At 36.3% G+C, this 72,089-nt stretch overlaps 4 protein-coding genes and 2 non-coding genes across 10 annotated transcripts; 3 read left to right on the top strand and 3 right to left on the bottom strand.

Moving 5' to 3' along the window:
* Positions 1-37,503: 37,503 nt before the first annotated feature.
* Positions 37,504-40,381, bottom strand: MED6 (RNA polymerase transcriptional regulation mediator-like protein). 4 transcript variants are annotated; one of them, XM_078997030.1, is made up of 6 exons: positions 40,256-40,381; positions 39,439-39,714; positions 39,184-39,358; positions 39,035-39,104; positions 38,843-38,949; positions 37,504-37,734 (listed from the first exon to the last, which is right to left on the bottom strand). In XM_078997030.1, the coding sequence occupies exons 2-6, from the start codon at positions 39,684-39,686 to the stop codon at positions 37,570-37,572; spliced, it is 765 nt and encodes a 254-aa protein (XP_078853156.1). In that variant the 5' UTR covers positions 39,687-39,714; positions 40,256-40,381; the 3' UTR covers positions 37,504-37,569. The 4 variants fall into 4 exon arrangements, with proteins under 4 accessions (XP_078853156.1, XP_078853159.1, XP_078853157.1 ...); XM_078997033.1 differs by having other exon boundaries at positions 39,439-39,709; positions 40,256-40,360; XM_078997031.1 differs by lacking the exon at positions 40,256-40,381 and adding an exon at positions 40,088-40,225.
* Positions 40,382-40,402: 21 nt separating this feature from the next.
* On the top strand, positions 40,403-40,482 carry TRNAL-UAG (transfer RNA leucine (anticodon UAG)). Its single transcript has one exon. It is a non-coding gene; the product is annotated as a tRNA-Leu (tRNA).
* Positions 40,483-41,081: 599 nt separating this feature from the next.
* TRNAR-ACG (transfer RNA arginine (anticodon ACG)) lies at positions 41,082-41,154 on the top strand. Its single transcript has one exon. It is a non-coding gene; the product is annotated as a tRNA-Arg (tRNA).
* Positions 41,155-41,255: 101 nt separating this feature from the next.
* On the bottom strand, positions 41,256-44,882 carry AAS (Pyridoxal phosphate (PLP)-dependent transferases superfamily protein). The gene is made up of 13 exons (XM_078997029.1): positions 44,732-44,882; positions 44,498-44,624; positions 44,348-44,420; positions 44,035-44,265; positions 43,780-43,943; positions 43,535-43,675; positions 43,220-43,279; positions 42,681-42,845; positions 42,420-42,476; positions 42,235-42,299; positions 41,967-42,090; positions 41,640-41,777; positions 41,256-41,525 (listed from the first exon to the last, which is right to left on the bottom strand). Coding segments are annotated over exons 1-13 (1,467 nt in total). The 5' UTR covers positions 44,734-44,882; the 3' UTR covers positions 41,256-41,405.
* Positions 44,883-50,863: 5,981 nt separating this feature from the next.
* On the top strand, positions 50,864-54,073 carry LOC145048511 (Transducin/WD40 repeat-like superfamily protein). The gene is made up of 8 exons (XM_078997028.1): positions 50,864-51,473; positions 51,686-51,898; positions 52,013-52,213; positions 52,317-52,424; positions 52,505-52,642; positions 52,716-52,967; positions 53,061-53,381; positions 53,468-54,073. The coding sequence occupies exons 1-8, from the start codon at positions 50,970-50,972 to the stop codon at positions 53,633-53,635; spliced, it is 1,905 nt and encodes a 634-aa protein (XP_078853154.1). The 5' UTR covers positions 50,864-50,969; the 3' UTR covers positions 53,636-54,073.
* Positions 54,074-55,143: 1,070 nt separating this feature from the next.
* Positions 55,144-60,724, bottom strand: LOC145048510 (DENN (AEX-3) domain-containing protein). Of its 2 annotated transcripts, XM_078997026.1 has the most exons (19): positions 60,573-60,724; positions 59,709-60,364; positions 59,389-59,592; positions 59,205-59,288; positions 58,763-58,822; positions 58,574-58,618; positions 57,991-58,190; positions 57,460-57,906; positions 57,294-57,387; positions 57,046-57,219; positions 56,859-56,948; positions 56,665-56,727; positions 56,479-56,553; positions 56,358-56,408; positions 56,196-56,276; positions 55,974-56,108; positions 55,773-55,880; positions 55,634-55,699; positions 55,144-55,458 (listed from the first exon to the last, which is right to left on the bottom strand). In XM_078997026.1, exons 2-19 carry the CDS (start codon positions 59,904-59,906, stop codon positions 55,393-55,395), a joined length of 2,241 nt encoding a protein of 746 aa, XP_078853152.1. In that variant the 5' UTR covers positions 59,907-60,364; positions 60,573-60,724; the 3' UTR covers positions 55,144-55,392. The 2 variants fall into 2 exon arrangements, with proteins under 2 accessions (XP_078853152.1, XP_078853153.1); XM_078997027.1 differs by lacking the exon at positions 56,479-56,553.
* Between the last annotated feature and the right edge of the window lie 11,365 nt (positions 60,725-72,089).

The following is a 72,089-nucleotide window of genomic DNA, read 5'->3' as shown; positions in this document are numbered from 1 at the left end:
GAGCAAATAAGTGAAATATACATTTAGTGCTACCAATTAAGTCGATAATGCAATGTGTATCAATCAGGGTTTGATTTATGTAATAGGTACTGACAAATATAGTTTTAAAATCTTTCTCGAGATCATCAGCGTTATAAAAGGTTTTGTAATCTTGAGTTTTTTGAATAAGGAAACAACACGTTCAATATCACCACCAAGAATTTTCTCACACTGATCAGGAATTTGATCATTAATATCTCTAGTGAAATTAAAGTGAGAGGAAGCCCAGTTATTTAAAATAAGTTGAATGCTTCTTGCATGATCGATAGATTTTTTCTTTTCAGCGTGAATACAACTATTGGTCATAGAGATACAGGAGTTTTCCTTATTCAAGAGAGAAAGAGAATTCTCAGTGAAAGAAAGTTTTTCTCTAAGGTTTTTCAATTTAATTTTGAGAGTGGATTTTTCTTTGTTAGAGATAGAGAGATCAAGACATAAATAATCAAACATGTCAGATTTTTCAACAAAATAGTATTTGAATTTTTTTTTACCTAATACATTGAGGCTGAGTCCCAAAGCTGAGATTTAGAGTCCTTAGAAGCTTGAGAGAGGTTAGATTCAAAGGTACTGATGTTGTCCCTTGATAATTCAATATGAGACTTATCTATTTGATCCATGAGACACTTACCTTTTGTAACCTCATCGTCAAAAAGCCCTTCTCTATCAAAATTGACTGACAATGTATTCATCATCTCTTGTACATTTGTCCGGTTTTGAACCAATCGATAAACATGATATGGAAGAGAGTTTCATATAACAATCCTTGCCTTAACATCAAGGTTTAGAACTCTTTTTTCTTCCTTATTATATCCAAAAACATATTTCAAATTTAGTCCACTGAAAGATGCATTGTCATTGGAAGATCGATGAATAGAGACGATGGTACCCTTGTTAATTAAATCAAGCATGCCATATTCTATGATCTCAAGAACATCCATAGCCTTTGATTTCCAAGTATTGAAGTTGTTAATAACAGATGACTTTGGATTATAAGAGGAAGACATGATGACTTGAATGTAATGTAAACCCACTCTAATACCAATTGAAGGTTTGTATCGATTGGATACACTCAAGTATGAGTAATGAAGAACAAACAAAGGACATAAGAACAAGATGATCACAAAGATGCTTTCACTATGAAAAGGTTCTTACAAAGAGAAAAGGAGATCTCACTATTTTAGGGATGTATACTAATCTATGTAAAGTTATGATCCTAATAACTAATATTACGGATCATACATCTATTATGTATATATAGAGAATATCTTCCAAATGTACAAAAAATCACTAACATCATAGGGTCACGTTGTCTGTAACACCCCGACTCTGAGGTATAAACTTTTCAGTTTGATATTTCCATTTTCAAAGGTTGACTCGACAAGTTAGATGCCTTGACTCGTTGAGTAGGAACAGATTTGGCTGCATGTTTTAACTGACCAACTCGACGAGTTGGAGGACATGACTCGACGAGTTGGAGCTGGAGGTTGAAACCTTAATTTTTGGGGTTTTGCACCCTATTTAAAGGGTCATTAGCCTCCCTTATCCTCCTTTACGGCCCCCTTGATCTCAGAACCCCTAAATCGTGTTTTCTGTCCATATTTATGTGTTTATAAGCTTGGAAGGTGGGTCTTGGTGAAAGAGCTTGAAGATCAAGAATCTTGGAGCTAGAAACAGTTGAAGATCTGAAGTCTAGTCCATTTTTAGCATCACTTGAAGGTAACAAGTCGTTACCTTGAACTTCCTCCCATATATAGATCTCTTCATGATTGAGATTAGGGCCATTTTAGCATGATTGGTGATTCATTTTGGGTATTGAGCATGATCTGAAGTTTCTGAAGTTGCAACTTCAGATCTAGGTGCATCATGGACCTTAGTCATAAAGCTTCGACCTTTTGCAAGATAATGCCTTTCCTCCACCTAAAACTCCTTCTTTAGCTTGATTTTGGCCCTTAACACCTTGCATGCACGTAAAGTTTGCAACTTTATGTAGGAACTATGCCTTAGGAGCTTAGATCTTCAATATGGAGCTTTGGGGTGGCTTAAAATCATCTGAATGGAGAAAGGAGTGAAGCGACTCGGCGAGTTGCATGGCCAACTCGATGAGTCCGATGAAGATTAGCCTTTGAAGGTTCTGCATGAACTCAATGAGTCAGTTGGGATTTCCTCAATTCATGAACACGCATGGGATCGATGAGTTGTCTGGAAACTTGATGAGTCAACAAGGGTGTTTCACGACTTTTCAAGTTCAGGAAGGACTAGACGAGTCAGTAAGATGCACTCGACGAGTTGGGTCAACTTGAATTGTTGACCTTGACTTTGACCAAGGGTTGACTAGTTCGACTTCTGGGGGTATTTTAGTAAATTGAAAATTTATGGAAATGGTCTTATGGTAAATCTAGGAGGTGGAGTCTGTGGCTGTGATTCGAGAGTTTGAGCTTATCACTTTAGTTCGACATTTGCGAGGTGAGTTTTCCTCACTATACTTAAGGGTCGAAGGCACCAGGGTCGGCCCTTTGGATTGTTATCCTGATATGTTACGCTAGTATGATCTATTAGATTGGTATCCTGGTTGATAGGATGGTATATTCTATTATGATCTGTTAGATCAATATCCTGGTAGATAGGATGTTATTATGTTGCTATGATCCGTTAGATCAGTTTATCTGTTTATAGATTGTTATGTCATTATTTTTTATATGTGCACATGTTTGATTGGTGGTTGAGGCTTGTCTGTTTGTGTGAAAGCCAATAGATATGGGCATTCCAACTTGATGGTTGTGAGCCGTGAGTATTCCATCCCGATGATGATTGGACCCGTAGTATGTGGGCATTCCAACCTGTTGGTTGTGGGTGTGGGGTGTTTCATCCCGAGGATGATTGGACCTTTAGTATCTTAGCATTCCAACCTGATGGTTGACTGGACCCATAGAATGTTGTTTGTGGTATATGTATATTGTTGTATGTATGGGTATTTTGGGGGAACACACTAAGCTTTGGGCTTACAATTTCGGTTTTTGTTTTAGGTACATCAGATGATCGCGGGAAGGCAAAGTCATGATCGTACAACTCCTCATATTTTTATGACCTTGTTTATGGGATACACCGATATTATACTATTTTGAAAACAAGTTTTGTAATATTCTATGTTTTTTAAATGTTTTAAAAAGTTTAAATTTGGCATGATTTTTATTGATGTTACAAGTTGGTATCAGAACCTTGGTTTGAGTGAATTGGAGGAACACTCGTGTGAATTCAGTCTCAAATCAAGGAAAATATTTTCAAAATGATTTTAAATGGTTTTCAAAATAAGTAAAGGAGGATGCAGAGTGTGCGATCAGCAGGAGCCAGTAAGTAGACCCCAAAATACCATGCAGTTATTTGATTTTGTGATATGTTAAAACAACATGCTAGGACTAGGCTAGGGATATTCAGGAATTGCATAATATAATTGCCTAATTATATGATGTCTGATACCCTAGGGTTTTCCTTATATGAAATTGACATCATTACTGTAGTTGCTTAGTGTATGCATCACGGCCGTACATAATCAAGATCTTATAGCCTAAGAATGTTTGGCTTGGCCTTATTTATTGTTCTTGTTTGATGAAGGGCTTAGGGTAGGATCAGGTATTCGAAATTCTATAGAGTCCAGCATTGTGTATGGCTAGCATACACGAGTGCTGCAGGGTTGGTGGAAGTTTCATGGGTGGGTTGTGTGAGGCTGGTAGGTCAGTTATGAGATAGTTAGACTTCCTCTAGAAGTGACGATTGAGCAACCACCATGAATATGTATATTGTTAGGGTGTTGTGATGATACTTGAGACAAATATGGGTAGGTGTGGAAGGTAGTATGGTCCCGTACTACTGAAAGCACAGGATCATACGCGTAGCGAGAAAGTCACAACGCATATGGTTTAGTTGGGAGTTGGTTCCCTGTTATTTGTACGGATTATCTGATATATTACTGGTGTATTTTTTTAGTTTTGTGGTTACGAGGCGTTTTGTTGCTGGATCCGGATCGGGATCAGGGCAGGCTGATCAGGGTGCCCCGGTAGCACCTGAGATCATCGGTCAGGATGGGCCTGCATTGACAGAGGACTGCATCAGGGAGATCATCCACAAGGAGCTGGTCGAGATTGTCCAGGGTCAGATTCCGGAGATGTTTGGGTCTATCAAGACCGCTATAATGGAATATTTTGATGACAGATATGCAACCCTAGTTGAGACGGTTGCCGCAACAGCTACAACCGCTGTAACAACGGCAGGGGGAGGAGCCATTCGGGGCTTCCGGTATAGGGAATTTGATAACACGAAGCCCTAACCTTCTATGGGACTCAGGATTCGATCATAGCCATGGGGTGGCTATCTGATGTGGAGGGATGTTTCTTCACGTGCTCATGTCTTACTGACCAGAAGGTCAGATGTGCCCTGAACTTTCTATGGTTTGGGAAAAGCACTATTGGAGATTGATGATTGGGTCATATACGGATAAACAGAGAGCTGTTGTCACTTGGGAGTAGTTCAGGGATATGTTCCGCGTTGTCTACATTCCATAGGTCGAGCGCGAGCGGTTGTCGCAGGATTTCTTGGATGTGAGACATGGTACGGAGTTGGTGACGGAGATCACCCGCATTTTTATTGAGATGGCGATGTTTTGTCTGGAGTTTGCTTCTGAGCAGGCTCAGATGACACGTTATCTGAGCATGCTCAAGACTGACATTCGGCAGTTTGTTGCTACCCAACGTTCAAGCTTCAAAGGATTCTCTGAATCCTATATCTGGAATTTCCCTATATTTTCATGAAGGAAGATTGTATGAACATCAAATGGTACCATTTGTGAGTTATACATTTCAAACCTTTGATTCGGAACAACTTTATCTACCAACTTTCCACATGGGAGATAATACGTGAAATTATCTCTATTGCATCTATCCGAAAAACAAGAAATTTTTGTTCTCGTTAAAAGAGAAAGAATGAGCTCACTCTACACCATTAATGCTTTTCCTTTAAAAGAGGCATGGTTAAAATGAAGAATTACTAAAATCAATGGTTGTAGAATGAAGGTGCTAAAAAAATTCGAATTGGATTGTATTCTTTATCAATACTTTATCACATGGAATACTCAGAAGAGTATCAAGATATTAGATACAAACTATACAACTATAAATCCAAATGATGTCCCAGTTATTGCTGCTCAACTCAAGGACAAACAAACTTCTAAACTCGACATCGGAGCTTATAATGCAAATCTGACCTTCTTGAAGGATTACTTTGCTGAATTTGGTCAATCAGATGTTGATTTTGCTCCTTGATCCCATCAATAAAGAGCCAGGAGTAGATCTGCTTGCTGAAGGTTCTATTGGAGATCCAAAGCTCGAATATGCATACAAGAAGAACAACTCATCCGATAAGGAATTCTTCTGAGTTTGGCACAAGCATCAAGTTCACACCAATTTGCTAAAGGTTCTATTGGAGATCCAAAGCTCGAATATGCATACAAGAAGAACAACTCATCCGAGAAGGAATTCTTCTGATTTCGGCACAAGCATCAAGTTCACACCAATTTGCTTCATATATTCATTTCAAAATTTACCAATCTCAACAATCCAGAAGTGAAGAAAGAACTTATCGATCAACTCACATGGGGATTGAAGTTAAGAGTTGGATGCAAAAGGCATACTTGTTCGCCTTTGGAGAGAATATGTAGAAGCTTGATGATTGCTAAGGTCACCTAGGGGAGACTGTAAGCTCATAAAAAGTGATCCTTAAAAAATTCGAGATAATAAAGATTTCGAGATGATTGAAGATCTGAGGTTATTGCCTTCCGGCGTTATGTCAAGTGGTTGATCTGCAATGTACTTCTAATACAAGTGTCTCCTTTTGTGATTGGTTCTAGGTTAGTATAAATAGAACCACTACCCCATGTAATTTTACAACTTTTCACATGCTTTTGAATCACCAATCAAAGAATCATTCAGTCAATCATTCTCTTTGTTCTTGATCATACTTTTAATATTACTATTATTTACTATCTTGAATACTTTGATGTTCTATCTCTTCAAGGTCTGACTAGTATATTCTAAACTTGACTAGAATAGATTATTTGCCTCCACTGTTGTGTTTATCTCAATGTTGAAGTTAGTAAACCTTGTCCTAGATACATTTGGATATCTTATATTCTCACACAATAACCGAACTACAGACAAAAAGCCTCTGAAAGACACAGTGCTTAGATGTGCCGAGATCATCATTAATTGTAATAACCCAAAAATAATGATTTTTTTAAACCGTTAGATCCATACATCAAATGTCTTATAGTCAACCATAATACAAACTGTCAAAAACATTAAAATATAAAAAGCCATAAGTGTGAAATCATGAAGGGGATGTTGTGTCATCACGTCGGGTGCTTCTCGTTCAAACTGGAAGTACCTGAAATCATAAATATAAAGTGTAAGCACAAAGCTTAGTGAGTTGACCAAAGTACCACATACCAAACATATAATTAGGCCTAGCATTGGGGTATATTCCAACCCAACATATAATCATAGGCCCAACCCTGGGGTTTCTTTCAACCAATCATATACTCATGGACCAGCCCTGGAGTTTATTTCAACCCAATCATGAAAACATGATAGAGTCACAAAGATAGATAGCATCCTACATATACAATTTATTGGGAGTACATTGGTGCCTTTGACCTACAAACATAGCAGAAAGACTCACCTCTAACTGATGATAAGTGAATCACACAATTGATTTGTTGCTACCACGACTCCTCTAACTAATGATCTGATACCAACTGTGACATTCTCAATTTCACGGCAAGAAAAGACCGATTTTGTTTATGCTTTTTTGAAAATCAGAGTAATATTTTACATAAAAGTGTTGCGGAATTTGTTCCCAGAATAAAAATATGATAAAGATTTATCAAATCATTTCCATAGAAAAGTATTTCATTAAAAGACTCGGGATGTCATGTTCGATACAGATCAAAAGCATAAACAGTACATTATAAGCCTTACAACAGTTATTTACAACTAATGGCCTATAATTCAAAAATCCCTCATCATCATCCAAATTATGCTCTGGGTCCACTACATGTAAAACAGAAAGCTGAGTGGGTCAGGCTTGGGAGCCTGGTGAGCATATAAGGTTTTCGACCCGCAAATAATAATAAATTTAATAATTTCATTGATCCACAATAAATTTATTAATTTTATCAAACCAACAATAACCCTGATTACCCATTCCCGTTATCCTCACTTTACGTCCCTAAACACTTATACAAGGGACCCAGTCTAAGGATTTTATCATCGGGATGAACTTTATTGCTAAGGGGATTCCTCAGCCATATATGTCCGTAAGGAAACCATGAGGGGGATGGAGTACACCGGTGAACATCAATCCCACAAACACCTACAGGTTGCGAGCCTGGTAGCGTTCCACTAGACTGTCTAGAAAAGTCTGTGGTCGTCATCAATCCCACAAACACCTACAGGTTGCAAGCCTGGTAGCTTGACCAACAGTCCCACTGTAGTTCCCTCCTACCGATTTCCCTTCATTTAAATCAGGTTGTTCAACAGGTATCGTAGTTTCTTCCCTATTCTATTGTAGCAACCTCCTGGTCTCGTCCATCTGACGATCCAACATTGTCTAAATCATCATTTGCACTCCAGCCATCGTTATTGGCTCTGGTGCAGCTCTTTCAATAGGTACTTGCTCAAGTATTGGTGGTTGATTTCTATTTCCATTTGCATTCCCGGCTCCACTGCGGGTTCTTGTCATCTTGATCTATACACCGAATAGGGTGAATTTAGATCTCTATTCACTATAGACTTTGAAACGTTTACATGCTAGTTCTAATATCATAATCATACGCTTAGAATCCTACACACATAAGGTTTTCCAGATCCGGTCGACAACAGACCATAGATCCGAACAAATAATATCATGTATGGCAAACACATAACATTTAGCACATAAAAACATTTTAGGCATCTTTCCTAAAATATACTAGTGCTCACACCTCACAATCATCGCTTAGCATTCTGAGTTTAAGTCTAAAAATCCTACAAATTCATAGTTCGCTTAAACTAATGCTCTGATACCAACTGTGACATCCCCAATTTCACGGCCATAAAAGACCAGTTTTGTCTATGCTTGTTTGAAAATCAGAGTAATATTTTACATAAAAGTGTTGTGGAATTTTTTCCCAAAATAAAAATATGATAAAGAATTATCAAATCATTTCCATAGAAAAGTATTTCATTAAAAGACTCGGGATGTCATGTTCGATACAGATCAAAAGCATAAACTGTACATTATAAGCTTTACAGCAGTTATTTACAACTAATGACCTATAATTCAAAAATCCCTCATCATCATCCAAATTATGCTCTGGGTCCACTACTTGTAAAACAGAAAGCTGAGTGCGTCAGGCTTGGGAGCCTGGTGAGCATATAGGGTTTTCAACCTACAAATAATAATAAATTTAATAATTTCATTGATCAACAATAAATTTATTAATTTTATCAAACCAACAATAACCCTGATTACCCATTCCCGTTATCCTCACTTTACGTCCCTAAACACCTATACAAGGGACCTAGTCTAAGGATTTTATCATCGGGATGGACTTTACTGCTAAGGGGATTCCTCAGCCATATATGTCCGTAAGGAAACCGTGAGGGGGATGGAGTACACCGGTGAACATCAAGCCCACAAACACCTACAGGTTGCGAGCCTGCTAGTGTTCCACTAGATAGTCTAGAAAAGTATGTGGTCGTCATCCATACTCCGCTAGATGACTGGAACAACAACAACATCGAGGCCTCTCATCATTTTAATACACATCAACTATTTCGTCTACCCATGTTTTACCCAACATATATGTAGATAAAATACATATACACTTTATAACTTGTATAAAATATTGTATTCAACAATCATTTCAAATAAACATCAATATAATTACACATAACATGTATTTTGTAGAAAATACTTCATATCTATGTGTAACATGAAAGTGACTATACACTTACTTGATTTGATGATAATCGGGCAGCAATTCGTTCCTTAAAATGATCGTTTCTGATAAAACCGGAAGTTTTATTGAGAAACCGGGCTTTGCGAGGGTTGGAGCTTCAAAACCGAAAAGATAAAATTTTCCGGGTTTTTGGGAACTTTGGGACGTATTCCGGGCTAGTCAAAATATAAGTTTATAAGGGGTGAAAAATATCAAATTTCCAAAAGTACCTGGGAAGGCTCGCAGCCCCCCCCTTTATATAGGCTACGAGACCGAGGTTTCAATGGCTAAGAATGCTCCATGTAGCAGTTGTGAGGCTCGGTCACGAAGGGAGACATGGCAGCGAAGGAGCGAGGCGTGTGGCAGCAGCGAGGGCGAGACACGGAGGCGGGCTACGCTGCTCGTGCGAGGCTAGGACGTGGCCCCTGCGAGACTTGGACACGCGACGGCTACGAGGCGGCTTTTGATTGGCCGAGACTCGGTCCGAGGGAATTGCGACACGCGTCGGATCCGGATTCGGTCACATCTCGGTGACGCAGCAGCTTCGGCACGCGAGGCGAGGGTGACGTGGCCGACTACTGTTCATGCGAATTTTTCGAATTTTGAGCCCCGAACTTCTAAAATCCATAACTTTCGCATACTAGCTTCATTTTTTACGTTCTTTATATGAACACGTAACTAAAATTACGCTCTACAACTTTCGTTTAGACTTCGTCGGCTAATTTTGACTTTAATTTTAATACTATTATTTTTAACAGATCGGGACAGGAAAATCCATTAAAAATTCATAACTTCTTCATCTGATGTCTGTTTACGTCAGTCTTTTTACCGTTGTACTAATATTGACGATACCTTCGATTCTCGTTTTGGTTGTGTTGGCTAAATATCGCTCGATCTTAAATTCGAGTATTTAGCTATCTATTGCTAAGCTAAAACTTAGAAATATCATAACTTCCTTATACGAAGTCAGATTTGGACGTTCTTTTTATCAAAATTCTCGGCTTAATGAATACTAGGACTTTCATTTGGATTGTTAAGGCTAAAAAGCACTTTATCATAATATTCACTTTTTACGCTTCCCGGTACCGTGTCGGTTCCGTCGCGAAACTTCGACAGATGATAACTTCTTCGTTATAACTCGGATTTTGGTGTTCTTTATATCTCCGGAATCCTTGTTTCGGCCACTACCACTTTCTAAAAAAATATCGGCTTTTTTTTTCTAATATTTATTTTTAATGCGTATTTTCATTATTAAATAAATTAAATCATAATAACTAAGCAAATAAGCATATAATTCATATGATATTCACATAATTCCTCTTTATTACTTCAAAATGAGTTACAAAGGTTGACCTAGACTATTACAATATTATTAATGCTTTTAGCCCAGAAACACGGGCGTTACAGATAAGGAGGCTAGGGTTTGAGCCATTAAGTTCTTTATATAGAGGTTGGCCCTGAAATTAGGGTTTCAGGACAATAGACGTACGTTGGGCGTACGCAAAAAACTCCTGTGACCATTTCCTTTTATATGATGGGCGTAACCCAACTTACGTTGGGCGTCCCCACGCGCCTTCCACTTTGTATGCGTGGTCCTTGTCATTTATTTCCAATAGGGGCCATTTTCGCCAATAACTTCAAAGAGTCATAAATCATTCATTCTAAGTCCGTTTCCGATGAAATTTATATCCACGAAAAGGTGTCGGGAAGCCCTACGCTCCCATCGACACCTCCAAGTCCAAAACTTTCCAAATGAATCCTGGGACCCATAAAAGACCGAATCGCCCATACTCTTTTGTTTCCGAGACCCCAACCGAGTACTTTCAAATAGGGTTTTACATACGCACGACGTACCCAAAAGGTACGCTCTGCGTATGGACTGAATTTGCTATATTTTTATTCTTAAAGCCAAAAATGAAAAGTGCCTAGAACAAGGGTGTTACAACTCCCCCTCACTTGAATCAAAATTCATCTTCGAAGTCTTCCGCTACAAAAAATTATGGGTAGTGCTCCCTCATCTCATCCTTAGGCTCCCACGTCCACTCAAAGCCTTTCCGGTGCTGCCATTGCATCTTCACCAGGTTTACCACTTTTTTGTGAAAAGTCTTGGTCTTCTTGTCAAGAATCGCAATTGGTATCTCCACATAGTTCAGACGCTCATCGACTTGAATTTCATCCAGAGGAATCACCACAGAATCAATGGCTAAACACTTCCACAACTGAGAGACATGGGAAGTGTTGTGGATCTGGCTGAGCTCATCAGGAAAATCCAGCTGGTATGCAACCTTTCCCACCCGGGCAGTAATCCTGAAAGGACCAATAATCTGGGGATCTATCGTGCCCCGCTTCCAAAACTGGATGAAACCTTTCCAAGGTGACACCTTCAACCCGATCGCATCTCAGCGTTGACCGCCCAGGCGGTCTATCCTCCCAGTTGAACTAAAATACTGACAAAAACTCTACCTAGTTCCCTCCTCCAAATCCTGCTATATGGCGTCAAGAAGATGCGATTCCAACGTTGGGGAGTTTCCCGAACTCCCATCCCTCGATATCCTATATTCAGTCGGACCCTAAGGCCACCTTTCCTCCCCCAATGGGGATGTGAACACATCCTCATCTCATACTCACTTCCATCCTGGATATCTATATGATTCTCCCCCACTTAGATTCAATTAGGTCCGTTCGGCACACGAGGATTGAAGGATTCCCAATCCTCATTACGTTCCAATGCTCACCTTGATGACGGTCGGTGCTTACCAAAGATAGAACACCAAAATACCCCTGTCCAAACAACACACTTCCTGAAAAAACTAACACCTCTTGCATTCTAACTAAATCAATGACTTCAATCGCTTAAAAGTGATATCACGCTCATATCTCGGAGTCCAATGAATGGATAGTCTAACCAGAACCTCAGCAACCACTATCTCTTCCCTCGGCAATCCCGATGGCTCCTCCAAAACATAAATACTATGGCTAATGAAAATTAGCCATAACTCCCTCATTCAATCCCTTTAACCAACCCCAAGAATGGCTGGAGCACGTACACTCACTGCTCCTCCCTGATCGTCAGACAGTCAACCTCATTGTCGTCCACCTGAACACAATGAAAATGTAATGGGCTTGCTCCCTATGGGCAATCCCTAAAGATGTGGCCAAACCTGCTACACTCGTAGCAACCCAGATCACTGAATAGATTCTGACAATGACTCGGGGCAATCACGGTACAACCACGGTACATGCGGAAACCATTCCGCGAGATACATCCGTCTAAAGATCTCTCAAAGATTCTTCGACATGCTGAATCCTGAATGTCATATGAAAACCCCTGCTAACCCATACAATAGCAGAAAACCGACCCAAGATCCAACTTATCATATTTTCCTAAGTGATACAAATACCCGATATCCACCGGATATGGCCGAATATAGCATATCCACAAACATCTGAAGGAATCCTGACCACCTCTTCCTGTGATACCTCGACCACCCTGAGAACATGATGTAACACCTCATTCCGATCCCAATAACAATCAAACCCTTGGAATGAAACTTCATCGCACCGTCCTTCCACTAACTGGATCATCACCAGAGCTGGGACCAAACCTTGGTCCTATTCCTACGTGCTCATCCTCATTCCGCAAAGCAACTATTCCCACGATCAAGGCATAACCATGAATTCTCTTTCCCATAAGCTCCTCAGATTCTCCAAGACTCTCGCTGATTCGATTATGGATCTTGTGCTTTCAGTAGTACGGGCCCAATACTACATGCCACACCTATCCATACTTTCCTCAACAATAGGTTGGTCTGATATGTGGTGCTTGTAGCCATGAGGATTATGGATCCTGTGCTTTCAGTAGTACGGACCCAATAATAGACTCTACCTTTTGACCTTTCAGGTGAATAGGGCAGCTTCGCAACCAATGCCCCTTCCTTTGGCAACAAAACACATGTAGACCCTTTGATAATGGCACATGAGACTATCTCAGACTTAGCCTTTCTCTTTACCATTTGGTCAACCGAGTTGACTATGGCCGATCCTTTTCCATTGGGAAGAGAAATGCTTTTCTAGATATCCAATGCTACCATTGCCAATGTCCATTTAAGGTTTGGGAAGTTGATCTTCTAACAAAATTTGCTTTACTAGTGTTCCAAATCATTGCTGATTCCACAGCACAAAGCAAATAGATAAGATCATTAAGGCTCGTGTCATAGTCTGTCTCATAGTAGTCCCAAAGTGACCCGCTATGTTACTAAGAAAGTGATTGAACATCCAACTTTCACGAGACTTTGACACCCAACTCTCCCGTCTTGTCAATATGTGACTACATCTCCAAGATGTGACCACACCAAGACCTTAACTTGCCAATAGGGCCCGAGTGACTTTAAACTTTTCAAGAACTTGTGGGTGAGGGAGAATAATTGGAGGAGATAGAGGAAGTGAAGCATGATGTTGAGGAACATCATCTTCTAGAGATTTGGGAAGATCATAAATGTCTAAACCAGACATGTTTTGGGAGATATTCAAGATAGTTGATTTAAAGTCCTTAATATGACACCCAATATGAAATATTAAGGCTAGGACCCAACACAATATTTTATAATTTGGAAGAGGGATGCCGTAATCCAAGCTATAAAATATTTGAAGGTAGGTGAATGACGATTCACCAATTTCCACCATGAAAAACGAAATAATTTATTAGGTTTTAATTGGATTTGAAATTCCTAGATCTTTTGAGATTCATTGAACTTTTCAATGGCATGTTTCAATCTCGAGTGTGCCCTCTCAAATTTTGTGACTGGGATGCCGAGGATCACAAAACAAGGTGTGAATAACCATACCAATTCACTTGGTACCCTTAATATTATCACCTAATCAATGTGCCGGTTAACCACACACGCTCCATTGATCTATGACAAACATTAAGTCACCCTTCGTGGTCCTTACTAGTCCAAGTTAGTGTGCCGGTTAACCACACACGCTCCACCAACGACTTGGTAAGGTACAAAGTGTGAATTCCATGGGCTAGCACCAAATTCACATTTTTCCTAAAGTAACTAAGATTGGGAATTATTAAGATTTTAGTTACTTTAGTATTTATCATTAATACTTTTAATGAAGGGAGAATTTAAAGTCATTGTCCTACCCGTTCGGCTAACGACCCTCCACCAGTCAAGCAAGCGGTGGGTGAGAGTATACACCCATTAAGTCGCCATTTTATAGGCAACAACCTTATACCCACCTTATAGACCGGTTTCGTGAATGAGGCCTACTAACGGTAAAACGACTTGTTCTTATACATATATATAATAATTAACCATTAATGTTATAAATAGTATAAGTGTTGAATTTTAACCTTTTTAAAATTCTAAGGGCTAACTTGGAATTAAAGTATTCATAAGTGAAAACTTTTCAAATTCCAAAACTTGAGGGCAAGTTTTGAAACTATTCAAAACTAATTAATTCCATAACTTATTTGTTTAAAGTAGCTTTAATCCAAAAACTCTTCAAGTTCCATAACTTATGGAAGACTTTAAACTAATAAAAGAATTAACTTTTCTTTATTTTTATAACTTATGGAATTAATTAAGGTTACACTTTACTTATTTATTTATTTATTAATGAAGTGACTCTTGAATTTCCATAACTTGAGGACAAGTTATGGAGTCATAAAAAAAATTCAATGACACAAGACTCTTCATTTTGTAACCATTACCAATTTTTATGAGTTTTATGAGTCTTTAATGTAACTCTTCATGTAACTTGAGGACAAGTTACACAAACACATTTTATACTCAACTCTTAGATTAAAATGGATTGAAAACACCTATTTCAATTAACTTTTCTATTAATCTAAGCAACTCATAAGAACAAGATAATTCATATCAAACTTCTTCATGTAATTAGTCTAAACCTTAAACTAATACCAAACATGAATCTATTGACAATTATCTTTGAAAATGGATTAGCATGAACATTACCACATTAAAAAACAAGTTTATAAGTTCAAAAACAACTTAGGGTAATGTTCCTAGTCCATTTCTAGCCAAAAACCTCGAAAATATGCTGTCTGGGGTCCAACTCGTCGAGTGCATGAACAAAACTCGGCGAGTTGGATGCATTTTGCCTTGGACTCGTCGAGTCCCTTCATGGACTCGGCGAGTCTGCTGGGCTGACAGCATCAAAACTTGATTTTTCAGCTCCATTTGCAAGTATAACAAGAAAACAAGCCTAGGCTCTGATACCACTGTTGGGTTTTGAGCATTCTAACACTCCTAAGTGTACATGAAACCCTAAATACCTTGGATCTATGTTTTCTCTATTATACATGCAATAAGAATATCCAAGGTATTATCCTAATCTAGCATACAAAACAATGAGTGTAACAAGATAGAATACATACCTATTTGATGTAGAAAGTCTTCATGAAGCTTGAGTGCCTAGCCCCAATAGTGTGGAAGCCTCAAATGGAATCACAATCATCAAAACACTTAGAATAACTTGAGAGAGTTCTACACTTCATGAAATCGGCTAGCCCTTTGTTACACTCTCTAGTAGCCGATTTTTGTCAAGAATAATATCTTTATATAGTGTTACAATTAGGGTAAATCCTTAATTGTCATGGCTTTCCATTTCCTTGGATCCATGGGTTCAAATACACCATGGAGCATCCATGGACCATCCTATGGGTTTTAGCCCAAGTTGATTATCCATGGAGCATTAGCCCACTATATAAGTATGGATGATTTACACAATCAACCCATATATTTAATTAGTCTTCTTTTGATCACTTAATTAATCCTAGATTAATTCTTGATCAATACTAATTAGATAATCTTATTATTCTTATTATTAATATACTAGAACTTATAATATATTAATAACCATAAGTGTCTTATTTCTCTCATTATTGTCTATCCAAGTGCATGATGGTATGCAACCCAAATGGACCATGTCGGGTCGGGTCAAGTCTTACCAATTATAGTTATGGACTTAGACATTAATCCAACAGTCTCCCACTTGGATAAGTCTAAAACTATTATTGCATATGACTTCAGGAACCAACCGACAATCGTAGCTCTCAAAAGCTTCTGTCGAACTCTGACCTTGTAGATGAACTCTGATCTTGTCAATGACTTGTCCATTAGATAAGGGATCATATAATCCTCTGTTCTCATGATATCAGCCGGACAAATACATGGAACAACATCGTACTTATTGTCCAGTAGTTTGTTTCCCGATTTTCGATTTGTTTGACAAAGAACTTAATCGAACACATCAATTCAGTTCTGACCGGCCGGTACATAGGTCACAACAAAATCATCGAGGGGCCCAGATATCGCTTCTATTTCTAGAAGGAACAGATAAACTTCGACTCATATGCTTGTTCTACTACTTGTTGAATTGTACACAAAGGCACGTTTTATAACATCAAGTTACGGATGCGTTTACGTGCAATCAATGCACAACCAACTCATAGGTAACAACTCATATCTCTAGGTTTGAAGATTTATATGATATTACCGTCTCACGATCACTCGAGATAAATTCCATGAAGTGATACAGGTGAGCGTGGGTTTATTCCAATACTCATAACTTATGAGCACTCATGAATGTTGTAGCAACCATTGCCATGACTAAAACCATTTAGCCATCTACAAACCCGATTCATGACAGTCTTGATTCATACCTACTTCCAACATATGAACGACTGTGGAGTGTTTAAATAACTTAGTCATTCGAAAAGAATAACCTAGCTATTTTGGAAGTCAAAACATGCAAAGTGAAACACAATAATAATCGAATCTAATATGGTCTCAGAACCCTTTTGAATATAAATAAAACCACCTTTTATTGATCACCATATTGATTACACATTATTCAATGTTTCAAATAATCAACTTAAGACTCGAATAAAACAATAGTCGTCCCATGCTCCTAGCATGTACACTTTGTTTTCTAAACAATAGTTATGCCATACACTAAGTATGGATACTATGTTTGTCTATGATCCTTACATTGTGATGTAGATCAATTGAACATGATTCCAATGATACTCATTTCACAATCCCAAATCCTTATTGTAAATGCAAGAATTCCAAATTTCTACCATTTACCAAAAATCTGTTAGACTTTAAACTTATATGCAATGTTCCTCTTGTAATGATTATGCACGAAGTCAGAAAGACTTGACAACAACCATTACAGAGCATTCCAAAGGAGATCAGCTCCTTGGGAACATCCTTCTTGCATTAAGTTTCCTAATCTTACATAGATTGAATAATTTCTAACTTTGAAACATTTCCAGATCCCATTTTGACTATCACTTCTGAACAAGAGTTACCTCTTTTCAGAAAATGTCAATATGGTCCTACCAAAATTATCACTATACTTCCAAATGTCCCTGCGCAACCAATCTTTGGCAAACCTCAGATTGTCCTCGACAATTGCTTAATCACTTTAGTCATATCCAGTTCTAGACTTTTCCCTTCTCAATGCCTTATGCATTTGGAAAATTTAGAAAGGATGAATATTATAGCACGTGAAATCGATCCTATATCCGAAGCATATGGGACACGATTCATGATGTTTGACATAAAGACATGATACTAAACCATTCTTTTGCTACAATATTTTTTGTTTGCCATGTTTTCAAAATTTAACTATGAAGAGGGATGCCGTAATCATAATCGAATTTTGAAAATGCAATATATAGAATTTCTTCAAGTTGAACCATTCCAACACAAAATTCATATATATTCTTGACTAAAGATGATTAAAATCTCAATCTAAGCTTTAGAGTTGAAATGAAGTATAATTTCCTCTCCCTTAATTATAGCAAAACAACTTTTCAACCCCTGCAACTTCACGGATTGAAACTTTGTTTTCTATAATTAACATTGCTAGCTTGCAATACTAATCATAATAATCATGCTCCCACTAACATAATGATTATCAGCATAACACTTATGCTCCCACTAGCTCTGACATATTTCCAGAAATCTGCTGGACTTCTGAAATTTAGATTCATACATCCTTTCTTAGATAAATCACATGTGTGTCTAAACAATTTTCAGAACTATGAAAAGGGATGCCGTAATCATAGTCTCAATTGCTTAGGCATTTGCCATTTCTCACAAGTCCATGTTAGTGTGCCGGTTAACCACACGCGCTCCACTAATGACTTTTGAAAATGCAAATGACACAATTGATATCTACTTAAAATCTATTTAGTGAAAGCGTTTCCTCACCATCATTTTCATGAATCGGAGAGAAACCTTATGACACTTAGATTTTATAGTGTATGAGTTCCTATCCATGTGAATTTGTCAAAACCATAATCACAAGATAAGGTTAGTGACAAATTCAGCCCTACATGGATTAAACTTGTTCAATCTTAGTTTCTTGTCACCTTGGTAACACAAGGCCCACCAATGCTTCCAAGTTGAACTCTGATAACTCACATGCAAATCCAACTTATTTGAAGTAGGTACAGAAATAATAATTATGTCAACACGATAGGTTGCAAACCTTAAGTCGTGTGCTAGTGATAAATTACAGGTTTTACTCTTGATTAAATCTTGAAACTCTTTCAGGATCTTTAAGGCTCCCACTGTCCCCTTGACATATAAGTTTTCCTAGTCAAGAACCATTCCTTGACAAAACAAATATTCAAGGGATAGTGCGGATTCTTATCAAGACTAACACTTCACACAATTGGTCTTAGTTGGTCTTTGTCTCATCCAAGACATCACAACTTACCAATCTCAAATGCACAAGAGTAGAAACATTTCACACTACATTTGATAAGTGTTTTAAACCTTACTTTATGTCACTCAATGTTACAATCTTGGAGTATGAATCTAAGAATTGTTTTGGAACGAAGTATGACTCATCTTCTTGATCTTAACCAATCCAACAATTCATGATTTCTCTTCTTAGCCATAACAATGCACTAAGACATCCTTAGAGTATGAATTTGTGATATGGTTTCTAAATCATTAAGATGATCATAAAACTGATACTAAAGTACTCTCCCGTCTCTTCAGATTTGAGAAACTTTTATCTTTCTGCCTAATTTAATTCTTCTCATTTGTTTTGTCATACATTGTAACCTTTCCAATGTTACAGAATTATACTTAACCTTATAAGTACAATCATATTTACTAATCTTTAGTAAATCATGACAAATCAATCTTTGTGGTGGACCTTGACCAGTGCACACCCAGTGTACCTAATTCCTTAGTCCTTCAATTGACTCACATATACATGTGATCAAAGATTAGTCTTAATTTTTTCAAAGATGAAAATTCTCATTCATCATACAATACAACTTGTATGATTCCAAGTTTCTGTCCAATTGAAACTTGGGTGATGAAAAACTTTCTTCATTTGGTAAATTCAGACACTACCACAAATGAAAGAATCAAATCCACGTTCCAATATTGCTATTACTGGAAACATATAAGCAACAATTTTCCACAGATGCCATTGTAAGGATATTTTTAAAATAAATAAAATTAAAACCCTTTTTTTTCTTTTATTTTAAAACTTTGCGGAAAAACTTATCCTTACAATCCACATGAAAACCTTGTTGTTATCTATTCACAAGCAATATATTATAACTCTTAAGCAACAGCTCAAAATTCTGATTACCGAACCATGCGATCGAAACCCATCTTCGCAATCAAAATCAGCATATACTTCTTTAAGCTTCCTATCTTTTCTTTTGATTCTTAAAAAACATCAACATGTGACCCATTCACATTATGTAATAAGAATCTCCAAATAGGAACTTAATAGAGTTAGTCAGTGGACTTTAACTGAAGTAGAGTCAAACCTCTTGACTTCATCAACCTTTTGACCTTTCAGGTGAATAGGGCAGCTTCGCAACCAATGCCCCTTCCTTTGGCAACAAAACACATGTACACCCTTTGATAATGGCACATGAGACTATCTCAGACTTAGCCTTTCTCTTTACCATTTGGTCAACCGAGTTGACTATGGCCGATCCTTTTCCATTGGGAAGAGAAATGCTTTTCTAGATATCCAATGCTACCATTGCCAATGTCCATTTAAGGTTTGGGAAGTTGATCTTCTAACAAAATTTGCTTTACTAGTGTTCCAAATCATTGCTGATTCCACAGCACAAAGCAAATAGATAAGATCATTAAGGCTCGTGTCATAGTCTGTCTCATAGTAGTCCCAAAGTGACCCGCTATGTTACTAAGAAAGTGATTGAACATCCAACTTTCACGAGACTTTGACACCCAACTCTCCCGTCTTGTCAATATGTGACTACATCTCCAAGATGTGACCACACCAAGACCTTAACTTGCCAATAGGGCCCGAGTGACTTTAAACTTTTCAAGAACTTGTGGGTGAGGGAGAATAATTGGAGGAGATAGAGGAAGTGAAGCATGATGTTGAGGAACATCATCTTCTAGAGATTTGGGAAGATCATAAATGTCTAAACCAGACATGTTTTGGGAGATATTCAAGATAGTTGATTTAAAGTCCTTAATATGACACCCAATATGAAATATTAAGGCTAGGACCCAACACAATATTTTATAATTTGGAAGAGGGATGCCGTAATCCAAGCTATAAAATATTTGAAGGTAGGTGAATGACGATTCACCAATTTCCACCATGAAAAACGAAATAATTTATTAGGTTTTAATTGGATTTGAAATTCCTAGATCTTTTGAGATTCATTGAACTTTTCAATGGCATGTTTCAATCTCGAGTGTGCCCTCTCAAATTTTGTGACTGGGATGCCGAGGATCACAAAACAAGGTGTGAATAACCATACCAATTCACTTGGTACCCTTAATATTATCACCTAATCAATGTGCCGGTTAACCACACACGCTCCATTGATCTATGACAAACATTAAGTCACCCTTCGTGGTCCTTACTAGTCCAAGTTAGTGTGCCGGTTAACCACACACGCTCCACCAACGACTTGGTAAGGTACAAAGTGTGAATTCCATGGGCTAGCACCAAATTCACATTTTTCCTAAAGTAACTAAGATTGGGAATTATTAAGATTTTAGTTACTTTAGTATTTATCATTAATACTTTTAATGAAGGGAGAATTTAAAGTCATTGTCCTACCCGTTCGGCTAACGACCCTCCACCAGTCAAGCAAGCGGTGGGTGAGAGTATACACCCATTAAGTCGCCATTTTATAGGCAACAACCTTATACCCACCTTATAGACCGGTTTCGTGAATGAGGCCTACTAACGGTAAAACGACTTGTTCTTATACATATATATAATAATTAACCATTAATGTTATAAATAGTATAAGTGTTGAATTTTAACCTTTTTAAAATTCTAAGGGCTAACTTGGAATTAAAGTATTCATAAGTGAAAACTTTTCAAATTCCAAAACTTGAGGGCAAGTTTTGAAACTATTCAAAACTAATTAATTCCATAACTTATTTGTTTAAAGTAGCTTTAATCCAAAAACTCGTCAAGTTCCATAACTTATGGAAGACTTTAAACTAATAAAAGAATTAACTTTTCTTTATTTTTATAACTTATGGAATTAATTAAGGTTACACTTTACTTATTTATTTATTTATTAATGAAGTGACTCTTGAATTTCCATAACTTGAGGACAAGTTATGGAGTCATAAAAAAAATTCAATGACACAAGACTCTTCATTTTGTAACCATTACCAATTTTTATGAGTTTTATGAGTCTTTAATGTAACTCTTCATGTAACTTGAGGACAAGTTACACAAACACATTTTATACTCAACTCTTAGATTAAAATGGATTGAAAACACCTATTTCAATTAACTTTTCTATTAATCTAAGCAACTCATAAGAACAAGATAATTCATATCAAACTTCTTCATGTAATTAGTCTAAACCTTAAACTAATACCAAACATGAATCTATTGACAATTATCTTTGAAAATGGATTAGCATGAACATTACCACATTAAAAAACAAGTTTATAAGTTCAAAAACAACTTAGGGTAATGTTCCTAGTCCATTTCTAGCCAAAAACCTCGAAAATATGCTGTCTGGGGTCCAACTCGTCGAGTGCATGAACAAAACTCGGCGAGTTGGATGCATTTTGCCTTGGACTCGTCGAGTCCCTTCATGGACTCGGCGAGTCTGCTGGGCTGACAGCATCAAAACTTGATTTTTCAGCTCCATTTGCAAGTATAACAAGAAAACAAGCCTAGGCTCTGATACCACTGTTGGGTTTTGAGCATTCTAACACTCCTAAGTGTACATGAAACCCTAAATACCTTGGATCTATGTTTTCTCTATTATACATGCAATAAGAATATCCAAGGTATTATCCTAATCTAGCATACAAAACAATGAGTGTAACAAGATAGAATACATACCTATTTGATGTAGAAAGTCTTCATGAAGCTTGAGTGCCTAGCCCCAATAGTGTGGAAGCCTCAAATGGAATCACAATCATCAAAACACTTAGAATAACTTGAGAGAGTTCTACACTTCATGAAATCGGCTAGCCCTTTGTTACACTCTCTAGTAGCCGATTTTTGTCAAGAATAATATCTTTATATAGTGTTACAATTAGGGTAAATCCTTAATTGTCATGGCTTTCCATTTCCTTGGATCCATGGGTTCAAATACACCATGGAGCATCCATGGACCATCCTATGGGTTTTAGCCCAAGTTGATTATCCATGGAGCATTAGCCCACTATATAAGTATGGATGATTTACACAATCAACCCATATATTTAATTAGTCTTCTTTTGATCACTTAATTAATCCTAGATTAATTCTTGATCAATACTAATTAGATAATCTTATTATTCTTATTATTAATATACTAGAACTTATAATATATTAATAACCATAAGTGTCTTATTTCTCTCATTATTGTCTATCCAAGTGCATGATGGTATGCAACCCAAATGGACCATGTCGGGTCGGGTCAAGTCTTACCAATTATAGTTATGGACTTAGACATTAATCCAACAGTCTCCCACTTGGATAAGTCTAAAACTATTATTGCATATGACTTCAGGAACCAACCGACAATCGTAGCTCTCAAAAGCTTCTGTCGAACTCTGACCTTGTAGATGAACTCTGATCTTGTCAATGACTTGTCCATTAGATAAGGGATCATATAATCCTCTGTTCTCATGATATCAGCCGGACAAATACATGGAACAACATCGTACTTATTGTCCAGTAGTTTGTTTCCCGATTTTCGATTTGTTTGACAAAGAACTTAATCGAACACATCAATTCAGTTCTGACCGGCCGGTACATAGGTCACAACAAAATCATCGAGGGGCCCAGATATCGCTTCTATTTCTAGAAGGAACAGATAAACTTCGACTCATATGCTTGTTCTACTACTTGTTGAATTGTACACAAAGGCACGTTTTATAACATCAAGTTACGGATGCGTTTACGTGCAATCAATGCACAACCAACTCATAGGTAACAACTCATATCTCTAGGTTTGAAGATTTATATGATATTACCGTCTCACGATCACTCGAGATAAATTCCATGAAGTGATACAGGTGAGCGTGGGTTTATTCCAATACTCATAACTTATGAGCACTCATGAATGTTGTAGCAACCATTGCCATGACTAAAACCATTTAGCCATCTACAAACCCGATTCATGACAGTCTTGATTCATACCTACTTCCAACATATGAACGACTGTGGAGTGTTTAAATAACTTAGTCATTCGAAAAGAATAACCTAGCTATTTTGGAAGTCAAAACATGCAAAGTGAAACACAATAATAATCGAATCTAATATGGTCTCAGAACCCTTTTGAATATAAATAAAACCACCTTTTATTGATCACCATATTGATTACACATTATTCAATGTTTCAAATAATCAACTTAAGACTCGAATAAAACAATAGTCGTCCCATGCTCCTAGCATGTACACTTTGTTTTCTAAACAATAGTTATGCCATACACTAAGTATGGATACTATGTTTGTCTATGATCCTTACATTGTGATGTAGATCAATTGAACATGATTCCAATGATACTCATTTCACAATCCCAAATCCTTATTGTAAATGCAAGAATTCCAAATTTCTACCATTTACCAAAAATCTGTTAGACTTTAAACTTATATGCAATGTTCCTCTTGTAATGATTATGCACGAAGTCAGAAAGACTTGACAACAACCATTACAGAGCATTCCAAAGGAGATCAGCTCCTTGGGAACATCCTTCTTGCATTAAGTTTCCTAATCTTACATAGATTGAATAATTTCTAACTTTGAAACATTTCCAGATCCCATTTTGACTATCACTTCTGAACAAGAGTTACCTCTTTTCAGAAAATGTCAATATGGTCCTACCAAAATTATCACTATACTTCCAAATGTCCCTGCGCAACCAATCTTTGGCAAACCTCAGATTGTCCTCGACAATTGCTTAATCACTTTAGTCATATCCAGTTCTAGACTTTTCCCTTCTCAATGCCTTATGCATTTGGAAAATTTAGAAAGGATGAATATTATAGCACGTGAAATCGATCCTATATCCGAAGCATATGGGACACGATTCATGATGTTTGACATAAAGACATGATACTAAACCATTCTTTTGCTACAATATTTTTTGTTTGCCATGTTTTCAAAATTTAACTATGAAGAGGGATGCCGTAATCATAATCGAATTTTGAAAATGCAATATATAGAATTTCTTCAAGTTGAACCATTCCAACACAAAATTCATATATATTCTTGACTAAAGATGATTAAAATCTCAATCTAAGCTTTAGAGTTGAAATGAAGTATAATTTCCTCTCCCTTAATTATAGCAAAACAACTTTTCAACCCCTGCAACTTCACGGATTGAAACTTTGTTTTCTATAATTAACATTGCTAGCTTGCAATACTAATCATAATAATCATGCTCCCACTAACATAATGATTATCAGCATAACACTTATGCTCCCACTAGCTCTGACATATTTCCAGAAATCTGCTGGACTTCTGAAATTTAGATTCATACATCCTTTCTTAGATAAATCACATGTGTGTCTAAACAATTTTCAGAACTATGAAAAGGGATGCCGTAATCATAGTCTCAATTGCTTAGGCATTTGCCATTTCTCACAAGTCCATGTTAGTGTGCCGGTTAACCACACGCGCTCCACTAATGACTTTTGAAAATGCAAATGACACAATTGATATCTACTTAAAATCTATTTAGTGAAAGCGTTTCCTCACCATCATTTTCATGAATCGGAGAGAAACCTTATGACACTTAGATTTTATAGTGTATGAGTTCCTATCCATGTGAATTTGTCAAAACCATAATCACAAGATAAGGTTAGTGACAAATTCAGCCCTACATGGATTAAACTTGTTCAATCTTAGTTTCTTGTCACCTTGGTAACACAAGGCCCACCAATGCTTCCAAGTTGAACTCTGATAACTCACATGCAAATCCAACTTATTTGAAGTAGGTACAGAAATAATAATTATGTCAACACGATAGGTTGCAAACCTTAAGTCGTGTGCTAGTGATAAATTACAGGTTTTACTCTTGATTAAATCTTGAAACTCTTTCAGGATCTTTAAGGCTCCCACTGTCCCCTTGACATATAAGTTTTCCTAGTCAAGAACCATTCCTTGACAAAACAAATATTCAAGGGATAGTGCGGATTCTTATCAAGACTAACACTTCACACAATTGGTCTTAGTTGGTCTTTGTCTCATCCAAGACATCACAACTTACCAATCTCAAATGCACAAGAGTAGAAACATTTCACACTACATTTGATAAGTGTTTTAAACCTTACTTTATGTCACTCAATGTTACAATCTTGGAGTATGAATCTAAGAATTGTTTTGGAACGAAGTATGACTCATCTTCTTGATCTTAACCAATCCAACAATTCATGATTTCTCTTCTTAGCCATAACAATGCACTAAGACATCCTTAGAGTATGAATTTGTGATATGGTTTCTAAATCATTAAGATGATCATAAAACTGATACTAAAGTACTCTCCCGTCTCTTCAGATTTGAGAAACTTTTATCTTTCTGCCTAATTTAATTCTTCTCATTTGTTTTGTCATACATTGTAACCTTTCCAATGTTACAGAATTATACTTAACCTTATAAGTACAATCATATTTACTAATCTTTAGTAAATCATGACAAATCAATCTTTGTGGTGGACCTTGACCAGTGCACACCCAGTGTACCTAATTCCTTAGTCCTTCAATTGACTCACATATACATGTGATCAAAGATTAGTCTTAATTTTTTCAAAGATGAAAATTCTCATTCATCATACAATACAACTTGTATGATTCCAAGTTTCTGTCCAATTGAAACTTGGGTGATGAAAAACTTTCTTCATTTGGTAAATTCAGACACTACCACAAATGAAAGAATCAAATCCACGTTCCAATATTGCTATTACTGGAAACATATAAGCAACAATTTTCCACAGATGCCATTGTAAGGATATTTTTAAAATAAATAAAATTAAAACCCTTTTTTTTCTTTTATTTTAAAACTTTGCGGAAAAACTTATCCTTACAATCCACATGAAAACCTTGTTGTTATCTATTCACAAGCAATATATTATAACTCTTAAGCAACAGCTCAAAATTCTGATTACCGAACCATGCGATCGAAACCCATCTTCGCAATCAAAATCAGCATATACTTCTTTAAGCTTCCTATCTTTTCTTTTGATTCTTAAAAAACATCAACATGTGACCCATTCACATTATGTAATAAGAATCTCCAAATAGGAACTTAATAGAGTTAGTCAGTGGACTTTAACTGAAGTAGAGTCAAACCTCTTGACTTCATCAACCTTTTGACCTTTCAGGTGAATAGGGCAGCTTCGCAACCAATGCCCCTTCCTTTGGCAACAAAACACATGTACACCCTTTGATAATGGCACATGAGACTATCTCAGACTTAGCCTTTCTCTTTACCATTTGGTCAACCGAGTTGACTATGGCCGATCCTTTTCCATTGGGAAGAGAAATGCTTTTCTAGATATCCAATGCTACCATTGCCAATGTCCATTTAAGGTTTGGGAAGTTGATCTTCTAACAAAATTTGCTTTACTAGTGTTCCAAATCATTGCTGATTCCACAGCACAAAGCAAATAGATAAGATCATTAAGGCTCGTGTCATAGTCTGTCTCATAGTAGTCCCAAAGTGACCCGCTATGTTACTAAGAAAGTGATTGAACATCCAACTTTCACGAGACTTTGACACCCAACTCTCCCGTCTTGTCAATATGTGACTACATCTCCAAGATGTGACCACACCAAGACCTTAACTTGCCAATAGGGCCCGAGTGACTTTAAACTTTTCAAGAACTTGTGGGTGAGGGAGAATAATTGGAGGAGATAGAGGAAGTGAAGCATGATGTTGAGGAACATCATCTTCTAGAGATTTGGGAAGATCATAAATGTCTAAACCAGACATGTTTTGGGAGATATTCAAGATAGTTGATTTAAAGTCCTTAATATGACACCCAATATGAAATATTAAGGCTAGGACCCAACACAATATTTTATAATTTGGAAGAGGGATGCCGTAATCCAAGCTATAAAATATTTGAAGGTAGGTGAATGACGATTCACCAATTTCCACCATGAAAAACGAAATAATTTATTAGGTTTTAATTGGATTTGAAATTCCTAGATCTTTTGAGATTCATTGAACTTTTCAATGGCATGTTTCAATCTCGAGTGTGCCCTCTCAAATTTTGTGACTGGGATGCCGAGGATCACAAAACAAGGTGTGAATAACCATACCAATTCACTTGGTACCCTTAATATTATCACCTAATCAATGTGCCGGTTAACCACACACGCTCCATTGATCTATGACAAACATTAAGTCACCCTTCGTGGTCCTTACTAGTCCAAGTTAGTGTGCCGGTTAACCACACACGCTCCACCAACGACTTGGTAAGGTACAAAGTGTGAATTCCATGGGCTAGCACCAAATTCACATTTTTCCTAAAGTAACTAAGATTGGGAATTATTAAGATTTTAGTTACTTTAGTATTTATCATTAATACTTTTAATGAAGGGAGAATTTAAAGTCATTGTCCTACCCGTTCGGCTAACGACCCTCCACCAGTCAAGCAAGCGGTGGGTGAGAGTATACACCCATTAAGTCGCCATTTTATAGGCAACAACCTTATACCCACCTTATAGACCGGTTTCGTGAATGAGGCCTACTAACGGTAAAACGACTTGTTCTTATACATATATATAATAATTAACCATTAATGTTATAAATAGTATAAGTGTTGAATTTTAACCTTTATAAAATTCTAAGGGCTAACTTGGAATTAAAGTATTCATAAGTGAAAACTTTTCAAATTCCAAAACTTGAGGGCAAGTTTTGAAACTATTCAAAACTAATTAATTCCATAACTTATTTGTTTAAAGTAGCTTTAATCCAAAAACTCTTCAAGTTCCATAACTTATGGAAGACTTTAAACTAATAAAAGAATTAACTTTTCTTTATTTTTATAACTTATGGAATTAATTAAGGTTACACTTTACTTATTTATTTATTTATTAATGAAGTGACTCTTGAATTTCCATAACTTGAGGACAAGTTATGGAGTCATAAAAAAAAATTCAATGACACAAGACTCTTCATTTTGTAACCATTACCAATTTTTATGAGTTTTATGAGTCTTTAATGTAACTCTTCATGTAACTTGAGGACAAGTTACACAAACACATTTTATACTCAACTCTTAGATTAAAATGGATTGAAAACACCTATTTCAATTAACTTTTCTATTAATCTAAGCAACTCATAAGAACAAGATAATTCATATCAAACTTCTTCATGTAATTAGTCTAAACCTTAAACTAATACCAAACATGAATCTATTGACAATTATCTTTGAAAATGGATTAGCATGAACATTACCACATTAAAAAACAAGTTTATAAGTTCAAAAACAACTTAGGGTAATGTTCCTAGTCCATTTCTAGCCAAAAACCTCGAAAATATGCTGTCTGGGGTCCAACTCGTCGAGTGCATGAACAAAACTCGGCGAGTTGGATGCATTTTGCCTTGGACTCGTCGAGTCCCTTCATGGACTCGGCGAGTCTGCTGGGCTGACAGCATCAAAACTTGATTTTTCAGCTCCATTTGCAAGTATAACAAGAAAACAAGCCTAGGCTCTGATACCACTGTTGGGTTTTGAGCATTCTAACACTCCTAAGTGTACATGAAACCCTAAATACCTTGGATCTATGTTTTCTCTATTATACATGCAATAAGAATATCCAAGGTATTATCCTAATCTAGCATACAAAACAATGAGTGTAACAAGATAGAATACATACCTATTTGATGTAGAAAGTCTTCATGAAGCTTGAGTGCCTAGCCCCAATAGTGTGGAAGCCTCAAATGGAATCACAATCATCAAAACACTTAGAATAACTTGAGAGAGTTCTACACTTCATGAAATCGGCTAGCCCTTTGTTACACTCTCTAGTAGCCGATTTTTGTCAAGAATAATATCTTTATATAGTGTTACAATTAGGGTAAATCCTTAATTGTCATGGCTTTCCATTTCCTTGGATCCATGGGTTCAAATACACCATGGAGCATCCATGGACCATCCTATGGGTTTTAGCCCAAGTTGATTATCCATGGAGCATTAGCCCACTATATAAGTATGGATGATTTACACAATCAACCCATATATTTAATTAGTCTTCTTTTGATCACTTAATTAATCCTAGATTAATTCTTGATCAATACTAATTAGATAATCTTATTATTCTTATTATTAATATACTAGAACTTATAATATATTAATAACCATAACTGTCTTATTTCTCTCATTATTGTCTATCCAAGTGCATGATGGTATGCAACCCAAATGGACCATGCCGGGTCGGGTCAAGTCTTACCAATTATAGTTATGGACTTAGACATTAATCCAACAGCTAAAACTTAGAAAAATAATAACTTCCTCATACGAAGTCAGATTTGGACGTTCTTTTTATCAAAATTCTCGGCTTAACGAATACTATGACTTTCGTTTCGATTTGTTAATGCTAAAAAGCACTTTATCGTAATATTCACGTTTTACGCTTCCCGGTGTCGTGCCGGTTCCGTCGCGAAACTTCGACAGGTCATAAATTCTTCGTTATAACTCGGATTTCGGCGTTCTTTATATCCCCGGAATCCTTGTTTCAGCCACTACAACTTTCTTAAAAAATGTAGGCTTTTTTTCTAATATTTATTTTCAATGCTTATTTTCATTATAAAATAAATTAAATCATAATAATTAAGCAAATGAGCATATAATTTACATGATATTCACATAATTCCTCTTTATTACTTCAAAATGAGTTACAAAGGTTGACCTAGACTATTACAAGATTATTAATGCTTTTAGCCCAGAAACACGAGCGTTACAGATAAGGAGGCTAGGGTTTGAGCCATTAAGTTCTTTATATAGAGGTTGGCCCTAAAATTAGGGTTTCAGGATAATAGACGTACGTTGGACGTACGCAAAAAACTCTTGTGACCATTTCCTTTTATATGATGGGCGTACCCACGCGCCTTCCACTTTGCATGCATGGTTCTTCCTTGTCATTTATTTCCAATAGGGTCCATTTTCACCAATAACTTCAAAGAGTCATAAATCCTTCATTCTAAGTCCGTTTCCGACGAAATTTATATCCACGAAAAGGTGTCGGGAAGCCCTACGCTCCCATCGACACCTCCAAGTCCAAAACTTTCTGAATGAATCCCGGGACCCATAAAAGACCGAATCACCCCTACTCTTTTGTTTCCGAGACCCCAACCGAGTACTTTCAAATAGGGTTTTACATACACACGACGTACCCAAAAGGTACGCTCTGCGTACGGACTGAATTTGCTACATTTTTATTCTTAAAGCCAAAAATGAAAAGTGCCTAGAACACGGGTGTTACAACTCTCCCTCACTTGAATCAAAATTCATCTTCGAAGTCTTCCGCTACAAAAAATTATGGGTAGTTCTCCCTCATCTCATCCTTAGGCTCCCACGTCCACTCAGAGCCTTTCCGGTGCTGCCATTGCATCTTCACCAGGTTTACCACTTTTTGTGAAAAGTCTTGGTCTTCTTGTCAAGAATCGCAATCGGTATCTCCACATAGTTCAGACGCTCATCGACTTGAATTTCATCCAGAGGAATCACCACATAATCAATGGCTAAACACTTCCACAACTGAGAGACATGGGAAGTATTGTGGATCTGGCTGAGCTCATAAGGAAAATCCAGTTGGTATGCAACCTTGCCCACCCGGGCAGTAATCCTGAAAGGACCAATAATCTGAGGGCCTATCGTGCCTCGCTTCCAAAACTGGATGAAACCTTTCCAAGGTGACACCTTCAAAAGCACAAAGTTCCCCATCCTGAAACTGGAGGTTCGAATGATGAGGTCTGCATAACTCTTTTACCGACTTTGCGCAACTCACAACGTGTCACATACTTGGTATATCAACTCAGTGATCTTTAGCACTACTTTAGTACACCCCAGGCCCAACCCTGGGTCCTCGCTCTAAGGTGTTTTTCAACCCAATCAACGTATAGGGGCCATGCCCTAGGACCTCGCCCTGGTGTCTATTTCAACCCGAACATACTGTAGTGGGCCCCTCCCTGTGGTATATTTCAACCCTAACATACTATATTGGGCCCCGCCCTGGGGTGTATTTCAACCCAGCATACAATCACATATACACCACATAACTTCTATCATTCTAAGTAATACAATAATGAGTTGGGATTTGTGCCTTCGACCCATGGATACAGTGAGAAGATTCACCTCCAAAGAAGATAATCGTGTCACATACTCGAGTTGCTGCTAATACGGCTCCTTACACTAAAGATATCCCAAAGGAAATAACCCTAATTAATAATCCAATTTTCTTTCCATAATAGATGGTCTTACCGATCTCATAGCCTAAATAGCGGCAACGTGGTCATTTGTCCTTCCCATTTGGCCTAAATTCTGAAAGGCCCAACACTAATGATTCGAGGCCCAAAAGGATGGCCCAATTGCTATAACTTGGTCGTACCCCCCCCCTCCCCCCCCCCCCCCCCCCGCGCGCGCTAACACAGTCGATGCAAAGGGAATTAGGGTCAAGATGCAATACGCACAACATACTTGGTTTTACACCCACATACTCACCTTAAAGCCAAAACTCCAATTAAGGTCTCGATGCTTTAAGACCTTACATCCAAACTTCATATATGAGCTTATTAAGGCCTCTAAGGCTATAAAGTTGCAAATTTTATGCCTTTGCATGGCTACAAGGACCCCAACACTAAGAACCTAACTTGATCCATCCTTTTCTACACCATAACTCTTGCATGGGGATAAATCAATATCCAAGCTTACATTTTTATGATTTAAAATGCCCTAAAATGTCTAAATAGACAACTTAAAGACTTTAGAGTACCTCACACTCACAAAGATTTAGGTTTTAGGACAAAAAAGAAGAAATTCTAAGCCCAACCAAGTTAGAAAAACATGAGCCAATTTTGGAGCGTTATACCTCCAAATGGTACACAATGAAGAGAAAATGTTGGATCCAAAGGCTTGAGAGCAAAGCCACTTCCTTGATGATCTTCCTTCATAATCAAGAAAGCCCACAATTCACTCAAAAGCTCAAAATGCTCAAAGTAGATTAGGGTTTGCAAGGAGGTCGGTTTTTGGGATGGAGGCTGATAAAAGGAAGGATTTTGGAACTATAATGGTTCTTATATAGTACACAAACACTAAATATTGGGGTTTGGTACAAATTGTGTACGCCTTGTGTACCAGTGTACTCTCAGCATACATATATGGGGCTAGGTACGCCCAACGTACTCATGTTGCACCCACTTATTATGAAAATGCCATTGGGTACCAATCTTGCAAACAAATCTTAACTCAAGGGTCAAAAGCGAATACCTGAAAAATTAGATGTTACATCTGTTATCTCTTCACCTTATCTCTTCCAACATCCTAAATACAAATATCATTATGCTTCAGTATTCGTTCGTAATTACATTATTTCCTAGATTCCTTAACAATCCCAATGAATACATCAAGATTTATCAAATAAAGAATAACTAGGTAAAATCATATTGAAGGTAGGGTCCGTTTGGTATACAAAGTATACTGTTCGGAAATCTTACTTAAATTACCTCACTAGATCTAGCCTAGATATAACTCCTATAAGTAGACCAATAAGTATTATGACATGGGATCACTAATAAATATTGTTTATAGATTCATAATAATGATAATGAACTTAAACATAAGTTACACTTAAAACATAACAAATGTAGCTTAACTTACAGATTTATTAGCGAAAATTGGGTTAGTCTTAGGCATGAATTTAACCCGAAAGCTTCTCTTCGTCAGACCCCTAGATACTATAGAGTTCCACTAAAATGCTCAGAAGTCTAGAAAAAGTCAGATTCCAGGATGGGGAAAACGTCTAAGAGAGAAAGAGACTTGAAGGTGTGATGAATGAGGGCAAAATAAGTTGATTGATATATATATATATATATATATATATATATATATATATATATACACACACACACACACACACACAAACAAAAAAAATTAGAAGGTGTGTCGCGTCATGTTAGGTGCAAAAGGGTCTGCATCCCCCCCCCCCCACTTCTAGAAGATATGTGCGTCGTGCCTCTGCCATGTGTGCAAATTTTTATTTTCCTTCTAAAAATCGTATCTTACTCATACAGGCTTCGTTTTTGTCGTACTTTATATTTACGTGTAGCTATCGACGAATACTAAAACTTTCATTTAGGTTATGTTTGGCGTACTAGCTTAAAAGCTAAATGTTAACTGAAAAGCTAGCTGATAAAAAAATAACGTTTGGTAAAACTAGCTAAAATATATAAAATTACATAAAAGGACATGTAAGAGTATGTGTTTCTATAATTAATTAATTGGTGTATTTGGAAAATTTTAAACAAACTTCTAATAAGTTGGTCTAAGTAGTTTTTCAAAAAGTTAGCTTATAAGCTACTTTTTGGTTTACCAAACACGACAATATAAAAAAACTCGAAAAATAAGTTAGCCTATCAGCTAGTTATGGCGCGCCAAACACAGCCTTACACTCCATCATCTAATTCTTAATTTATTTTTAATTTTATATTTTTAAAGTGCTAAGACTGTTAAAACCCGTATAAAAATCAGAACTCTTTCATACGAACTCCATTCTTGACTGTCTTTATATCCACAAGTTCATATTTACAAGATCTTCAACTCTCATTTACATAGTTTTAGCTAACACTCAACCGATTGAAATTTAGATTTTTGTGTCCACACTATTAAGTTGAAACTTTGAAAATCATAACTTCCTCATAGAAAGTCAAATTTGAACGTTCTTCACATGTAAGTTCTCGCTTTTACAATTACTACGAATTTCGTTTAGATTACTTAGGCTACGAATTTCGCATCTTTCTCACGACTACTACAACTCTTATCAATATTATTTATCTAAAATAATCTTCTATCAAAAATGTTATTTATCCAAAATAATCTTCTATCAAAAGATTATTTACTTAATATTTTCCCTCATGATGTGTACATAATAAATAGTTATAAAGTATGTAACACGCATGACCAACGATTACCCTATTTTAGGATTTTAATTATCTATTATTATCTCTTAAATATCTAGTCCGAATTTGTGGGCGTTACAAGATGCACCAAAATCCAATATCCACGAGGATGAAGGTATAGTTGAAGTACTAGATGAAGACAGACATGAGTAAGACATGGATGATAACATGGCAATATGATTTGAGGAAATGATATGTATGAACTTTTCAACAACCTGAGGATCCAACAGTGGTGGTAGTGTAACAATTGTTTCATCCTTTATCAAAGGTGCAGCTGCAGAAGTGAACCATGTGGTGGACAAAAATATGGAAGAGAGGGGTGTGGCGAAAATTGTCCAGAAGATCGATTTTGCTGAGGAGGCTGAAACTATCTAGATGGTCTAGTTTAGTGTTGTTGTTGATTTCCCTTGCTTAACAACAAAGGGCACTGAGATGTCCAATGGTTTTCCTTGCAGCAGAAAGCACGCTCACCAAAGGCAACTTTAAGGCGATTATGATTAGAGGTCTAAGGCCATTGAGGAACAACAATGACAACTAGAGTAGCGACAGACTTAGAGTCATTTTCAACATGTAACTTGATGGGAGTTTCTTCAACAATTAACTCATGAACAACCAAATCAACAATGGGTAGAGTTGTGCGTTGCAAGATAGATCCATGTAAGCCATCAAAAACTAAACAAAATGATGGTCATCCCTTTCGGTAATGTAAGGTTGCATCCGGCTCAATAAGAGTCAACTGATCCTACAAATCAGATATAGAAGCATAAACTCTTGAATACTTAGATTATTCTGTTAGGTGACTCAAATATCAAACTCTAACTGATACTGTTTTGCAAAATTAGACTGTGTGTACAGTCTAACCAAGTGATCACAAACTTCATTTGTTGTGACATATTTTGTCAATTGTCTACCAATAGACTGAATTACAATTGTTAATCCAAGTGATGCTTTTGGAGTTATTAGTCTCTCATGATTCCAATAAGGTTGCATAATTTACAGCCTTCACATATGTTGGTTTGCTTAGTGTACCTGCTACAATTCCCCACATGTTATTTCCTTGCAAAAAAAATCTTTATAATATAATTCCACTAAGCATGATTCTTGTCATCAAGTTGGGTATTAATGGACAGAAGAGAGTCATCTTTTTGGAGCCATATTGCAATAACAATCAGAGAATTTTATCAAAAAACTGTGTTCTGAAGAAAATCGTGATGCAGTTATAATAATTAGTGCGAGATACCGACGAAAAAATGTTATTTTTGTGGCGGTGGTGTGTTACCGCGGCGAGAAATCGACGAAAAAAAAAGGTATTTCACAGTGCAAAATACAAAAGTGGTACGGAATTTGATGAAACAACAACAATCAAAACCCTTTAAATAAAATAAAATAAAAACCAAATAGAATACATAAACAGATCAGAAAATTGATCTGCAGAATGATACGGTCTCACGTATAAATCATTCCCAACAACCATAAACGACGGATAGAATATAGATCTGATAACATGTAAACCAACAAACAAAATACTATTAAAGTTTTATTATTGAATAATAAAAATGTATAAATACAAACAAAAAGGAAAAACATATATATATATATATATATATATATATATATATATATATATATATATATATATATATATATATATATATATATATATATATATGAAACTAATTAGTTTAAACTAACTAAATGGCTAACATAGGCCAACCAAAAAGAACCCAATAAACTTATTAGGCTAACATTACTTGTTTTGCTCTCGGCCCTATATGTTGTGGCTAAATTTTCAAGAGAGTAAATTATTGAAATCATCTTTATGGTTTTTTTAAAATTCCACGTTTGGTCTTTAATTTTTTTTGCAATCGGATCATTCTTATGATTTGATTTTGTTGCGTTTTTCGTTCCTTACATACATAAATGTAAGGACCAAATGTGTAATTTTTACCAAACCATGGGATGAAAAATGCAACAAAATCAAAGCACAGGGACGATCAGAATGCAAAAACAATATTAAGGACCAAACATGCAATTTTAAATAAACCATAACCACGATTTCAGTAGTTTACTCTTTCCAAAACGGTTGTCCATTGATCAAACGAGATGTTTGGCATTGCAAGTCTGATAAAGATGCGGGTCCAAACTGGTTTACTTTTGAGTTTTTAAAAAGTTTTTGGTACTTGATAAAGGATGATGTTACAAAATTGACGTCTAGATCGTTCGGTTCCTATTCAGGCCAATTTTCTAAAAAGGTGCAATCCTACTTTCATTACTTTAGTCCCAAAAGTGAAGTGAAAGATGCCAAGTTTGTTAAAGATTTGTGACTATAAAATTCAAATAAAATAGTGAAAGATGCCAAGTTTGTTAAAGATTTCCGACAAAAAAATTCAAATAAAATATACACAAAAAGAAAGTTATTCCTACCTCACTTATTTTGATCAATATTAAAAAAAATTAAAGCTAATTAGAAAAACGTACAATTTCCTTATTAATTTACTCAACATATTTTAGTCGTTATGATCTTAGATAAAACATTACATAAAATGGTAAATGTAAAATCATTACATGGACTGGTAAAATTATAACAAGTTGGTTATATTAAACATTAAAAACAATATCTTTTACATTAGATTATAACAACGATGCACGATATGTAGAAATATATTGATAAACCCTAAACTCTCTGTCTCTATCCATTTTGACTCAAGCTCAACTAACCTCATTTTAACTTTTTGACTAACCAAAACTAACGAGAAAAATATCCATGCATGCATAGTTAAACAAATACTCAAACACCCATAAATAAATAAATAAATAAATAATCTGTTGGGAATATATTACAACAATTTGATTAAGTGTATTTTTGTCGCTTGGAGGGACCTTGGTCAAGGATGGGGTCCACGAGAGGAAGTTTGGGGTCTGGTTGGTCGGTTTCAGGGGGGCCTTGGTCTCCTTCTGCAGTTGATGGCGGTGTGTAACCCTCCGGGAATGGAGGCGGTTGAGGGGCAGGTGGAAGCTGTAATCCAAGTGATGTTAATTAAATACAAAAAATAACAACTTACTTTTCTTCATTTGTTTATTATTTATTATATCATGCCATCATACTTTCAATATATACTTATTAGTTAGTACAACATCCTACTCTCAAAATCTACCCAATCAGACAATCATTTTATAGTTTATAAAATCATCCAAGAAATGTGGTAAGTTAATCCATTAAGCCACACATTTAATTTCCCCACATTGCCCTTTCCTTTTTTTTTTTTTTTTTTTGCTTTGTTTGATAAATTATATGGTTTATAAAATCATGTTATTTTTCAATATATACATCTAAAATATCTTTAACTAGTCAACAGCTGCATCGATTTTTTATACTAAAATTGATAATATCATGAATAAAAAAGAAATTTAGAAAAAAATAATCAATTAATGAATATTATTAGATAATTTAGATCAGACTTTTATAAAAGAAGTGAGCGAAGTACTATATAATGGGTTTACACTGCTTTTGGGAAATTTCTTCAAGTTGCCAACAAACCCAAAAAATGTTATAAAGAGGAAACCAACTTTTGGTTTTTGTTTTTCCACCTAATATACCAGGTTTAGAAGGTCATATTACACTTTTGTCCTAGGTTTTAAATTTTGTTACGATGTTGGTCCAAACGTTAAATATTGTTACAAATATGGTACAAACTTTTTTTTAGAAATCCCCCCTCCCCCCAATTAGTTTTTTTACACTTTTACTACAACCTCTTTAAGACTTTTTTTACAACTTATGAATACGAGAGATACAATAGATAAAGAAACTATAGAAAGACAGTATATTGTTTGAGTTATTAACTTGACATAAACTCACAGTCCTATTTCATTCATGCTTTGATTTAGTGTGACTTTCTTATATTTGTATGGTTTGTTAGTATTCACCATCATTTCTAAACAAAAGGGTAAAATGGTCGTATTCATACAAGATCATTCAGTCTAAAAAAGAAGCACCTTATCCATACATGACTTAATAGGGGAAAAAAGAAACAGCCCCTTACGGATAAAAAAAAAAGGCCTAAGTGGACACTAGTAGAGCAGATATAGTGATGCAGAAAAATAAAGATAAAAAGAGTGTGGTTTACCTTGCGTTGTAATGAGGCAAGAATATGATCTACTCGTTTGACTTCCTTAAAGTCAATAGTCTCCTTAGCAGCCTTCGGTTCAAGGGACACATTCTCATTCTCTGAGTCTGATACATCATGATCATACACATTAATTAGAAAATTATCACAATAAATATGGTAAAAAATGCCTTATTTAAATTCTTAGCTTACCATGCCCAATCTTCTCCAACTTTGAGGCTGCAGTAGTAAAAGCCTTTGATATATGATACAAAGCTCTCCCCTGTATGTATAAATGGGACACAGATATATTATTAAACATTTATATTCTAAAAAAAAAAAAGAGGGAGTTGAGAACATACAACTCGGGCTGCAAAGACATTGCAAAGTTGTGGTGCTTGGTATATTGAGCCATCGAGCACATAGTATGTAAGCATTGGAGTGACTTTTTCAGGACCATCTCTCTTCTGCTTACGCATCACAAATAGGTGGGGCTCCATAACTTCACTCACCATGAACTCAATTCCTGTCATTTTACTGTATGTAAAAACTCAATCATAATCTCGTTCTATACAGATAGCACTTGGATTGAAAACTGAATGGAAAGAAAAACTTACGAAAGATGAGAGATGTCTAAAGGATGAATTGAGCGCATCCTGAGTTGTTCATTGTTGCATGTGTAATCATAGAAAGGAGAAAGTGCAAAGTAATCAAAGACAAGATTGCGATCAAGTGGGTATGTGTTCAGCCACAGTTGATCCCTGAAGCATATTCCGGTCATGTCTGTCCCTGGTGGAAGCGGAGCTGCTGGAGCATTTCCATCTCCAGGTCCTAAGTTTGGTGGCAACATGGGTGTAGCCGCCATTTCAACTCCAAGCTTTATTAATACTGTACTGCAAGAAGAACATAAAGAATATGAACACATATATGATAAGTATTAATTTCTTAAGTCAGTCGTGACATAGAAGAAGATCAAAACCATTACACCCTAGAGCAAGAGCTCAAGACAAATATGCTCAGTTTAGATCATTTCAACGAGGTAAACAAACATGTGAGAGATGATATCACTATTAATCCTACCCCGAACAAACAGAACTACATATGGACAAAACATCAAACACCTTCTGGGCGTTCCAGCTAAAATTTCGAAGCCAGTTACACCAAAACAAACTCGAACTAAATTGACAAGAACTACAAATTCCTTCAGTCAAACAGACACAGTTACATACAATGCAACTCGACCTGGGGAGGCGATTAGGGATTTACCCTGATTCAACAATCTTCTTCTCAATAAGATAAACCCTAATATTCAATGGTAGGATCAATCACGATCAACAAAATCCAAATCAATTGACTAAGTTATAAACAACAGATTATACATGACTATATTCGAATTGATTAGAGAAATCATATTTGGAAAAACTCGGGAGTTACCTGGCTTCAACTATGTTAAAGAGATACCCAAAACCGTAAGCGCTTTCAGGTTCACGCTTCAAAAGACACCCGAGGAAATCATATTTGGAAAAACTCGGGTAATTAATCTGTAATCATAATTTTTTATAATCTACGATTGTATATGAGGACAGTTTGGCCGAGTGGTCTAAGGCGCCAGATTTAGGCTCTGGTCCGAAAGGGCGTGGGTTCAAATCCCACAGCTGTCAATCATTTTTGCTCATAATTTAAAAATCATATTTTAGCCACCAAAAGTATTTCATATAATCGTATCCATAAGTTTAGACCTTATTTGTCGATAAATAGTATGAAGGTAAAATAAATATATAAATTGATTATTTAAAACATCACTTGATACATTAAACTTGAAAAAACATACACACATGTAATCTCTTATAGACCTTATTTAAAACATCACTTGATACATTAAACTTGAAAAAACTTGAAAAATCATATTTTAGCCACCAAAAGTATTTCATATAATCGTATCCATAAGTTTAGACCTTATTTGTCGATAAATAGTATGAAGGTAAAATAAATATATAAATTGATTATTTAAAACATCACTTGATACATTAAACTTGAAAAAACATACACACATGTAATCTCTTATAGTTTAGATTTATACAAATTTAATAAACAAATCGATTAAAACTGTTAGCATTTTTTAACTAAACCACAAATAAATAATAAAGCATTGTATTATGACAATTATCATATGATTCTATCAATAAAAATAGATGTAGGAAAAGATTATTCCTCCGTTTTTGTATTAGATTAAAATACTTGATAAGAGGTAAACAACAAGGACTCTGTGGCCCAATGGATAAGGCGCTGGTCTACGGAACCAGAGATTCTGGGTTCGATCCCCAGTAGAGTCGATATTTTTAAACAACACATTCAATCAAATATTAAGTCATGCGATTTTTGGTTTTGCAGAATATTTTTAAAATAAATTGATGTATAGAATCAGAAAAATATGTGTGAAAAAATAAACTTCCATATGATTTATATATGAGAACAAATTACACTTATCAATAAGTTCATGAACATATTTCCTCATAAGCAATTGCTAGCAGAAATCAAAATGTTTTGAAGAAATAATATTTATTTCTTTTGGATTAGGAATGAATTAATTCTTTAAAAGAGTAGAGGCTGTTTCTTGAAAAAGCTTCCAAGCTTCAATAACATGCCTCTCTTCCGTCAATGGAGCTCCTACCACGAATCGTAAGACATATTTTCCCGATAGAGCCTGCAAAATCAAATTCCTCAATTTTCAATTTCATAAACAATCAAAAATGATTCAAAAAACTATTGTTAAGTTAAATAAAACAATTTAAACAGCATGGCAGGCATAATGACATACCGTATGAGAGATGAAGATCTTTCCGGATGAGTTGACAGCATCCAAAAGTTCACGGTTGACTTTGTTCACATAATCTTCATTTTTGTTGACAGGTACAACACGAAAGCAAACTAACGAAAATGTCCTCGTGGCAACCATCTGAAAAATGTGAAATGTTTTTTCATCCACTCAATTATTATTATAATTAATAATAATCATCATCATCATAAAAAATATGTTTAAGTTGTGTACCAATAACTTCCATTTCTAAAACTGGGTAATTAATATGGAGAAATGGTTTCTGTGTGTGTATTTCACCCAAAGGAAATCCAAGTGATTTACACTTACCTCAAAGCGTGGATCTTGAGAAACAAGATGTTCAAAATGCTTAGCCAAGTCGATATGGTTTCGTATATAAGACTGAAGATTTTCAACCCCATAAAGCCGTAACACCATCCACAATTTCAATGATCTTGCAATTTCCAAATAACACACAAATTATATTCACACAAAAAAATAAACGATTTTGAAGAAATCTCGGAACCAAAGATGCATGCGCGTTTTTAGAGCGACTTAGATCCGAGTTAAATTTACTCTTTTACCCTCGACATCATACCTGAATCTGCGTCCAAGAGGAATTTGCCAATCTTTGTAATCGACAACTGTACCACCTTGGGAAGCCTGATTGATTATGTTGAGAAAAATCAGAAGCATAATTAGTATGTTTTTTTTTTCTTCCAAAAACTGGTTATGAATTTATTACCATGTCACTAATTAAACCATTTCAGTGGCTGTGCTTACTTTGTTCTTTAAAAACTCAGGATTTGTTGACAAAGATTGAATGAGAGCATGTCTGTCCTGTTTAGACAAGAAAGGATAATAATCAAGAGCTGAATTAAATAGAGTATAGCTTTTATCTATGAAAAGAGTCAAAATACTAAGGGGTATTTTAGATATTTGATACTTGTAGGTGTGGTGTTATATATATTCTGACCTCTGACTAATAGTAGGAGGTACCAAAGCATGTATATAGAGAATAACGTCCAAAGTCCAAACCTTTACCTTTATCCATAGTGCTGAACAATCAAAGTTTGTTAAGAACCATTTATGGCAATTCATGTTAAATGAGTCGGCTTCTTCAATTCCATTCAAATGATGCCGATATTCTGGGCAAATACAAGCACTTCCAGCATAAGCAGCATCCACATGAAACCATATTCCATACCTCTGTCAAACAATTAATGCATAAACAAGTTTATACTTTATAATTTATATACAAAAAAGCAAATGAATACCAAGCTAGATGATGAACTTAATGGGGACAATGCCTAATCTGTTCAGATGTTTATGGGTGTTGCTTTGTTACTTAATCCAAAAGAAAGATTTAATAGAGGAAGACATGGAAAAAAGCATTAGGTCCCAAGTTACATGAATGTAACCATGTCTCAACCAGTTAAACAAGCAACTGATAAAATACTGCATCGTATAAAAAAAAAAAATAACCCACTTTGTTGCATAAAACAGGAAAAAAGTGAAACATTGTCGTATGAATACACATTTAAGCCTAAAACATAAAAAGGAGAAGAAAATATATATTTTACCTTGGTAATCTTTCCAAGTGCTAGCAAAGGATCCACAGCTGTAGATGATGTAGTGCCTACCTGTGTACATAAGCCAGTGCATTTAGAAAACTTCAAGTTACATGGAGCTTTCCGTCAATTATTTTACTACTATAAAAAATCATATAGAATTCCGATATTCAAAAATAATGTAGGATCACATACACACATAAACAGCTTAATGCATATATCTAAAAACTAGCAACAAATCGACTGAAGAGCATGACATTTTTAGCTGAAAAACTACATCAGAAAACTAGCAGCAACAAAACAAATTAAAACATATACAAGTCTTACTGTCGCACAAAGGAAAAGAGGTATTAAACCAGAGGCAAGGTCATGTGAGATTGCATCAGTGAGTGATTCGGGAGAAAGAGCATACTCATTGCAGATTTCTGTTCTTATCAGCTTACAATTCTCCGGGTGGATTCCTGCTATCTACCATATATAGGAAATATATTCACTTAAATAGAAAAAGATACACTTAAAAGGTGATTAATAATTATGAATAAGGAATGATGAAATGAAACAGACATACTTACTTGGCATGCTTTCTGTAAAGAAGAATGAGTTTGATCAGAAGCATAAACCACAAGCCTTCCAAGTGCATCCTTACCAACCTCTCTTAAAACTTTATCACGAGCAGCCAGAAGCACAACAAGAAGAGCTTCACTTGCTGTCCCCTGAATTACACCACCACCTGCCCCTATAACAAACACAATTTGCAACCTATTTCTTCATAATTCTGCCCATATATTTTAGTTGCAACTGGAAAATTGAAAGAAAATTAGGTTTACCTGTGGAAAGGAAATCATCAGGGAGTTTGAGCATATTAGCAAGCCAATCGAGAACGATCATTTCAAGTTCTGTAGCAGCTGGAGAAGTTATCCAACTAAACCCTACCATGTTAATTCCTGCACTCAGCATTTCTCCTAGAAACCCTGCGACACTGCTATTAGAGGGGAAGTAGGCAAAATAGTCCGGACTTTGCCAGTGGGTGACCCCTGGCAATATCTTCGTTTGAACATCTGATTCCAATGAAATTGAAAACGTATTAGTGTTTTTCAGTAGAGGTAACATAATGCAAAGCAATTGATGAAGATGCGACACCTTCAAGAACTGCTTGCAAGGATTCGGGCTGTACTGGTGCAGAATCGGGAAGTAGCTTCCGCAGATATCCTGGCTGATAAATTAACAGGTTCCTAAATACTAGCAAAGTGCGTGCTACTATGAACGGAAAAGGTGAGAATAACGGCGTACCTCAACTTGGCTGAGAACAGGGAAACTCTCGATAGTTTTGTAGTAATCGGCAATGAAATCAACCATCTTGTGGCCATGTTCTCTTAGTTGCTCTGCATCCATTGCCTTCAGATTCAACCCATTCTCCCTGACATATGTTAACCAAACACGAAATACCATGTTCAATCAGTCAGACATATCATCAAACATCGTGTATGCATTCAAGAAGCAAGAAAGATATACTGCAACGCTTACATTTTGCTGATGAATTTGTGAAACTCGCACAGCAAAAGATCAGTAATTGGAAGGTTTTGGCTTTATAAGTGCGCAATTCTGTCAAAATTACCTAATAATATATACGTGTAATCACATCGAGCCAAGTTTTGGCATCCACATATACACCACTTATCTATACGTCGTCATGTGAATTGTCGCCAAACGCTTAACCGTTTCTTTTGGAATAAATGCCTCTTTGTTTTTCATTATTATTTCATGAAGACTCTTTTATTTTACTTAGGGTAAATTAAACACATCGCGGGAAGGTTTCAAAAATATGTTTAATCCAGTTTGATAGTTGCTGATTCAGAAATTACTGTTTGGAAAAGGTCTGTTTATATCAGAAATCCTGATTAAGTAAGAAATCATATTATTTTATTGTACATCTGATTGAATGTGCTGACCGATGAAAAATAACAATTTTACTATGTTGTTCTATATAGTGATGGATGAAGTTGTTGAATAATTATAAAAACATACAAATTGTCATACAAAATATAAATTACACATAAGTCATTTAAAATCCAAGTAAAAATTGGCATACAAAACGTAAATTAAACATAAATCATTTAATATCCAAATAAAAACATAATGAAATTTAAAATAACATAATAATTTAATGTAAAGTATGTGAAAGAAGTTGATTTGCAATCTAATCTCGTAAAACACGCATATATTAAACGGTTTTTGGACCTCATTCTATATCTTATATGTTTTCTCTATCAATTCATCCACCTTGGACGTCAGGAGTAACCATAGTGTTCTCAAAATTTGTAAACATGTCATCTTCTATATTGTATTTTCTTATAAAATTATGGACCGCAACACAAGCAATGACTATGTCTCTTTGCATTGTAAAATGATAAGGAGTCATTTGTTTTAAGATTAGGAATCTCACCTTCAATACACCATAAGCACGCTCAATAACATTTCTAAGTTGTGTATGAGCATAATTGAAACTTTCTTCTCTAGTTAAAGGTCTGCCTCTTCGAAAATCAACTAACCAGTACCTAGTATTGTGGTATGGAGACATAAACCCGCAAGTGTTTATATATGTGGCGTCACAAATGTAATATTTATCTGTAAATGAGTGTAACACGTATTATATAAAGAAGATAGATAATAAAAGTTATATGGAAATTACAAACCTAATGGAGGAAATGGAAATCCAGAAGTCAGATTGAATGCAACTTCTTTCAAAACTCTTGAATCATGTGTTATACCCTCCCATCCAGCCCAAACAAAGGTGAATATCATATCAAAATCACAAATTCCTATTACATTTTGAAAACATTATCATTTTCCTCTTCCCTATAACGAGTTTGTTGATCAACGGGTACAACCGCATGTACAATAGTTCCAACTAATGCACCTATTTCTCCAGAAAAAATCTCTTTTAACCGTCTATGTCGTTCCGAGTTATGTCTTGTTGGATTAGGCGTTGTTGGTACTATAATCTCTTTTAACCGTCTATGTCGTTCCGAGTTATGTCTATGTCGCTCACCATGGGATTTCGGTCTCCATTGTTTCTGACCGAGATGTTAGATTCACCTCCCATTTTTGGCAGAAGTTCCACGAGGAACTGGGCACACGACTGCATTTTAGTACAACATTTCATCCGCAGACCAACGGTCAGAGTGAGTGGACCATCCAGACCCTCGAGGATATGTTGAGGGCGTGTGTTATTGACTTCGGTGGGAGTTGGGATTCATACCTACCCCTTGCAGAGTTCTCCTACAACAACAACTATCATTCCAGCATTGGCGTCCCGCCTTTCGAGCTGTTGTATGGGTGGAGATGGCGCACCCCGACTTGTTGGGGGTGAGGTCGAACACAGGGTGATGGAATTGCAGACCGCTCAGAGTCGGCAGAAAAGATACGCCGACATACGCCGATCTGAGTTAGAGTTCCAGGTGGGTGATATGGTACTCCTGAAGGTCTCACCCTGGAAGGATGTGATCCATTTCAGGAAGAGGGGGAAATTGGGTCCCTACTACATTGGACCGTTCAGGATTGTTGCTAGGGTTGGCAAAATGGCATACATGGTAGAGCTACCAGAGGAGCTTAGCCGGATCCATAACACTTTCCATGTTTCGCAATTGCAAAAGTGCATTATGGATTAGGAGGCAGTGGTGTCGTTAGATGATATTCAGGTCGATGAGCACCTGAATTACGTAAAGAGGCCTGTGGCCATACTAGAGAGGAAAATGAAGGTTCTACGAAACAAGGAGATACCATTGGTGAAGGTATAGTGGGAGCATCGGAGGGGATCCAAGTGGACGTGGGAGCCCGAGTCCGAGATGCAGGAGCATTACCCGTATCTATCTGACGCAACAGACTTCGAGGACGAAGTCTAAGTCAAGCAGGGGAGAATTGTAACATCCCGAGATTTGGCAGGTATTTCCGAACCCTCTTATATCATTACCTTGTCATTTATAGTCCTTGGGGTTGGAAGTGAAGAGCCACGATAAGTTTAAGGGCCAAGTTTGAAAACTTGGGCCAACAGGGAGTATGACGTGCGTACATAAGAGTACGCTAAGCCTACTAAGGTCCGCCTTAGTACGTTGGGCGTACACTTATGTACACTGTGCATACTAATATCAGGGTGAAACCCTAATATTTAGGGTTTGGGGCCTATATAAGTAACATTATTAGCACCAAAACCTCCTTTACCTTAGCCTCCACATATTATACTCGTCTTCCCCAAACCATATCCTTTCCTTTATGTGTTTAAGCTTATTTGGTGTGTTCTTGAGTGCTTTAAGAGGAAGGTATTGCATCAAAGAGTTGGAGAAGAAGATCAAGCTTATAGATCTGAAGTTAGCTTGTGCTCGAGAAGCTATAGAAGGTATAAAGTTCCAAACTTTATGCATATATGCATAGATCTCACCATTTTACTTTAATAGAAGCATTTCTTGTCCCAAAATCCATACGGTGGTGCATGATGTGATTTGGACGAAATGGGTTGTCCTTCTAGACTCTTGAAGGGACCTTGAGTGATAAAAATGAGGTCCCATTAGTTGTACGTGTCCCATGCATGGAGAAATAAGGTCTTAACGGATTAAGACCAAGCATTAAGAACTTTATGGACGTCCAAAGTGATACAGTTCATGACTTTATGGATCTGAAGTTTGGGCTTAAGTGCTTAAGCTATTAAGCACTTAAAAAGGTTTTGGCAAATTATTGAGTAAGCCCAACGTAAATCTAGTATGCCCAGCATACTGGGTCAACCACCCCGATGGTGGTCAACATCTGGACAAGTACGCCCCGTTTACCAGAGGAGTACGCCCCACGTACGTCCTCTGTTGGGCCTTTGTCAATTGGGCTTCGGATTTTGGGTTGTTTATGGACTTAATGGATTTGGGCCTTTTGTTGGACTTGTGTAAATAAGATATTTTGGTCCCAGTGGTGATAGTGGATCATGAGGTAAGGCCCAATTAGGAATTTGGGCCTAATTTAGTAAATTGGGCCGATAATGGGCTTTGTATATGGACTTTCAAGTCAAGGACCGGGTATTTCGGCCTTGGCCCAATAAAGAGGATGGACTTAATGAACGGTGTGGACCTTCAGTCGAGAAGGTTATTTTGGGTATTAAATTAGTGTTTATTGTGTAATAGTTTGGGATTCTCGGCGAGACAACGGTCAGAGATTTACAGTATTTCAGCACTACTTGCGAGATGAGTTATTCTCACTATATCAATAGGGTCTAAGGCACCAAGGTTGGCCCTTTATGGATTGTATCCAATTATGACATGATATGTTTATTGGTTTGCATCCTGGTAGTTAGGATGAGGTTATGTTTATGCTTAGTGACCTGGTTAGGTTGGTGTCTTGGTTATAAGGTATTGTTATGCTATATGATCTGTTAGACCGGTTTGATTGTTATATATGTATGATAATGTATGATAGTTATGTGCACATGTTTGTTTTAATTTGGGATGGGTTGAGGTGGTCATGTTTTGTGCTGAAGGCCAACATACCCAGGGCGAATTGGATTGACTACAAACCCAAAATGATATGGAAGTCAGACCGAAGGCCCGACGAGCAGTCCGGATAGGCTGAAGACCCTGAGAGGCAGTCCAGACGTGCCGAAGGCTCGGAGAGCGGTCCAGAAAGATTGAAGGTCTGCGAGACGGTCCGGTCAGACTGAAGACTTATTATGCATGTTGTTCCGTATTTGTTGATATGATACAATTATGGTTATATGAGGTTGGTATTTTGGGGGAACTCACTAAGCTTTCGGGCTTACAGTTTCAGTTTATTATTTCAGGTATATCAGGGAATCGCGACAAGGCGAACACGTGATCGTATAACTCCTCATGTTTTATTTATGCTTTTAGGAAAATTCTGATATTAGACTATTTTAAATGTTTTGAGGGAACTCACTAATAATTGTTGGTTTTAAATGTTTTGAAAAGTTTTAAATTGGCTTGAATGGGTGTTACACATGAAAATTTTAAATTTTTTCAAGCATCCAAAAACCATTATTTGTTATAAAATGTTTTTAAAATAGTTTTATATCAGAGTATCCCATAAATCAGAATCATAAAATGCGAGGAGGTACACGATCAAGCCTTCGACTTCCTGCGATCATCCGAAGTACCTGAAAACAAAATCCAAAACTGTAAGCCCGAAGCTTAGTAGTTCCCCCAAAATACCAACGCCATACAAACCAAAACAATATCATAACAAACAATATGCATATAGAGTCTTCAATATGACTAGATCGCCCTTACCGGACTTTCAGTCTATCTGGCCCACTCTCAGAACCTTCAACATGTCTGGTCTACCCTCCTGGGCTTTCAGCCTATTTGGATCGTTCTTCGAGCCTTTGGCCTGACTAATACGCCTTGATGGGTCTGCGGTTTATCCGGACCGCCCTGGGTTTGTTGGTCTAGAGCACGAAGCAAGACCACCTCAACCCACCCGCAATCAAATAATCAATCACATAAATATCATATGCTAGCTAGCATGCACAAACATTCAAACCAATCTAGCAGATCACTAATTATAGCATCATCCTATATATCAGGATATCGACCTAATAGGTCACTAACATCACATCATCCTATATACCAGGATACCGACCTAACAGGTCACTAACATAAAATCATCTTATATACCAGGATACCTGATGGGTTTTAGCCATAAGAACTTTCCTATGTGCGCATGCAAAACCCTAATGCTTGGATCTAGGCTTTCTAATCAAACATGCTTTGAATCCAAGACTTCTAATGACTATTTAGGTGTAATAACAATATTGAAACAGATCTAGAATCATACCTTTGAATTCCTTGTTGATCTTGTTGTCTTGGAGCTTCTAGAGTCACAATTGTCACTCCTCTAATGGCTTACAAACACCAAATAGCAAGGAGGATGATTTGGGAGAGAGGAGAGGGGAGGAATTCGGCCAGAGTATCTTTGCTTTAGATGGGGTACCGAATTCCCTCAGCCATAGGGTCTATTTATACTTGTAGACTCCTTAAGGGTTACAGCTTAAACCCTAATTGGATAACTTAGACTTTAAGTTAATCCATATCCTTATCTTAGATACCCTTTGGACGATTTTGGCTTATCTAAGCCCTAGAAATCATCCAACCTATCTTCCATAAGGATTTACAGTCTAAAGTGTAACTATCAAACAATTGACAAGTTATACCCTCTTATTTAATTAATCTCTTTAAGTCACCAAATTAATTCCAATTAATTCTATGACTTATATTAATATATTATTCTTTATATTATTCTCATAATATACTAATAATATTTACTCTCTCTTAATAAATCATCCTATCAAGTTGCTATGGTGAAGGCAACCCAAAAGGACCATGCACAATCGGGTCAAATACTTGCCTAATATTGTTGCAGTCTTAGATACTATTCCAATATACTTGCCTAATATAGTTGCAACCTTAGACACTATTCCAACAGTCTCCTAATTGCATGTTTTGAGAGGTCAAATTTTTTTGTATGTTTTGAGGGGTCAAACCTCTACACGCACATTAAGAAAGGGGTCAAATTAAGAAAGGGAGTGTTTCGCTTATGTTTTGTATGTTTTGAGGGGTCAAATTTTTTTTTTTTTTGGAAAAAATAGAATGCAAAACCTGATTAATAATTTTGAAGCGACCTAATTGCAAAACAGAACCCCCGACCGGACTGTGACACCGATATTTCTTTGAGAAAGAACGAAGTCACAAACCTCTACACGCACAAATCAATGGAGGATGATGACGGAATTAGGGCTCATTTTCCCCTTTCTTTCGGCAAAAAATCCAAATCACAAACCCCAATCGAATCAATTCACAACGCCACACGCCGCCCCACCACCGGCATCGATGGCTCACAATCTTCTAGTTCTCTTCCCACTAACAACAAGAACAAAGACACCCCTTTTCCTTCATTATCTTCATCCTCCAAGTCATGGTTAAATTCCCTCCAAAAAAACCCTAAACCCAGCACTGTATCTGATGATGATGTGGCAATTGGCCCACCTCGACCTCCACCGTCTTCCGATTCTGTTGATGGAGAAGATGATGCGATGATTGGGCCTCCTAGGCCGATGCCCGATCAAGATGACGACGACGACGACGACGAGCCTATCATTGGCCCACCGCGGCCTCCGTTGGGTTCGGATAGCGAGGATGACTTTTCCGATGGTGAGCAAGAAGTTCAGCACCGTATACCTCTCAGTAATGAGATTGTTTTGAAGGGTCACACCAAGGTATCGTTTCTGATTTTGGTTACTGCAATGTTATGTTATCAGAATCTTGTTGCTGAATTGATTAAGTAGAAGTAGGCTATCAAAATACTGAAAACCCTCAGATATTCTCTTTCAGAAAGCACAACCAAACACCCCATATCTAACATGACTCGACTGCTTATGCATCTGTTCTTATGCTGTAGTATTTCCATGTTGATATTTGGTGTATGCAGGTTGTTTCTGCTCTTGCAATTGACCATTCTGGATCCAGAGTACTTTCGGGAAGCTATGACTACTCAATTCGTATGTATGATTTCCAAGGAATGAACGCCCGTTTGGAATCATTCCGACAGCTTGAACCTTCTGAAGGACACCAAGTCCGTAGCATAAGCTGGAGTCCTAGTGCTGATCGATTCTTGTGTGTCACTGGATCTGCTCAAGCCAAGGTAGGTACATCTTAAACCCTAAACCCTAAAACACTTTCTTTAGGGTTTAGTTTAGGTTGGATTTCTTTTTCCTTTGTAATTATTTCCCTGATTTCCAATTCGAATTGTTTTTAGATATTTGATCGTGATGGATTGACACTGGGAGAGTTTATTAAAGGTGATATGTATATTCGTGATCTAAAGAATACAAAAGGCCACATAACTGGATTGACATGTGGCGAATGGCATCCAAAGACGAAAGAGACCATTTTAACCTCATCAGAGGATGGTTCATTGCGTATATGGGATGTCAATGACTTCACATCACAAAAACAGGTGCATCTTTCAACTTTCAATATTCATTATGCTCTCTTCAAACAAATTACAATGTTTAGCTAATGTTATATATTATATGACCATATTCTATTTGTATGAATAGGTCATAAAACCAAAACTTGTAAAGCACGGAAGGGTTCCAGTCAACACGTGTGCGTGGGACCGTGAAGGAAAGTCCATTGCAGGCGGTATTGGTGATGGGTCTATACAGGTTCCAATTTATTTTAAAACTTTATTTAAACAATAATATTATTATATTTAATAAGTTTATTGATATATAATATAATATAGATATGGGGTATCAAGCCTGGATGGGGAAGTCGACCCGACATTTATGTTCCGAATGCTCACTCGGATGAAATCACCGGTCTTAAATTTTCTAGTGATGGAAGGACTTTACTTTCAAGAAGCTTTGATTGTACATTAAAGGTATATATTTATTATTAATATTATTATTATTGAGTTTGGAGATGCTGATGGTGATTTGGTTTGGTTGTTTGAGGTGTGGGATTTGAGGCAAATGAAAACGGTATTGAAGTCATTTGAGGATCTTCCGAATCACTATTCACAAACAAATGTGGCATTTAGCCCCGATGAGCAGCTGCTGTTAACAGGTACATCTGTTGAAAGGGACAGCACAACTGGCGGGTTGTTATGTTTGTTTGATAGAGAGAAACTTGAACTCGTATCAAAAGTCGGGATATCACCAACATGTAGCGTCGTGCAGTGTGGGTGGCACCCAAAGCTAAATCAGGTCTGTTTTCACTTCTCACTTCACATAAAAAAAACAGGTTTGGATTCTTGAAATGGTTTTTGTACTAAAAAACAGTTGTGTATGTTTTTGTAGATATTTGCAACTGCGGGTGATAAGCACCAAGGTGGGACCCACGTGTTATACGATCCTACACTGAGCACAAGGGGTGCTCTTGTCTGTGTTGCGCGTGCTCCGAGGAAGAAGTCTGTTGATGATTTCCAGGCGGAGCCGGTGATTCACAACCCGCACGCGCTTCCGTTGTTTAGAGACCAGCCGAGCCGCAAACGTCAGCGCGAGAAAATGTTGAAAGACCCGCTCAAGTCTCATAAGCCCGAAGCTCCAATGAATGGGCCTGGTTTTGGTGGAAGGGTTGGTGTAACCAAGGGAAGCTTGTTGACACAGTACCTTCTCAAGGTAATCTACTCTACTCGTTTAAACATTTTTTTGCAACATACTTACATTCTTTACTCATAAAAGTATGGTGTATTGGTATTTTGCAGCAAGGTGGGATGATTAAGGAAACATGGATGGATGAAGATCCACGGGAAGCTATCTTGAAGTATGCTGATGTGGCTAAAAAAGATCCAAAATTCATCGCTCCAGCTTATGCTGAGACCCAGCCCAATACCGTTTTTGCGGAGTCTGATTCCGAGGAAGAAGATAAGTAAAGATATTGGGTTTGGGTATGATTGATAAGATTCATGCCTAGAAGATGAAGACCATGGTTTTGAAATGCTACTATTCCATGTCTTACTTTTCATGCTTATCATTCGATCGGAACAAATGGAAAAGCCTGTTTGACATTGCTGCAAACTTTTGTTAAATGTAGCTTAGGAACACCCAGACCGGAATATGATTATAGATTAGATGTACTTGAGTTATGTTATATGTAAACGGGCTTAATGAGGGTTTCAATGTTTGATCGAAGATTCTAATAGGAAAAGCATTGTATATGTATATGTTATTGGACATGAATGAGTGTTTGTGTCATGTCATGGATTGGATTGCATGAATTCAAACCAGGACTCTGCTGGCATTATTGGATTGAAACCTGCCATTCTTATATTGGTCTTCTTTTTCTGTTAAAGGATTTATTTTTTCTTTCACATTTTGGTTCATGGTTTAGTTTTGAAGGCTTCTGTTTTGTAGTCTATTCTATTATTTGTTATTTTTTGGTTACCCACTGTGCTTGCTTGAAAGTTGAAAGTTGGTCTTGGCGGAGGTATTAAAATATGAATTTGCAAATAAGGAGGTTGGGAAGAGTAAGGACCCAACGAACAACCTTAGGCCTTTTTCCCCTTCTTAGGTTTAGAATAGATAAATGGTTCTTAATAGATAAAGTATTACTGATGTTGATATCAGTGTTGCTGATATCAATAAATTATACTTAATGGATAAAGTGTTGCTCATATTGATGCTTAATGAATAATGATGTGTAGATGAAGTGTTGCTGATATTAATGTGTTTTTTTTAACGGATTGAAATCGAAGGAATGGCTATTTTGTCATTTTATTTAAAATGGACAAATAACGAATGACTGTTTTGTTACAAGTTAGAAATTAAAACTGTATCACGTAAAGCCAAACAGATACGAATAGAGTTATAAATTAAAATTGTATCACATAAAACCAAAATGAAAACAAAATCACTTAATAGTTTTTTTTTTTTTTTTTTTTGGTGTGGTTTTATATACCACTAATACATTTGTTATGGTTTACTTCTACAAACTATTGTCCTGGGGGAAAACAAAATCCAAAATTGAGTGTCTACATGGTAAATAACATATAAAAAAAACCTTTGTAAGTTGTTGTTGTTTGTTTGTTTGTTTTTTTTTTTTTTTTTTTTTTAAGATCAAAGAAAAATGAGTATATACATAAATCACCCTAAAAAAGATACACACACCATTCTTGAACACAAAGACCATCAAAATAATTATAATATGTTGTTGCCAAATGCATGATGCTCTATTTTATTAACGCTGTTGTTAAATAACGTAAAACATTTTATAGCCTCTTAAGTAGCAATGAATCACTACACACCAAGCAATCACCGGATAGTAAAATTAGGTTGTCTCTGGAAAAAGAATATTAACAATAAAAGAATAGGAAGTACTGGATTGCAGAGGTAGCAGCAACATAAACGATTGGGATAACGGTGTAAAAAGAAACAATTTAATTACAAAAGAATCATATATTATCAACTCTTATAATAACAATGAAAATTTTATGACAATATACACAAATTGTTTATAAAAGTAAATAATTAAAAAAAAAAAGGTATCGGGAAAAGTATGATGGGCTAACCCTACCCGACCCGAAGAGTGTCAAAAAAATTGACCTATTTTGACCACTACCCAACCCAACCCAACCCAACCCAACCCAACCCAAGAATAGATATCCGAGAAACAGAGGATTGGAATGGAATGTTAACCGACGTGTCTGGCTAATCGAATGTCCGATAGAACCGTGAACATTTGTGTATCTACAAATTCCTGCAAAATTAAAAGTCTTGGATTATTTTCCTATATATATATATATATATATATATATATATATATATATATATATATATATATATATATATATATATATATATATATATATATATATATATATATATATGAATCATCATATTTGATATGTGAATTGAGAAATAGGTAGGCTTACCCTGACAAATCGTTGGTCCCTATAGGCGAAGGAATCAATATAGCTTTCCTTGAGAAGTAGGTTAGCCTGCAAGGAAATCATATAATACGCCTGTCATCAACTAATTAAGTGTAATAGAAACAGATATAAGTGATCTTACCGGGTCGGTCTCGCATTGTACATTAGGGACGATATGGGAGCTCAAGTTTGAACATAGCGACTCCAAGTGCTGCCTCATAGCGGCTAAGAAATGTGTTGCAGCTTCAATCTGTGATTGGTCACAGTAAACCAACTTATTCTACTCTTCACAAAATAATTTACTTTTTTTTTTTTTTTTTGGTCCTAATGCTAAGAAAATCACCTGCCATTTGTTGCTCTTGTAAACCGGATACTTTTTAGCAGCAGTTTTGTCACATGATAGTCTACCATGAAGTGGCGCTAGTCTGGTCATCAATTCTTTGTGCCTAGGAAGTGCTGGCAAGGACGACATTTCCACCTGTATAAGTATAACTCCATCATCAATTAATTGCATCACAAAAAATTAAAATACTTTTTCTTTACTTAAAACTCTTATTATACCTACCTGATTTGTCTCCAAATCAACACGAACAAGGTTATTAGATGATTTCATCTTGTTATCACCTGGTTTATGCAGTATCCCCACCTGCACATGCACATGCACATCATCCACAAAATTTATAACCAACTAAATATCTCTTAAAACATTAGTATTTTAGAAACTTACAACAAAAGGAACAGGGGCATCTAGGAAATCAAACATCTTCCCTGGAAGAACCTGTAAACAAAACAAAAATAAACTTTTAACTTTGAAACATACGAATGAGGGGGGATTCATTATGACTCACAGGAAGAAAGAGGCTCTGCCATTCAAACGGAAGAATCATAGGAATAAGAGATAACACTGTGGCTGATAGGACACCCTACGAATGTATGTTACAGTTAACAATTATGAAGCTCAACCAATAGCAAAACATGACATGTCATAATCATATTTAAAACTAAAATGACTTTAGCAACTTTCAGTTTATTACCAGATTTGGGGATGTGATAATCACTTGTTTCTCCAACAGTACTGCTGAAAGCAATATTAGAACCTGAAATCGGTGTTATTATCATACTCTCATTACATAACCATAATTATATTTCTCCAAATTTCTCCAATAAGATGCTTATATAATAACTATAATAACAAGTTAAGAACCCAGAGTGCAAGAATAAGAATTACATTTTCAAGAGAAAGAGCTCTACAAAGTGTTATGGTTGTCCAATTTGATAGTGACACGGCTTCCTCGATTGCTGCAAGCTTGAACTTGACCTAATAAAACGTTACATGTTAGCCACGTCTTTTGCAGAGACGAGGAATCTTAAGTGACTCTTGTTAGCAAGGGCATTCACGTCTTTTACCAATGTACCTTATCGGGAATCTCTGACATATCGACAGTTTGATCTCCAAAAGCAAAAGCAGTTCTATAATATTCAATAGCCGGTAGATTCTCGAGTGGCCTGAAACATATTTTACCTCCATATGATGGAACTCCTAAAGCATGATAGTTGCAAACAGTCTGTAGCAAGTCATTTTTGTTTTCCTATCATAAACAAAACTAGTTGAAGTTATATTTACTCCATAAAACTAACTTATAAGCAAACAAAATCAACACACCTTAGCCCATTCCATGATCGTTTTATTAGTCGCATCTCTATCACTACAAAAATGTACCCCACCTTCATCCTCTGATAAGACGCCTTTCATTAAACTAAATTCCAAAAAAAAAAAAAACATATTACCCCAGAGTCAAATTCCACAAAAGTAGTAACAACTTTTTTACCTGAACAAGGGCCCAACGCTTCCATGTCGTTCAAGAGTCCGGTTCATCGGAATAACACACGCATCAACATCTGCCTTTCTGACACTATCATGATCGCCATGCATTTTTCCTATACACTCCCATCGTTTTTCCATGGCATCATTATTGGAATCATCAACATAAGTCATCTCCTTTCTTGCAACACTAGGAGACCCGGTTTGAAACCATGAAGGCGAATTTAGCGTATCATCTATAATGCCTGTAGTTATAGCAGAAAGTGTTATGGTGGTGTCGACTGGTATTGCAGCATCCATCCATGAGCGATCAGGGGTTGGATCTTCTTCTTGACCAGTAGTTTCAGTTTCATCCTCTTGGTCTTCATTCGGTGGGGGTGCTGGAAGGGAACGATCAGGTCCCACTTCACTTACAAACTGTGTGATTCGATTTTGGCGCTCCTGTGCTACAATACTGGATTATAGTGAATAGTTTCAGTTAATTATGGCGTGAGTGGTGTTTTGATTGAAGCGAATGAAGGAGTGGTGATAGACTAGCCTGTTTAACATCTCGTAGTGGAGTTGAAAGAAGGGGACTCTTGTTAAGAGACAATAACAGCGAGGTGCTGTGACCAAAAAACGACTGCCTCTTCCGGATGTTTTTGAAAGCGGGGTTGCAGCGCCGAGCATTCCTGGTGGTCTCTGAACGAATTCTTGTGTGTGTAGACACACACCGTACAGAGTTGCATTGTCTGCCACCTGTAAATTTACGAATCTTAGTAGTGTTAACAATCAATAATAATGATGCAATTGGGAATAGTTTTAAGATAGTAACCGATTTTGGTTTTAATTTCTCCTTCGTATGCAAGGGACATCCAAGAAAAAATTGGGTTTCTTAGATTTAAATTTGTAACTAGAGTAATGGTTGAATTAGTTAACAACTTAACAAATGATACCTAGTGAAGTGAAACATGTATAAGTAAAAATATTTAACAAGCATAGAAAACAGTTTAGGATAACTGATAGAAAATTATTTAACACGTATGGAAATAGTAGGTGTAGGTTATCAAGAAAAAACTCAGACACAAGTAATTGAATAAAAGTAATATACAAATTAAATATCAGAATTAGATACAACTTGCCTTGAGTGAAAATATAAATGCAGAGTCATCTCTGGTCAAATGATCCTGTTCATGAAAAAACAATAAAGAAGTTAAAATTATTTTTTAGGACCTAAAGGCGAGCTAATGCATGTGGTCAATGCAAGTCAAATAAGACCGTAGTAGAAAATAATTAAAAAAAAAAAAAAAAGATTTTCAATGCAATCATACCTGCCCGTAAACGACTTGATTTAGCTCATTTAGGGATGGTGTCCTCTCCATCACACATGCCTATGAAGAAAGCACAAATTAAAGAACAAATAGATAAATGGCTCTTTCTTTGATTTGTTTAGTATAGTATCCTACTTTCATCGCTTTCTATTACAACATTGTACTTTGAAAAACAAAAAATCTACTCAATTATCGCATTGTAATGCATATTCAAACAAAATTTTGAATGCTATAATTGGGTAGATTTTGCAAAATACAATGCCTTAATAGCAAAAGAAACTGAAAGCACAATGTTGTAATAGAAAGAAATGAAAGTATGTTGATATTTCTTGCATTTAGCCCAAAATAAAACAATCATATCTACTAATGAGGCCAAAATAACTATAATATTTGGATGGAAGAATACATTGTTCTTATGAAATATAGCAAAGCAATACATCACCTTCACACCAGTAGGAAAGCAAAAGGATGCTAAATCTCCTAAGCGCATAGATAGCCTCTTCCCTGGAGGATACTTGAAAAGTATCTGGAGGTAAAAAATACAAAATGAGTAGTAGTTATAGGCAAACTTACTTACAAATTACAATATGACATCAAACATTTTTAGCTACAAAAAGATTAATTACCTGAGGTTCCATTGTGACACTTGGAGGTGATCGAAACTGCATAACTTTGAGATCCATGAGGTCTGTTTTATCGGCTCTATCCTCCCATATCTTTCTATGAGCAAATGCAGCCTCAACAGGCTCCAGATTTGCATTTGGATGGATACCCGCTATAAGAAAATGTTCAAAAAGCGAGGATGGATCTTGGTACTTTGTGGTGGCATCCTACATCATCATCATCATCATCTTCACATAAGTTGTATGATATGCATGTATATATGATATATATGAACCAATCAGAAGGAAAATATGTTAAAATGAATTAGGGGTTTACATATTACCGAGGATGTTGAGTGAAACTGATTCCATTGGCGTTTCTGATTAGCTAAAATCTCTTGGTTGAAATCCTGGCCACCACCCCAGTTTAAAGCTTTTTGCATCTGATTCTTCAATCGTTGAAAACCATTGCTTTGATTTTGAGTATTTAATGATGTCACTATTTCGCTTCTACATCGTCTATGGTTGCCTACTGTCGTCATTCTTTGAATATTATGCTTCACGGATTACTCTATTTGGCATTTGCTACCTCACAAACATTGTATTATTTGTTAATGTTGGAAACGCTTTTGCAGATTACCATCTCCTTTCCTTTCCTTCCATCTCACTAGCCTAGAAACATCTACCATGCTAGTAATACTTAATCCTTGGAACAGATTCCAATCTTTCAACAATAAATAAAGACTATTTCTATTATATCGATCATTAATGACATACACTTTCCATATCCATGAAGATGTTGTATATCAATCACCAAATTCAACCAACTTAATGAAAAACTCTCTAACGATAATTCACATATAAATCATGATGTTGATGTATAATCCTCTTTTGATCTTTGATTTATGCAAATACCACGACCTTAAACCCATCCAATAACGTGAATCGTTAGAGACGTATTATCTCGTGTTGGGAGAGGTTTCTTCCACAAATCACAATCCTGAATATGCATTCAAATAACAGAGTCAAAAACAATATACGCAATATACATTTAAAGCAGATCAATATCTCGATTTGCCTAAAACTAAAAGATATAGGGAAAAGGTGGAAAAGAAACTATAAGGTACGAAAACGCCAATGAATTCATATGAAACGACATCTTTTTATGAGAATGGAAACGTAAAATCAAATGGATTAATCTTATGTACCTGTATAGACATGAACATGAACTGTGTTTGTGGAACTTCTTATTTGAAATTACTAGGGTTTTTTCGTTATGTTGAGAAATTTGGATTGATTAGCATGCAAATGGATTGACGATAAACAGGAAATGCGCTTGATGAAATTGGATGGTTGCGACAAAAATTGAACAAGGAATGTGTGAAGAACAAAATAGATCAAATTCTATATATATACACACACGTGCATATATACACATATAAATATATTATTTATATAAATATAAATATATGTAACGATTTTCTTTTTAGAAATGCTTTTATTTGTAACAAAACTAGGTTTTAGTGTACTACACACGCCACGAGTTCCAGTTTTTTTTTTTTTTTTTTTATTTTTTATTAAAAATGGGCTTGTTTTGAAAAATGTTTGTAGAAGTTGGTTAGTTTAAAAAAGAGTTGTAGAAATAGGTTGATTTTGAGCGATGACCCACATTTTTTCATCTTTTTTCCTCCGATTTTTCTATTTAAATGTTACACATTCGGTCCTAGATATTGAATTACCTCTTCAACTTGTATCTTCATTTTTACTTAAATCTTTTACTATACTATTTAACTTTTATCATTGTTATGTATTATATATAAATTAATTTAATCCAAAATATATTATTATAGCTTATGTATTATTCTTAACAACTTACACCATTAAATAGATCTTACAAATATCTTCAAATAGATACCAATATTGAATATATTATAATGTTATGAAATTATAAAACCAATTAAAAATGATATTACAATACAACTTAAATATTAGAATGTATTTGTAAGGGAAAATTTTGTTGGTATAATATTATAAGCATAGTTATGTCACTTTCATGATTCCACTACAAAGGCCCGTCATGATTCCACTGCAAATGCTAACTTATCATACAAACAATTATCGATATTTATGAAACCCAGTAAAAGTAAGTGAGTGAATTGTCAAATCAATTCACTTTTTGTTATTATAAATTTCAACTCTTATACTCACTTTTATCCACCTCATTCCATCCTGAAAAAAATTCTCTTACAAATTTAAACTTATGTTCTTTCCTTCTTAATCATGCTCATCATTCAATCATCTATAACCAGGTACGTATTATTTAGCATTATGACTCTAGATAATCCATTTATGATTGTTTTATATTGAGGTGATAATATTGAAAATGAGAATGGTATCGTAAAGGGTGACCATTCAACTTTTAGTTCTTCATATATCATTAGGCATAAAATGGGGTATGAAGAATTTAAAGATTTATGTTATGCTTATGTTGGAGTTGAAAAAACGACATATAAGTTGAATATTTCACTATGTTATCGGTTTGGTGATCAATCCAATATTACACGGGTCATAAATGATTCAAGTCTAGATGTAATGTATTATTTGGTTGAGAATGTTGAAAATTAAGTTTTAACTGAAGTTGAACAAATAATGCTGCCTACAAATCCTAGTTTGGTAAATCTCCTTTGTAATTTTGAACCAAATCTGTCAAATACACTATTTCCTTTGCCTGATTGTGATAAATTTGACGGAGATAATTATGAAGCCAACTTACTATATAATGAAGATACTAGTAGTGAGTCTAATGTTGGGGGTGATTATGATTATGATGGTGTGTGTAAATCTCTAGTTGTGAACTTTATGAGTGATGTTAGAGATATAGAAGACGATAATAGCGTCGATTTGGAAGACCACATTTCTATAGATGTTTGAAAGGAGTTAGAAAACAAAATTAGGAATGCAATTTGAAAGTAAGTTGTAAGTACAAAAAGCAGTAAAACTTAGGTCTGTAAAAAAATAGAGTTCAAAGTGTATGATAGTAAGCCTAACTTATGGGTAGCAAAGTGTAGGACTCTTGGAAATGAAGGAAAAGCTCTATTAGTGTGCATTATACACCACGTTGTGCATGGTATGTTTATCCAGTTAAGAAGAAAAATGATGACATGTGGAAGATCATGCATTTGGTGGATACATACAATTGTTTTGGTTCATGTATTGGCAATAATAATAGAAGTCTAAATTCCGCAACTATTACCTTATATATATATATATATATATATATATATATATATATATATATATATATATATATATCCTCCATTCAATTAAACAAGATGTTGCTTATCCAATGAAACATATACAATCTAAAATTAAAACCACCTTGAATATTGATATTACTTATGAAAAGGCATGGCATGGTAGGAGAAAAACCATAGAGGGTATTTATGGAACTTGGGAGAATAACTTTGATGAGTTGCCTAAGTACATTGTAGCTTTGCAGAATTCAAATCCTAATATGGTTGTGAAGTGGTTTCATTGTCCAAATAGCTCATCATATGTAGCCACATTCAAATATGTTTTTGGGCTTTTGGAACCACTATTGATGTAGTTTGTCTATGCTGACCTGTTATTTCATTCAATGCTTGCCATTTGAAGGATTCATATAGAGAGAAAATTCATGTTGTTGTCATAAAAGATGCTAACAATAGTATATTACCTTTTTCATATGTTATCGTTGATGAAGAGACTTCACATAGTTGGGATTGGTTCTTTTACCAACTCAGACATTTTATTGTCTAAGACAGACAATTATGTGTTATTTCAGATAGACACAAAGGAATAATTAATGCAATGGAAAATCTATAGGATTAGAAAGATCCATTTGCATACCATCGGTTCTATCTTCAACACATTAGAAGTAATTTCATGCAAAAAATACAAGAATATGAGTCTTAAAAAACTTTGTTGGTCTATTGGCAGCACCAAACAATAAAGAAAGTATGTTACATATATGAAAGAAATAAAAAAAAATTGATCTTGAAACTTGGAAGTATTTAAAGGAAATTAGAAGAGGTCAATGGTGTTTTTTATTTGATGAAAATCGTCGATAGGGTATGTTGACAACAAATATCTCTAAGAGTATGAACAATGCACTTCGAGGGGCAAGACAATTACCAATTAGGGTGTGTATTGGCCTTATATTCAATAAAACTATACATCTTTTTAGAAAGTACAGTGATGTTTCAATGAATAGTAATACACCTCTACCATCATGTATGTAGTGTCTATTTCGGAAACAAGAAATTCATGCACAAAGCCATATATTAACCAAGTTTGACTACAAAGAATATGTCTACATAATTGTCAAAAAGTTACAGATAAATGGAAAAGGGGGAAAATGCTCAAATTATCCATTTTTATCAACAAACATGTATATGTGTTAAGTTGCAAATGCAAAGATTTCCTTATTCGCATGTTATTGTAGTTTGCAGTTATAAATGTGATAACCCTCTTTCTATTATAAATATTGTGTACACTACTATGCCGTATAGACAAAAATATACGTCTTCTTTTGTCCCACTTCCTCATGTTGATTATTGATCTGAGTCAGATTGAAAGATTAAAGCAGATGATTTAAATCTTTTGTTCATCGAGGCCGAAAGCATTCAAATCGATTTCATAATGAAATGAACATTCGTCGTCTTCGCTAACCTAAAAAACGTAGATTGTGCCATCAACCTGGTCATAATAGAAAGAGTTGTTCAAATTCTCAACCAAGATTCAACGTGATGTGGACTTTGTAACATTTTTAATTAATATTGTTAGTTGGTGTTTAATTATTATTGTAATTTATGTTGAAGTTGTATTGTAATTTTCTTTTCAATTGGTCTTGTAATTTTGTAACGTTGCAATATATTCAATATTGATATCTATTTGAAGATATTTGTAAGATATATTTAATGGTGTAAGTTGTTAAAAATAATATTTAAGCTATAATCATATATTATGGACTAAATTAATTTATGTATCATATATGACAAGGGTAAAAGTTAGTTAATAGTAAAATATATAAATATATATATATATATATATATATATATATATATATATATATATATATATATATATATATATATATATATAAAAGTTAAAAGGGCAAAATGTATAATATTTAGGTGTTAAATATGTAATATTTCAAAAAGAATACTAAATCAGTCTATTTCTACAACTCTTTTTCAAACTAACTTATTTCTACAAACATACTTTAAAAAAAAACTCTCACGAGTTCACTAAAAATAGAAATTTAATATAAAATTAGAATGATAGAATCAGTTGGACGCGTGATAGACTAATACTACCTCCATCCCAAATTAACTGTCCATATTTGACTTTTAAAGTCTTTATTTTTCAACTTTGACTTTAAATAGTTTTGTTTTTGATAGATAATATTTGATGGAAAATATATGAATGAATTGTATTTTAAATGTCTTTATATTTTTATAAGTTTCATCAAGTAATGTATAAAACAAATAAAAATATTTAAGGTCAAAGTTAAAGAAAAAAGACTTTAAAAGTTAAAAGTGTACAATTAATTTGGGACAGATAGAGTATCATGATTTAAGATTTAATTATATGAGATTTGAAAAAAAGGAAGAAAGAAATGGTTGTAGATAATTTATTCTCACATTTAATAAAATGATCTACCTTACATATATAAATCCTTAGTTAAGTATGGATTTTAAATTTAAGAAAATGAAAAACATGACATGTGGAAAAATATAATTTTAAAAAATACAAGAAAATGACAAGTAGAAAAATATAATTTAAAAAATTCAAGAAAATGGCGTGTGCCAAATTCAATGAGAACATGACATTTGACAAAAAATGATTTTCATTTATTATGTTAGATTTTCTCTTTAAAACGTTTTTATATGTAACAAAAATAGGTGAGAGACCCGTGTATATTGTACTATACGAGTTTATTAAAAATAAAAGTTTAATATAAAGTTAGAATGATAAATCAGTTGGACGTTTGATACCATGATTTAAGATTTAATTCTAGGAGATTTGAAAATTAGAAGAAAGAAACAGTTGTAGAGCATTTATTCCAAAATTTAGTAGATTGATCTACCTTACATATATAATGTTGGATTAAGTGTCTAAATCAATAACTGAATTAATATCTGCTTGAATTGTTAACAAAGTTCTTTTTGGTTGCCTTCAAATCTAGTAATTAAAAAGAATGACTTTTAGAGAGAAAGATTATGTGATTAATAAATTAATTAGAAACCAAAATAAAATGATTTATTAATATGTTATGAAAATAATATATTAATTAGAAATTGTATTATTTAATTAATAATTGATCAGAAATTAATTAGAATTCATTTTGAGATTAATTGGATTAATTAAAAGTCCAACGACTATTTGGTTATTTATTGAAAGTTGAAGCAGGAAGACTCTAGAACCCCATGGGATGGGGTGGATGAAAATTGGCTAGAGATAGCCTAGAATTTTCATACAAGGGGCCTTGGATGAGGTGATAAGTGAAACATCCCAAAAATACAGTCCAAAAATTTCGTTTTATAATATAAATAAAAACCATAATTGTCATTCATCAAATAAAATCATAAGTCGTGTATCTCAAAAATATCATGAACAACTGTCAATATATCAAAATCATGTGGTGTGTGCCATGCAGTCATCCCGAGCTCTTCCCCTTGCTAACGGAAGTACCTAAAACCAAAACTAAAAACTGTACGCACAAAGCTTAGTGAGTCTCCCCAAACTACCACATACCATACACATAATCACATAATAGCATACATTGGGCCTTGCCCACTACATCGGTCCCCGCCCAGCATCGGACGAATCCGGCATCGAGCCTCGCCCGGCATCAGACCGAAGTCTGGTATACATATAACATATCAACAAGCATATAAAAAACACATAACATAAACATATAAGCTAAACATTCATCGGGCTTGCCCCCGCATCGGACCGAAGTCCGGAACATATAATCAAACACATGCAATAATCACGAAGACATCAAGCATACAAACATTCCTCGGGCTTATCCTGACATCGGAACGAAGTCTGGAACATATAATCTACATCAGGCTAACCTCGACATTGGACCAAGGTCGAAAAACGTATAATCTAGATCGGTGTAACCCCTACATATGCTAATATACATCAATGGGATGGCATTGGTGCCTTCGAACCGTTCCTCCTGGAGGAAAACTCACTTCACAAAGATGGCTGCTGAATCTCTCGGTAAGGAATCTCTATCGGTTGCTTCCGCGACTCTTCGGCTATCATTACCCAATAACATTTAGTAAAAATCCAAACAATTATTCTTAGGGTAAAATGACTATTTTACCCTTGATCTAAATGAACCCATGACCTAGGCCCAAATCCATAACATGAAGGCCCAAATCCATCAAGCCCACTAATGGCCCACTTATAGCCTAATTTTCTAAATTGGGCCCAGCTTCCAAAATAGGCCTTCCCTCAAATCCAATACACAATAAAGTCCATTATCAACCCAAAAGAATCATCCATTAAGGCCCATAGTCAACTACTCCAAGGAAATGGCCCAAAAAGGCCCACTGTTGCAACGAACGCAGGGCGTTCCCTTGTGGAACACTGGGCGTTCCTCTTTGGTTCAGATCGTGAGCCCCAGTGGGAACGTAGCGCATTCCCAAGACCTATGCATGGCGTTCGCGTCCAACTTTCAAAAACAGGCCATTAAGTACTTAATGATTAAGCCGTGCTATCCAATCACAGATCCAAAATATCTAGGACCTCTAGAATCATAAAGTCACGGACTTGGTGACTTTGCATGGCCCCATGATTCCAAATCTCAAGAAATTAGCAATCAACTTCCATAAATGTGGTCCTAACTCTTGCATTAATCCATTAAGACCTCAAAGATCGAAACTTTACTGATGCAGGGACACCATTAGCATCAAAGGTGGCAACCCTAGGCTTATAAACGAATTTGAGTCATAAAGATCCATTTTTGGGGACTAAAAAGGACCAAAACATAATTACACTAGATCTAAGCATACTTGAGGAAAGTTGTGGACTTTATACCTTCAAATAGTCCCAAATGATGATGCTATCTCGGATCTATGAGCTCAAGATAATCAAGTTCCTCTTCACTAGCTTTCTCCTTCATTCTTCCAAGCTTTTAAGCTCCAAAATAACTTCACAATGCTAAACACACACTAGAATGAGAAAAGTAGGTTATCTAGGGTTTTCTGAGGTTGAGAGGCTAGTAAGGAGGCCAGGGTTTGAGTCATAATGTTGTTTATATATGCCCCAAACCCTAAAAATTAGGGTTTGCATTCAACGCGGGAACGCAACGCGTTCCTCAGGGGAACTCCCCGCGTTCGGGCTCCGCCTCCAAAATCGAAATTTGGCATAAATGGTCCCTCATTCTTCCAAATTCCATAATAACAAAGTTCAAAAGAAGAAAATCAATATAAAAGGGACCAAAAGTGTAATTTATACATGGATTGGGTGTTACAATTCTCCCCCACTTGAATCAGACTTCGTCCATGAAGTCCACTGCGTATGGAAATAACTCCGGATAATGCTCCTCATCTCCTCCTCGGGCTCCCAAGTCCATTCTGAGCCCTTGAGGTGCTGCCACTGTACCTTCACCAACTCTACTCTCTTGTTCCTCAGCTCCTTCGTCTTCCTATCGAGAATAGATATGGGTATGTCGATGTAATTCAGGTTGTCATCAACCTGGATGTCCTCTAAAGGTACAACTGCTGAGTCATCCACTAAGCACTTCCACAGCTGAGAAACATAGAAAGTGTTGTGGATCTGGTTGAACTCTACTGGAAGGTCCAAATGGTATGCAACCCGGCCCACCCGAGGGAAAACCCTGAACGGACCGATGTATCTGGAGCCCAACTTGCATCGCTTCCTGAACCGGATGGCACCTTTCCAATGTGAGACCTTCAATAGGACCATGTCACCCACCTGAAACTCCAAGTCTGAACACCGCTTGTCGGCGTAGCTCTTCTGCCGAATCTGAGCAATCTGGAGCCTGTTGTGGACATGTTGAGTCCTCTCAGCAGTCTTAAGCACTACTTCAGTACTCCCCATGACCCCCTGTTTGACCTCGCCCCAACAGATTTGGGTCCTACACTTCCTCCCATAGAGCATCTCGAAGGGATGTCGTTCTATGATGGCGTGGTAACTGTTGTTATACGAAAATTCCGCTAATGGAAGATATGTATCCCAACTGCCACCCAAATCCAAGACACATGCGTGCAACATGTCCTTGAGAGTCTGAATCATCCTCTCACTCTATCCATCCATCTGAGGGTGGAAAGCGGTGCTGAAGTGGAGATGAGTACCCATCTCATCGTGAAACCGCTTCCAAAATCGAGAAGTGAAATGAACATCTCAGTCTAACACTATCGAGATAGGCACTCCATGTCGTGTCACTATCTCACGTACGTAGATCTCAGCCAGCTTCTCAGCCGATATACTCTCCTGGATCAGGATAAAATGAGCACTCTTGGTTAACCGATCGATGATGACCCATGTCGAATCTACTCCACAAGCGGTCCTGGGAAGCTTGGTGATGAAATCCATGGTGATATCTTTCCATTTCCACACGGGAATATGCAACGACTGCATCTTGTTGTGGGGTTGTTGGTGGCCTTGACCTTCCTGTAGGTCAAGCACCGCTCTACATTCCATGCTAAGTCCCACTTCATGCACGACCACCAGTAATCAGGGCGAAGAACCTGGACACATCTTTGTCGCCTCGGGATGGACGGAGAACCTCAACTTGTGGGCCTCATCCATCAGAACATGTCGTACTCCGTCCCAATATGGAACCTATATCCTCCCATGTAGGGTCAAAAACCCATGACTATCATAATTAAATGAGGCCACCTGGCCTATGATCCGCTCACACTTCCGGCACTCCTACTTCATACCCTCGACATACACCTCTTAGATCTGCTCCAACAACGGTGTAATCATTGTCATCCTCATACATATGTTTCGAATTGGGGCTATCACTGCCTTGCAGCTCAGAGCATTGGCCACCACGTTGGCCTTGCCCGGGTGGTAAAGGATCTCACAGTCGTAATCCTTCAACACATCTAACCATCGATGCCGCCTCATGTTTAGATTTGGTTGATCTATGAGGTACCTCAAACTCTTGTGGTTAGTGTAAATGGTACAATGAACCCCGTAGAGGTAATGCTGCCAAATATTGAGGGTGAAACTGCAGCCCCCAGTGCTAAATCATGTGTCGGGTAGTTCGCCTTATGAGGCTTCAACTGCCTCGATGCGTAAGTTATCACGTGATCTTATTGCATCAATATCACACCCATGATCATGATCAAATCATCACAGTAAACCATGAAGTCGTTGATTCCCTATGTCAAGGTTAGAATCGGTGCCTCGCATTACCGCTATCTGAGAGTCTCGAAGGCTGCCTACTCCTCAACCCCCAATGGAATGTCATCGACTTCTTGGTCTGTCGGGTCAAAGGAACAACTATCTTGGAGAAATCCTGGATGAATCTCTGATAATAACCTGCTAGACTAAGGAAACTCCGAATCTCAGTTGTAGACCTCAGAACCTCCCACTACATCACGGCCTCTATCTTGTCTGGATCAACCAAAATACCCTTCTAGTTGATAAGGTGCCCAAGAAACTGCACCTCACGCAACCAGAACTCACACTTGGAGAACTTCGCGAAAAGTCTCTCCCTCTTCAGTGTCTCTAGCACCTCCCTCAGGTGCTCCTCATACAGCTCCTGAGTCTTGGAGTAAACCAAGATGTCATCGATGAAGACTATCATAGACCGATCCAACATCGGTCTACACACACAGTTAATGAGATCCATAAATGCGACATGAGCATTTATGAGACCAGACGACATCATCGCGAACTCATAGTGACCATAACAAGTCCTAAAAGCTATCTTCTAAACATCATCGTCTCTGACTCGCATCTGGTGATAACCTTGTTGGAATAATGTCCAAGGTCATTAACTATTGGTAATATTTATAATAATATCGGGGTCCTTTTGAGTTGCCCTCAAGACCCAAATTGAGTAGAATAAATAAAGGATAAATTAGTTTATTAATTATTATGGTTAATAATTAATTAGAAACTAATTGGAAATATATTTTGGAAATTAATTTTAACAGTTTAATTAATTAAAGGGCTGAATGTTCATTAATCGATAGTTGGTTAATCAGGAATGTTCGAGAACCTTATGAAATTAGGGTTGGATGAAAATCACTCCATCCCACATGGGAAATGAGTGAAATTTCGTGGTTAGGCCTCCATCCCACATGGTAAGGAGTACTAAACCTAAGGAGGCATCCAAGGCTATAAATAGGGCCTTAGGGATTCAATTCCTCCTTGCACCTTGGCTTGAAGTATTTTCCAACCCTTCTTCCTCCCCTTCATAGGGACGATTTCTAACCCCTTTGGGTTTATGAAATTGACCCTTCTCCTAGTTATATTTATTCTACTCTTTGGTGTCATTAGGTGTGATACCATTAGAGGGATTCTAGTTTGGATCCTTTCATCTAAGCAACTTCACGGAGGTTCAAGATCTCAAGCATGGAGATCAAGGGCTACATAAGAGGTATGTTTTCTTACTTATGTTTTAGTTTTCTAGGGTTGTTGTAATTAGCATGAAGCCACAGATCCATAGGATGCATGTACACTTAGGTATATCGTTGTTTCGATTTTTCCGTTGCCTAGTTTTAAAGTGTATTTGACGCGTAGAAAACCCAACAAACCTGATCGAAGATCAATCTTGGAGAACCAAGATGCAACCTGTAGCTGATCAAACATATCATCAATCCTCGGGGAGAGGATAACGGTTCTTTATCGTTACCTTATTCAGCTCCCGGTAGTCTATACACATGCAATGTGACCCGTCCTTCTTTTGCACAAACAGGATCGGGGATCCCCATGGCGAACTACTCGGCTTGATAAATCCCTTGTCTAGCAGCTCCCACAATTGCATAGACAACTCATGTATCTCGGGAGGAGCCAACCGATATGGTGCCTTGCCTATCGGAGTCGCACCAAGGACTAGGTCAATCCTGAACTCAACCAGTCTCTTCGGAGGTATCCCAGTCAAATCCTCCGGTAATACATCCGGGTACTCTCGCACGATCGGTACCTCATCCACTGTTTCCTTACCCTTATTTCGGGTATCCATAACATAGGCGACGTAACTTGTGCTCTCGCCGCTGAACATAGGGTCAGTCCACCCTACGGCCTCTCACCGTGGATCACTAACTCTCCCCCACTAGGAGTCCGAACTCTCACTAGTTGCTGCTCGCAGTCGATCATTGCCCCCATTGGGGCTCAATCAGTCCATACCCACTATAACCTTATTGTTGGATTAGGTGTCTAAGCCCATAACTATAATTGGTATGTAATTGACCCGATAGTAGCATGGTCCATTTTGGGTTGCATTCACCAGAACAATTTGATAGGATGGATATTTGAGAAAGAGGTTATTTGTGATTTATTAATCACAGAACCTAAAAATACAGATAATCATGCAAATCTACTACTCAGCCAAATACCAGCATAAAACTATCCTATAACCAGGATACATAATCTAGTGGGTTAACCATGGTGCCTCCGACCCATGATACAATGAGGAAAACTCATCTCTCAGTCAGAAATGCAAGCTGAATAAATCTATTTCT

The sequence above is a fragment of the Lactuca saligna genome, chromosome 5, assembly GCF_052625555.1.
Source record: "Lactuca saligna cultivar CGN05327 chromosome 5, ASM5262555v1, whole genome shotgun sequence".
Classification (NCBI taxonomy): Eukaryota; Viridiplantae; Streptophyta; class Magnoliopsida; order Asterales; family Asteraceae; genus Lactuca; species Lactuca saligna.
This window is presented reverse-complemented; position numbering and strand designations above follow the sequence as displayed.

Bases quoted from the DNA above. Each gene is read 5' to 3' on its own strand.
- MED6 (XM_078997030.1), bottom strand. From the start codon at position 39,686: ATGGCGGCTACACCCATGTTGCCACCAAACTTAGGACCTGGAGATGGA. The intron at 39,105-39,183 runs GTATGTTCTCAA...TTATACATACAG, and splicing joins ATGTCTTTGCAGCCCGAGTT to GGGAGAGCTTTGTATCATAT. The intron at 37,735-38,842 runs GTAAACCACACT...CTTGGATTACAG, and splicing joins TTGCCTCATTACAACGCAAG to CTTCCACCTGCCCCTCAACC.
- AAS (XM_078997029.1), bottom strand. The intron at 42,477-42,680 runs GTAAAGGTTTGG...TTGTCTAAACAG, and splicing joins GTTCAGCACTATGGATAAAG to GACAGACATGCTCTCATTCA. The intron at 41,778-41,966 runs GTAAGTGTAAAT...CACATTTTTCAG, and splicing joins CTCAAGATCCACGCTTTGAG to ATGGTTGCCACGAGGACATT.
- LOC145048511 (XM_078997028.1), top strand. From the start codon at position 50,970: ATGGAGGATGATGACGGAATTAGGGCTCATTTTCCCCTTTCTTTCGGC. The intron at 52,214-52,316 runs GTGCATCTTTCA...TTGTATGAATAG, and splicing joins ACTTCACATCACAAAAACAG to GTCATAAAACCAAAACTTGT. The intron at 52,968-53,060 runs GTCTGTTTTCAC...ATGTTTTTGTAG, and splicing joins GGCACCCAAAGCTAAATCAG to ATATTTGCAACTGCGGGTGA.
- LOC145048510 (XM_078997026.1), bottom strand. From the start codon at position 59,906: ATGACGACAGTAGGCAACCATAGACGATGTAGAAGCGAAATAGTGACA. The intron at 58,823-59,204 runs GTGATGTATTGC...CTTTCTTCATAG, and splicing joins GCTTTCCTACTGGTGTGAAG to GCATGTGTGATGGAGAGGAC. The intron at 56,277-56,357 runs GTAAGTTTCTAA...GTGCATGTGCAG, and splicing joins ATGCCCCTGTTCCTTTTGTT to GTGGGGATACTGCATAAACC.